The 72,089-nt window shown below is 40.1% G+C and overlaps 1 long non-coding RNA gene across 1 annotated transcript; it reads left to right on the top strand.

Moving 5' to 3' along the window:
• The first annotated feature begins 12,960 nt into the window (after positions 1–12,960).
• LOC116438529 lies at positions 12,961–52,619 on the top strand. The gene is made up of 4 exons (XR_004237795.1): positions 12,961–13,532; positions 43,109–43,147; positions 50,121–50,132; positions 52,337–52,619. It is a non-coding gene; the product is annotated as an uncharacterized LOC116438529 (long non-coding RNA).
• Positions 52,620–72,089: the final 19,470 nt, after the last annotated feature.

Below are 72,089 nucleotides of genomic sequence, written 5' to 3'. Positions count from 1 at the left end.
GACTAGACTTCATAAACCCTTGGAAACCTTGCCTGAGCTCAGAGCTGACCTTGATTTGATCCAGAGATGGGACTATAGACCTCCTGGAATCCTTTTCAATCAGAATTATCTTAGAATCCTTTCAAAATATCCAGTGAATTGATACCCTTGCTTATCCTGTTCTGGCGAGTTGTGTGCATTTCTATTGGGGAAATACTTCCATTTCTGTCATTTTAACTTACTTATTGAACTAATGGATTGTTCCAATATGGATAAATTTTTATTACTGTGCCAACTTTACTCCTTCACTGAAGTAGCAAAAGTGAAGGGAAATTAGACTAGTTACACCACTGCCTCAGCACATTTTACCACTGTGAAATAGGAGCAGATCTGTAGATGATGCAGGTGGTGGTAAGTATCAGACATAATTCTATACTGATTTCAGGGATTTTAATTTACATTTGGTTTAGTATGACACTGTGGACTGAATGTCTTTCATTTGACATAAATGAGCTTCTGGTAACAGTTTCACCTGAAAGTTACACAGTTTGTGTGCTCAAAGACAACATCACAATGTGAACAGAAATGTTAGAAGCTGGGATGATCAGGTGGTTCCTTCCAAAAGTACATTCCTGACCCAAACTAATATATTAATATGGATGTACTCATAGTTATTCTTACGTTTTGAACACCCACTTCAGCAAATAATAAAATAGATTGATGGTAATACTTCATAAATACCGTGTCAGAAACTGGCATTTCAAATAAAAAACAATCAAGAAATATTGTATGGTACTGAGAATGTTCATGCTCAAAGGCTTAGATGTCCTAGTGGATCACATTATTGCTGTAATCCTAAGAGGTACAGCAATCATTTCTTAAAGGAACATGGTCCAGCAGTTACTACAAAACACGGTCATATTTCTTGCGTCCTTATTCTAGATTCTCAGCATAACTCACAAAATCAGAACTCTTAGGATGTACTCTGGATTTGGCCAGCATAAGCTTTGATGTAAACTGTGTATTGCAGCAAGCCTGCTCAGAAGATAAAATCTAGGATGGATGACATTTCTTTGCTGTAGGAAAGACAGCCTTAATGGATTACCTTTGCTCCTCAAAGTTAAATTCCTTTGGATGATAAGCAATTGCATTGGTAACTAGCACTTCTCTGAGCCGTTGTAGTGCATATCCATTATTCCTACTGGTGAGTTACACTTTTAACTGTGTGCATGTAGCTGAGAAGGTCAAATGCTGTTGGAACTGCTTTGCCCAGCTGGATTGATAGGAACCCCTCTCTCATATATCAAGGGTCAGGACATGAGGTACAAATCTTCTACTGGGATGTGATGAGGAATTACAAACATTTCTCATACAACAAAACAAAACAAAACATCAAAATGAAAGAGATAATATATTCAAGGCAGTGAATGTCATACAATACCACTCTAGGTTTGTAAATTCTTATCAGATTAAAATATTTAAAAAGGAATAGTCTTTCCAGAATGAAACCTTCTTTTATTCAGTAGATGTAACTGTTGTTAAAGAAACCCAAATGTAAAGCCTTTCCTAATCACTGTAGAGCAATTACACCTTAGTTTTGAGTGGAAATTTCTCTGTTGCCATTTAGTTTTAGTCAGAGCGCAGTCATATAAAAATGTTAATTATAATGTAGATTTCTACTCAACTTTCTATCTTGCTTAGAAGGAGAAATGCATCAATAAAAATAGTGGCACAGATAAATGAACAGGTTGATGGAAAAAACCATTATCATTTATTTGAATGATGAGTATTCCTGTTCTGAAAGCATCTTTGCTGAAGGCAAAGCTTTTAATATATTTAAATTTACCTTCCAAGCACAGGAGAAAACTATTCTCTGGAGAAAATGAAGCTGTCTGAAATATATTTAGGCATGATGAAATAAACATAATGGACCTATTGCAGCATGTTAGAGATCCTGATGATGTGCATCTATTCTGAGGTACTTTACTTCAGGCTGGTGAAAGTATTGATGACATGATGTGAAGCGACACAGGATTCTGATTTCAGTGGATTTACATTATCTAAAGATCAGGCCCAGATAGCAGGACACCATGAATGTCTTTAAGAAACATGATGCTGGAAGTGGATAAGAGGTCAACAGCATAGAAAACTGCATTTCATTCTATAATGATCACAGTGCCCATACAGTGAGCCTGTGGCTTTGCCTGGCTGCAGCATCAGCTAAAGGGCTTCCTTCCTCTGTTTCTTGCTTGTGCCCCGTTTGTCTCCTCTGCTGTGCTGACATAACTGTGGTATGAAGCAAGTTTTGGGCCAAATACTTTTGAAAATGAAGAAGGAAATAGTGAGATTTCTTTCCCCCTTTGATAGATCAGTGTTTGATCTGACATTTGCGACAGAGCTGCCCAGTGACTCTGCTGCTGTCCACCAGTGGGAGAGAGTGCTGTGCCCCAGCTGTGGTGGGAGGAAGGGATGGGACCCAGTAACTCCACTGAACCCTTGCTAGTGTTGAAACTTGCCTTCAGACATGCTTGTGATTTCTTCTCCTTCTCACCAATATTTTAATGAATAATTGCTTCTATTAGTGGCATACGCTTATGAACACGTGTAAACAGAATATGGTGTTTTACCAAGGTGTTTAAATGATACCAGATCCTGAAACCCTTACCCAGAGAAAATTATTTCTGAGGAAATTCTGCTTGAATCAGAATGATTCTGCCATTTTTGACATGTATTCCACTGACGTGTCAAACGTAAAATAATTATTCAGAAAGTCAATAGCACACTGTGGTTTGTGTGGGTTTTTTTAACTAATTTGTCTCTTCCTGAAGTCATGTGACTATTCTTTTCCATTCAGCTCTCCAAAATATTTTTGTTTCTGTTGTCTGATGAATACCATTTATTCAAGAGGTGCCGGTAGTACAGGTGTGTGACTGAGAGAAGAAACATGAGTTTGTACTGTTAGCTATCTTTATCATGACTTCTATCACAAGGATGAATCTCATGTTTTCCTTGTTTCTTGTGGCTCACTGTCGTGGAGTTTCTAAATAATTCCAATTTATGTGCTGAAACTGCCTTTCCATTAAAATATTGGGGCAAACAATGTAATTGATTTTAAGCTTGATACATTTTGGAACAGAACTACATGACCTGGTTGCCTTCCAGAGCATGAGATTGGGTCTGATTGCCAGAGAAATCTCTTGTTCTGTGAACTCAAAAGGGAACCTTGCAGAACTTTCATGTACCTGGTAGCAGAGAGACAGTGCTATGGGCTCTGCAGGCAATAGTCAACTCTTCCTATGCACAGAGCGATGGCCAATAGAGGCATTGATGTTAATTTCATTAATACAATTTTTAATATAATTTCTGTTTCTGGAAGTCCCAGCTTCTGGCATCTGAAAACCAAATGTCACTTTTCTGAACTGTGGGAGGTGTATATAAATATAAATTCATATACTATAAAGTGCTGGATAAATCTTTGCAGTGGCTGTTGTATCAATCCTTTAGCATATTGGAATTTAATTGTGTTCCCAGATTGATATGATAAAGATGAATGACACTCTTACTCAAAATCAAGGAAACCCTTTGATGTCACGATGATTTTTTGCCTTTTTATATACATTTATGTATTCTCAGTATTCTTTGCATACATAATTGTAATTCTTTAAGCCTGATATCTTAACACAGTCCTGGTATTCTGCTAAACCAGAAGACCAGACATCCTAAGGGCCTCACAGTTGGAGGCGGAAAGCCTTATGCTATCTTGAGAAACAAAGGTTCTCCCTAGAACACATTCTGTAAACTAAGATTAAGCCCATCTGGGGAGGAATAATTTAAAATAGGGAGATGTCATGCCATTCATTTAAGCCTCTCATTGGAGAATCTGTCAGATATGCTAATTTGCAAGGTTCAAAAGGTGTTCAGGTAGTGGGAGCTGCCAGGGATGATGTGGCCATTAGAACTGGTGCACAAATATCCAGGTCATTCAGATTGGCATTTCCCCATCATATAAAATGGAAAGAGTAGTTATCAGATTATATGTACATGAATATTTTTGTTTAAAATTTCAGGAACATTTGGAAATGATTCCTCTTTAATAATTACATTAGATTACAGACTCTTGCTTTAATGAGTTCAGATTGTGTTGAATGCCGGGTATCTAATAGTGAGGTGTTTTCTTAGGCCTAGTCAACAACAGTGTCAGTGACAAATTCTGTCTGTGTATGAATGGTATGACAGGATTTAGACAATTTCTTAAGAATAATTGTTTCAAATGTTTGGAGGAGAATGAATACAGATTGACTTCCTCTTTTATACTTGAGCTTCTCACATCAGTAGAAGGTCAAGATATTAATTTGTGATGCATGCAGTTAATTTAATACTGATTGCTCAAAAATACTGTAAGGATACACATAGCTTTTCCCCAGGGGTTCTGTTCTTTGCTTTGAAAATGAATGTTTGTTCTAATTTCATAATACACTGTTCAATGGAAAGAACTACGTCTGTGCAGTACAAGGCAGAGGGGAAAGTTGACTTTTCATTGTTTTGAGGATGGCTAGAAAGTGTGGAACTTTGTCTAACACGGTAGTTTCATACACAAACCACTCTATCTAAAATAAATAACCCACTGAATTAATTTGCCTTTACTAGGATTTATATTTTATCTATTTGTGATGTTTGATTCTCCCCTAGCATGTTCTTGGGGGAAAAAAGATAGGTTTTTACATGTAATATTTTCTTTTTCTCTTTTTGTCCTCAAAGTCTTTGGAAAAATTTAGTGCCACTTCATTTGTTCCTGTGAAAATTTGTATTTTAAATGCACGATAGGTTGATTTCGTCTCTTCTTTACCTCTTTCGAACAGCAGAATAATTTTGAGGCTTGTAGTGGTTTGGTCCAAAATACTCATTACTGTTTATCTGCTGTGAGATAAGAATTAGGAGAAATGCAAAACAGGCACCAAACTTGAAAGAATATAAAGAAGTTTATTAACAGACCTAAAAGAAGAAAAAAAAAATTATACCACCTTCAGAACTCTCCTCCTCCCCCCACCTTCCTCCCTTCTCCCACTGACAATGTGAAAAGACAACCCTTTAGATGTTCAGTCTGTTTACCACTTCCATAATAACCTTGTTCAGTCCATTTAGAAAGAGAAGTCTCTTCTTGCTCATGCTATGAAAACATTATCACAACGAGACAGCCGCCCACTTCCAAATATTGTTCAGTCCATTTAGGAAGAGGAGTCTCTCTGCCTGCGTGTGAGTCCTTTCCCCCCCGACTTGCAGCTTTTCCCGCAACTGCTTTCGAGGGTCCACTCTTGAAGTTTTTTGGGGTACAATTTTAAGGTTGAGCCGTTCAGAAACAAAAACAGAGGCCCTTCTCCTTCCCTGGGAGCAAAGGGTCTTCATCATCTTCATCTTTAGGACTATCTCTGGGAGCATCTCTAGGAACTGAGGTTTTCTCCTTTCCCATCTGGAGCAAAAGTCCTCATCTGGTTCATCTCTACGGACTGAGGTTTTCTCCTTTCCCGTTTGGAGCAAAAGTCCTCATCTGGTTCATCTCTCCCTGTCCAAACTTCTCATGAAATTACAGCTGCGTCAGCATCTGCCTATCTCAGCGCAGGTGCTTCTGCTCACGAGTTGAACACTCCACCCCCCATATCTTCATGAAATTACAACAGGATACTCTGATATATCATAGCTTCACAACAGAATTTCAGCTTTAAGCATCTCCTCTCTCTCTTCCCTCAGGTTTTCAGCTCTTCACAGCAATAAAAAGGGTTAATCTCACCTCGGCCTTGCAGCTTTGCAGCTGGAATGTTGAATCTTTCTTATCGCAGTGGAGAGGGGGGAGAGCCGAGCCGCTCCGGCTGCCCACAGCAAGGCAGTGGGGGGTGGTTCCATGGCTGGAACAGGTCCATGGCTTCAGGATGGCCGTGGCCCGGCCCGGCCTGGCCCAAGCAGGGCCTGGCCGGGCCCGCTGGCCCCCACACGGGGCCCGCAGCCACCTGTCCCAGCGCCGGAAACGAGAGAGAGCTTGGAGGGGGAGTTTGCCTATTCTTAAATGTGGATCACAGAGGTGATCACAACTTTAAGTGGCTTAGAGAATCGTCCATATTCAAACTGGCCAGCTGATAGGTTCTATCAGTTCCCAGAGGAAACTGTAAGCACCCCTTAGCAAGGACGTCCCTTCCGGGACTATGCTTGCTAACCTATGACAAGGCTGAAGTTGAAATATATTCTGAGTCTGATTCTTTACATTCAAAGATTTGAAAATGATATCTTTTTCAAATAAATGGTTCACATGTGCCTTAGCATGGAGGCATCTCAAATCAGTTTTAACTCTTCAAAATATATCTACCATGCAGCTGGCAACCCACCACGAGAGTGAAACCCCAAACTTCTAATACAGGAGGATCATACAGGATAATTTGTGTAACATTTCACAGTAAAATATATCTAAAGAATTAAATTTTACTGTAAGTTTTCTTACTCATTTTAATACTTTGCAAAATGGATTGTTGAATCATATAATGCACCAGACATTTTACATCATTAATAATTTGTAATGCCTTAATTGGGAGAAAGAACACAAGTCTGATGTGATTCTGAAGTGTGGTTACATAAAAATCATTGCTATTTCAATCATTTGTCCAGGACGATAAAGAGAGGAATGGTGGAGAGATTATCCTTGAAGGTCGTTTAACTAAGCAATTTTGAATGGAGCTTGATTTATAGGGTGGCTCTGCTGGCTGATGGGGTTTTTTTTTTAGCATTAATATTTTTGATTAAAATTTTCATGGGATTGTATTGTACTTTTAAGCTAGAATAGAGCCAGCTGATTACATGATCCACTCACTGTAGACCTAGTTGTGTGTTTTTTAAAAATAATAAGCATTTTTACTACTATGGTTGGAATTTCTGAATTCTGAAATCTTGTTAATTATGCTGAAAACCACAAACAGCTTCTGTTTTCATGCTAATCACTCAGCTCTGTGATGATCCTGATCTGGAGGTGGAGCAGATATCACCATGTTCTTAAGACTTCCTCAAACGGATTTAATTAAAAGAAACCATCACATCCTCTGCTTGGCAGGTGTATGGGGAGATGCAGGGTGAAGGGGGGAGGTGGATGAGAGGCTTTGTAGTGCAGGAAACAAGAAATGTGTGCTGGCTGCCCAGAAACCCCCTGTGTGCTGGGCTGCATCCAAAGCCCCGTGGGCAGCAGGGCAGGGAGGGGATTCTGCCCCTCTGTCCCACTCTGCTGAGACCCCACCTGCAGTGCTGCATCCAGCTCTGGGGTCCCAGCACAGGAAGGACATGGACCTGCTGGAGCCAGTCCAGAGGAGGCACCAGGATGTTCGGAGGATGGAGCACCTCTGCTATGAGGAAAGGCTGAGAGGACTAGGATTGTTGAACCTGGAAAAGAGAATGCTTTGGGGTGACCTAATTGCAGCCTTCCAGTACCTGAAGGGAGCCTACAAGAAACATGGAGAGAGATTATTCACAAGGGTCTGGAGTGACAGGACAAGGGAGAATGGCTTCAAACTGAAAGAGGACAGGTTTAGATTGGATATGAGGAAGAAATTCTTCCCTGTGAGGGTGGTGAGGTGCTGGACCAAGTTGCCCCAGAGAAGCTGTGAATATCCCATCACTGGAAATGTCCAAGACCAGGCTGGATGGGGCTCTAAGCAACCTGGTCTAGTGAAAGGTGTCCCTGCACATGACAAGGGGGTTGAAACTGGATTGTTTCTAAGGTCTCTTCCAATTCAAACCCTTCTATGATTCTCTGATAAGTTCAGCTACATGGGTGGACTTAAAAGCAGGTGCTCCAGAGAAGCATACAAAGTTCTCTCTTCATATTTTTAGGTCTGTGGCATTATGAGTAGCTTATGACCTCCTTCATTTGCATTAGTGTGATTATGAAATGGGGACCTCAAAAACGTGAACCACGCTGTCAGGTCAGTCAATAGCTTTCTGCAGGGGAAATAATTGCCACAGTCTCACCCAGACTCTTCTTTCTTCTCCCAGTAAAACAATCCTGGCTGCTCTTTGGTGGATATGAAGGCACTAGCAAGGTCAAGGTAGTAATGTGATACCAGATTGTGATACAAGGCTTTCTAAACAATATTACTCTCTTGTTGCTGCCTGTTCTGAGCTTCCCCTCCTCCTCCCAAAGACACTTGCTCCTGCCATGTGCTCCGAGCTCGTTTGTTCTAAGCGCGGGCAAAACCAAATGTAACTCAAACTCTTTAGCAGTGTCTGATTGGCCGGTCACCCCGGGTCCGCCCCCAGTCCTCCCCTTTCCCCTTCTAATAAAAGAGACGATCGAGGGAGGCCCCGTCCTCTCTTGGCTCAGCTACCTTCCTGTGAACATCTCTTGTTGTCTGTCTCATTTAAAAGCTTCTAACTGCAGGAAATTGAGTGAACAGGGATCTCTATTTCTCCCTCTTTGCTTCTGCTGATGGTATTTGCTTTGCAGCTGATACAGGTACCGATTTTAGAGCTACTAAAGTGCTAGATCACCCATGCTACCTCTCTAGGCTGCTCGAGGCTTTCTAAGGCATTACCGGTATAAAGGCTTTCTAAGGCTAGCCAGTATAAAGCTGAAAAGATACCTTCCACACTCTCTAATTATATTTTTCCTGGCTGAGATGTTCTGCCTTTATTTCTTCACACCTTTAACTGATTTCATAGGTGTTTAGAGACAAGTTTAGGAGAAAAACACTCTGGAATGAGTGTTTCCTCTAAAAAGAAAGTTCAAACAATCCCTTTCTGTCAATAAGAAATGAATACTAGTAGATGAAAGTGAAAAAAAACCCAAACAACTGTTTATTGACCAACAGCGTGCCCACATGGCATGGGAAAAGGTAAATAAATATTGAACTGTCAGACCTTATCCCTCCATGCACAAACACACATGGGAACAAAAATCCAAAATGCAAGGGAAAATAAAAAGACGGCAATGGTTTGCCATGTGGTGGGGAGAAAATGGGTTTTCAAGGAAAAACAAACAAACAAAAAACCACCTTACAGTAGATTCAAGCAGCAGTTCAGGCACACAGATGTGAACCTGGTGAATCTCTAGCATTGGTCCCCTCTTCACAGCAGATGAAGCAGTTGGGCTTTCTTTCGCTGGCTCAACTTTTTTCCGAGACATGCGGCCTAAAGGGAGCAGCCCCTTGCCTTTCCCACTGGTTTCTGATCTCAGACTAAAACCAAACCGTGCACTTCACTTCAAAAAGCTGCTGAAGGACTGCTGCTGCAGCCTCTCCAAGTCCACAGAAAGAAAAAACCCTTCTGCCTGGGCTAACAAAAAAACCCAAGGTAGCCAAGCAAAAAAACCCCAAAAAACCACCAAACCCCAGACCACACAGCATGCCGGACACCTGGGGAGTGAGGCTTTGAAAAAGCCTGCCAAAGAGCCCCAAGGCTCCCCCCTCCCCTAGACCCACCTTAAAGATACAGCAACCATTTTTGGGCATAAAGAACATTATCAGGAAATAGACTAACCATAAAATCACCCCAAGACAAGGCTCTAACCCCTACTGTCTATTTTATCACCCCCCTCACATGGAAGAGGATGTCTTATGGAATAAGTAGTGTTCTACACCTGTAATTCTTTCACCATTTTGCTGCATTTTTGCAAGTCTGAAACTATGTGTATCATGACAGCAGGTATCTAGACAGGATTACACAGCTGATGTTTTTGGAAAGCCAGTTATTATGATTTCTATATTTATACTCTGTCTCATCAAGTGTAAATTCATAGTGTGGTACATTCAATGAAATGCCCATTTTTAAAGCTTATTAAAGAAATTTAAATCAGCGTACAGCAGTAAAAAATGTAACAGTGGTCATATTATATCAGCAGTTGCACAGAAGGAAGAACAGCCTGCTCTGTTAAATCCTGAAGTGCATCCAGAACGATGCTAAAATTACACAACAGATATTTCTGCAAATATTGAATCAGTTAAAGTGCAAACAGCTCCTAGTATTTACTTTCTTTGGGAGAGTATATAATGATTTCTGTACAATGGAAATTTATGATGTTTAATGTTCTTAATTTGCATTTTTAGTAATATAATGGGATATATAAAGACAGATGTCATTCATGATTTCTTTTATGAGAGCTAATAATTTGGTTGAGCTTGTTGTATATTGCCTACTTAATGTGAAACTGGAATGGGCTGTATTATGTACCATAGGCACAATAAAACAACTCATGAAAGAATAGTTGAATTGAGGATATGACATGCCTTGTGAAATAAAAGTGGTTTGTGCTGACTGTAACTTATATCTACTTCGCCAAATGCAGTTGCAGAATTCAGATATTTAAAAGGAGTTCTGCTGCTTTGTTATAGCTCTCTCCGTGAATATATTTGCACAACATGCATGCTTTTACATAAATCTTATCTATCTATCTATCTATCTATATATATATGAAAAATCTGTAAATCAAGTCAAGTTTAGAGCAAAGTCATGGATACTATCTTAGTCTGTTGAAATAAATGTCCACATAAAAAATATAGGTCTTTTATATTTTCTGATAATGGAGGAATGAAAGGGAGGGAAAATGTAATATCCACAGTTACAACTTTCCCCTATGAGTTTCCTATTTCTGGATTAAGATTGATCATGAATAATATCTGACAGAAAAGCAACTGAATATTACTAGAAAAGGGAATAGTGAGCTGCAATCAAGAAAATGTTGTTTTATTGAAGTAGCAGGTGTTTTAACAAATGTGCATGTTGATTGTGCTGGTTTTGGTTGTGGCAGAGTTGATTTTCTTCACAGAGGTTGGTGTGGAGCTGTATTTTGGATTTGTGCTGAACACAGGGTTGATAATACAGAGGTGTTTTTGTTATTGCTGAGCAGGGATTGCACATATCCAACAGCTTTTCTGCTTTTTGTACTGCCATGCTGGCAAGGAGGTTGGGGATGCATAGGAGCTTGATCTTAGTATATATCCTAAAATAATATGGGAAAATCTTCATCAACATTAGCCCTAGCAGATTTTTAATAATTTAATGAAAGAAAAAAATACTTTTGTTACTATTGGTTATTAAAAGAACGACAGAAATTTGGGTTCAGAAAACATATTTAGGAAAACCCTGAAACCTCATTTGTAGCTTGACCAAGGTTGTCTGCACAGAAATTTAAATATTTTTGCCAGAAATTTTAATTCTTTAATACAGCATGCACAGATAGTTTGTAAATCTGTCTGTAAATCAAACTACTGACAAAGACTTTTTTGTAGCGTTTAAAATGTGCGTGGGAAAAAACCAGTAGTTTTTGGTTACCACGATATGTAAGAAAGGGAAGGAATTACTTTGGTTTATTTTATTATGTTTACTTTTTTTTTTAGGAAAAAGTAATGCAAATTTAAAGAAGCATTCAAAATTCCTTAGGAACACAAGTGGGAAATTCATCTTTCACCTCATCTCAGATGAGTTTTGTTATTGGGAATTAAAGAATTGTTTAAAGGATCTGTACCCCTATACTTTAACCCCAAGCTGTCTGTCTTGGTTTTTAGAGACAAAATTTTAGGAGGAAGCACTCCAGAATGAGCGCCTTCTCCAAAGGGAAAAGGGCCTCCCCTTTTCCTCCACCAATGGGACAAATTGGTAACAACAAGTGAAAGTGGGAAAAAACCAAACTGCTTAATAATACCAAACAAAACAGGGTAGAACAGGAAAAAAACCCCTCAAAATACAACAAATGCCCGGAGAGGGAACAGACACACGGGCTCAGACCAGCCAGGGCCATCCCGCGGGCCTGCTGGGGCCACCCTGCAGGCTCCCCGCACCGGAGAGGAGGGAAGGGAGGCAGTGAGGCAAGGGGGAGGGAAGGGGAAAAAAGAACAAAAAGCCCCAACGCAACCTTTTTCCAGCTATCTGGAACAAAAAAATCCCCAAAGAGTAGCACAGTGCTCCCCGCACACTCCCTCCCGAGCCCCGCCGAGCCCCGGGAGCCCCCCAGCTGTTGGGCCAAGACATTCAGTGTTCAAGCAACCCGCACCTGGGTCTGTGGCTCCGGTCCCACCCCCCGGGTCCATCTTAAAGACACCTTGTCCTTAGGCATTAAAGCAGATGGTTAAGGAATAAAAAAAACCCCAAAAAACCAACCTTATAACATCACCCCAGGACATTCCACCCCTTATTCCATACTGTCTGCTCAATGCCCACATTAATACATTTCAGCTTTAAACACACATATATATATATAGCTAGGAATTGGATCTCTTGGGCAAATCCCTTGACTTTGTTCTTTTTGATGGCAAAACCAGCTTCCAGGAGAATCTGGATGATCTTCTCACCTGTCTCAAACACCTCTGCTGCGGTGTTCCCCCACACAATGATGTCATCAATGTACTGCAGATGTTCTGGAGCCCCACCCTTTTCTAGTGCAGCCTGGATCAGTCCATGGCAGATGGTGAGACTGTGCTTCCACCCCTGGGGCAGTCGGTTCCAGGTGTATTGCACACCCCTCCAGGTGAACGCAAACTGAGGCCTGCACTCTGCTGCCAGAGTAATGGAGAAAAATGCATTAGCAATGTCAATAGTGGTGTACCACTTTGTTGCTTTGGACTCCAGCTCATACTGGAGCTCCAACATGTCCAGCACAGCAATGCTCAATGGCGGAGTTACTTCATTCAAGCCATGATAGTCCACAGTCAATCTCTGTTCCCCTTCTGACTTGCGCACAGGCCAAATGGGGCTGTTGAAGGGTGAGTGGGTCTTGCTGACCACCCCTTGGCTCTCTAGCTCAGAAATCATCTTGTGGATGGGGATCAGAGCATCTCGATTTGTTCGGTACTGCCAGCGATGCACTGTTGAGGTGGCAATTGGCACTCGCTGCTCTTCTACCTTCAGAAGCCCAACTACAGAAGGATTCTTGGTCAGCCCAGGCAAGGTGTTCAATTGCCTAATGCCCTCTGCCTCCACAGCAGCTATTCCAAAGGCCCACCTGTTGTAGTGTATGTGAACCCTGACAGTGTGCCCCAGCCAAAGCATCTTCAGTTATCAGAGCCCTCAGGAATGCGTCAAGGTTACCAAAAAGTAAGCAGCGCTAAATTGGGAATGAAGAAACTGAGAAGCAGAATACCAAGACAGCAAGAAATAGATAAAGAAGAACTGTGCTGCACTGGACTAGAACCAATCGTTTTCTGGAAAGTGCGTGCAGAACGTGTGGACAAAATAGAGGGACCAATCAAGTAATGAGTGATCACGTGTACAGCAGCTGCAAAATGCATAAGTAGAGTGTAAGTCTAGTAAGTCTTCTGCAAAATCATATTGATTCGTTGTTCAGAAGTCCTGAGCTCCCGCATGCTGGTGACCCTGACGCAATAAATGCTGTGATAATGAAGCAGATTGGACCCTTTGGATTCTGAAGGGGACTCTGTGGAGTGAAAGGTGGGAGGCCCTGGTCAGTCTGCCGCAGCTGGACCGCAGCGGGGGGAGTCGGAGGATGGGTCTGTTGGAGTTAGGGGAGCTGAAGAAAGCTCCTGGGAAAAGAACTCTGGAAGATGTATGCTGCAGCGGGTGCACCCGAAGAGGTGAGTGACCAGGGGGCTGGAGGATGGGAAAGGGACTGTCAAAAGAAGAACAGGCCACATTCAGGGTCCTCCAGCATATTCTCTTCGAGAGAGATATTAAGTATGACCTAGAGGTCTTGAAAAGACTGTTAAGATGGGGATGAGAGAGAGGATTTTTTGCCACACACAGGAAACAAGAGTTCTCAGCACTCTTGAGTGGGAAAGGCTGGGAATGGCTCTTTGGGATGCCATAAGTGGTGGATTAAAAGAGACTAAGGGGCTTAGTATGCTATGGGAGTTAATAGTAACGGCGCTAAGGCAAATAGAGGCAGAAAAAACGGCAGCGGCAGGGGCAGGAGCCTGTCTAGAGCCAGGCAGTCCCGCGGCTGCCTTTCCAACGTACGCACAAGAATTCTTTGGGGGGAGTAGACCCAGTTATACCGTCCCTACCTTCTGCAACCCCGGAGATGGAGTTACAGGCTCTGCAGCCCACGCCAGATCCAGAAAAAATGGAGGTGGATGAGGTACCCTTTCCACGACCACAAGAACTGCCTAGGAGGTGTCCCATGGTGTCCCCCAAAGAGTTAACATTAGCATGGGGGGGGGGGGGGGGGGGGGGGCGTGTGTGTATCCCTGCTACCCCCATCGCTGATTAGCCAAAGCGGGGATTCAAATGCAAATGACGGGGTTGAGCTGCTTTGAAGAGCATAAGCAGCAGGAGCAAGAAAGAGAGAAACAAAAACCACTGCTGATGGCAGAGGGGAGAAAGAATACTGAATCAACTGCTAAATCTGTGTGTCGGGTGCTGAGTTTTCGGACCGTGTTGGCAAGATTGCGAGGCCCGGCTCCCCGGGGTGGGGTGGCCCCGATGAGGGGTCTGTCCGCCGTGTAACTCCTGCCGAGGAAACAGTTTGGGGAACAGAGAAGGGGGGGAAACCGCGGGAGCGAGAAGGGGATGCCAGGAAATTCCAGCCAGGGTAAAAGCTAGACCAGACCCGGGGAATGCAAAGAATGACTGACCCCCCAGCTCAAAGTCCTGAGCAGAAAAAAGAAAGTCCTGACCGCGGTTCAGGAACATTTTTAGCTTTTGTTAAAAGTAACTTTTATTTTCATCAAGGTGTAAATTCTGACAGGATTGTTTATTGGAGAGATTCAAGGCTAAGTGGTGTGGATATACTGGTTTTTTGCATGCCAGTAGCATTACATAATTCTTTGCTTTGAGGCTGCTTAGCAAGGTTTGAACTTCTTCAACAGAAATGCTTATTGTATGATTGGTACAACTTGTCATGTAAAATGTATACTGCCTTTTTGATAATTTTGACTTGAAAGTCTGACTGGATTGACTTAATACCGAATTTTTGCTCTGTTAGAAACTTGTATACTGGGAAAAGCATTTTACTTTCTTGGTGCCCTCAGAGCATTACTTATCGTTATGTGGCCTCTCAGAAAGTATGGTAGAATCTTCCTTGAAAATAGCAATTAGCTCTAAAACCTGATGTTAACACATTGCATGATTTACAAGGGTTGCTGGGTGAGGCCGGTGTTAGGTTCTAGCCATTCATCAATCAAGCATTCCTTTCCTCACGCCCTCATTACTGTTATCTCAAAAGTAATTTATGGCTGGACGGTCCTGTACCGGCTCTGATATTTTATTTTTTTGTGGATATTTCATTATGGACAAACATGTAACAGTTTTTCTAATAAGTACAGCTATATAGTGGCTCAAGTGTAGTTGTTCTTCCTTGCCACTTATAAGTTGAAATTAGATTTCATATCAAAACAGCTCAAGTGCTGTGATGGACTGGAAAAATGACTGAGAGTGACACTGCTTTACAAACAGCCTTCCTTTCTGAGTATGTGTTACCTGCTCAATAGCTGAAATTTTTGATACTCTCTATTTTATGGAAACAGGCAAACAGTGGAGTAAACAGTAGCATACTCCTTTGGAATCATCTGGAATCATGGCTTTGTAGCTGCTTATATACACGTGTCATTTTTATATGCTCACTGACCTAACAGAGTTTCATGTGCAAAACTCAGAGCAGCATTATACAACTATGTCCTCAGTATTCTACCTTTACCTTTAGTAGCCCAAGGTCAAATCTACCATACTGACAATCACAAAAGACCTATCTTGCCACCTCTGTCACTATGTATCACCAAGCTGAAGAGGGCAGTGGGGAGAGACAGGCAAGCCCTGGCACACGCCACACGCTCGGGCACCCGCCCCGTGCGGGGGGACCCAGGGGACCCATTCAGAGCTACGCAGCTCCATTCCTGCATACTTTTTCAAAGTGCCTTTTTTATGAATGAGAACTGAGTTGCAGGGCATTTGTTCCACCTGAAGAGGAAGAGAGTCCAGCTTCCTGCTTCCGCCCTGCTCCTCCTTTCCCTTCCCGTGTTCGTGGTGTGGGAAAGGTTGCCACTAAGTTCTAACTCACAGCTTGTTAACACCTTGAGCACATTCACGATATTTTTCGGCACATCTGAGAAATTGCCAGAGATTTAATAACTGTGCTGTGCCTTATAAACTGCATCTTAAAAGATCCTAACAAATTTATGGTTATACCAGAAAAATACTGAAAGACATACAATGTTGGTTTTGGTTTTTTTTGAGTACAGCTGCAGATTGGAAGATCCTGCAAAATTGTGCTTATACTCAAAAAGGTCCTGTTATAAATAAAGTATGTAATTCGTGCTATTATGTATAAAACTAGAATGTAATCAGACCATGTAGAGACAGAGTTTCAAAATCCCTCCACCAGCCTGGCTGAGAGAAAAATTTCACAACACTAAAAGAACTTCTCTCACAATAAGTGAGGATTCCACCTAGGTGGTTGGATCTTATCACCGGGACATTTGCACCATGACGACTTGATCACCACACTCTGATATCTACATCTCATCTGATAAGAAATCGGCATTCCGGGAACTAAAAATAACTGTTCCAGGAACCAGATATGGCCCATCCATCATCAGAGATGGCCCTTCCATCACCAGAAATGGCCAACTCATCACCCAGGATGGACAATTCATCAGACCCAGGAAAGGCTTTGTGCAGCCCAACTCCGGGACAAGAAAACTTCATGAATATGCTAAAATTACGAGAAGAATAGAATTAATTCGGACTCTGCCCAAAAACTGTATAAGAAGGAACCAGCCGAAGCAGCATTTGTGAACATGGGAGGTCTGGTGCGATAGAGATCAGATCTATGCCTGTTCACCCAGCTCCGACCCCGGGCTCGGAGATGCTTTTCTCGATCGTCGCATAATAAATGTTATTTCTTTATAAATTTTGATTGGGCAGTTCTGTTTATCCCAGTCCTGACTGTGAACGGTGGTTTTCAGTAATGTTTCTTGTTACCATGAGCTATTCCCACAGCTGAATTATGTCAAATTGCAACGTATTTGCCATACCATTATGATCTCTATAGTAAATTCATGTTGCTGTTATTTCATTCACAAGTCAGTTGTCTGCTTGCTTATTGTTTTTTAACTGATATGTTATAAGATTTTTGGTAGCTTTCTTGCACTGATGAAATCAAGATGAGTTATATTCTGCTGTATTTGACACCTTTAAAGGAACACTCTCCACTTTGACTTTAGTTTTGTTAAATTTAAGTGCTGCTAATATTAAGTTTTGCTAAGTGCAAGTTTGTATAGTTTAAATGATGCTAAGGCTAAGTTCTGCTAAGTTTACTTGTTAAATTTAAGTCATGTCAAGTTTAAGTTCTGTTAATTTGATATTCTGTTAGATTTAAAGTGCTGTTAGTTTAAAGTGTTAAGTTTAAGCAAAGCCAAGTCTAAGTATGTTCAGTTTAAGTTTTGTGATTTTAAAAGTCTTGTAAATTTAAGTTATATTAAGGTTAATTTCTGTTCAGTTTCAGTGATGTTAACTTTAAGTTCTGTTCAGTTTACTTTCTGTTACTTTTGAGTAACATTTATTTTGAGTGGAATTTAGCTTCTGTTGAAATATGCTCATTTAAATTGAATGATACAGTTCTTTTGCTACAGAGATAGGAAGGGACAGATTGAAACAATTATGATAAAGGATTGGTAAGCGACTGTTTATGAAAATAAGGTAATAAGTTGTAAAAATACGTGAGGATTTGGCTTGTTAGATCCTTAAATTCATTGTAAATTCTACAGGTATGAATGTTCTGCATTGCTCAATTAAGATGATTATTCATGACGATCTTTGCTGTTTTATCTTTCATAGGTTGCAGAGAAGGATAAGTAATAATTGCAAGTTATGGATATTGTTGATTGTAAGCTGTTCAGTGCTTTGCCTTATTATCTTACATGCGTAGAGAAGTATACTCTTGATTTCTTAGAATAAGTTAATGTAGATGTCTTATGCTCTTAATATAATAGCATGAATTCACCGACTTTCGTAACAGGCATTAGCCAGAAGATGTTATTTGATGTTACCATGTGCATTTCTTTAGTTGTTTGCAGTTTGTTTAGGGTACTATTGACTGCTTAGCTAAGGATAAATGACAAAGTCAACTGCTTTACAAACTTTCACATACTGTTGTGTAGCTATCTGTAAGACATATATCTTTTCAGGAGACTTTCCCAACTGCTATTAATACAGGCTTTTTTGTAGGATATATTAGGGGAACCCTTCCAGTTAAGGCCTTGGCTCTGGCCAAGCCCTGGCCCTACCTGGTTGGGAAGCATGCCAACAGACCCAGGTGTTTCTGTACAAAAAATGTAATTGAGTCACTTTGACTTGCTGATTGGGATGTTGTCATGGGTTAGCAACCAAACCCGCTACAGATGTATAGAAGCTGGACCCCTTTTGAGGTAAACTTGGAGGCCTTGTCTGGGAAGGTCCTCCAGGTCCTCAAACAGGGTTCACCAGCTACGGCAGACTCTGGGTGATGGTCCAGTGTGTAGGCAATTGAAAGTGTATTGTTCAAAGGCACTATCCTTTTGTCGTGTGATACTGATTACACGTCTGACTTTGCCTTTTTTGCTGGGTGTAGGTTTATTGTTTCATTACATGTATTTTCTTGCTTTTCTGTTGCCTTCACGTTTATAGTAAGGGACACAGTTGTTATCACAAAAAAAAAAAAAAAGGAGAAGATGGGCTGAGCCCGCAGGACAGAGTACTGAAAGCAGTTTATGTTATGAATCATTAGTAGGTACTTGCAGTGATCCACCAGTGTTAACACATTACTCAGGTTTGCAGTGTAGGTTACGTGTTCAGGGTCCAGTCGGGACGGCCGGACGTAGACGGAGACGGATGGAGACGAGAGATCTCTATAGGCAGGTCTTGGGACACAGTCGGTTTATTGTAAAGGGCGTGGGTACTGGGGCACTGCTCAGAGCTGGTAGACTCAGCTCTGAGCAGGCCCAAGAGAGCAAGCAGGAGAGAGTAAGTGGGTGAGAGAGAGAGAGAGGGTGTAAGAGCAAGAGTGGAAGTAAGGAAGGAAAGGAATGAAGTGTGGTAAGGAATCGAAGTGTCTGAAGTCCTGGTTACAATACAATAAATCATCTTCTGTACTGAATATTCTAATTGTCACTAACCAATCTAATACAAGATACAAATCCTATAGCATTTACATACAGCCTATAAGAGTTCTTATATTACCATAGAGTGTTACATCTTAACTTCTAAAAACTACTCTTTGGACCCCTTCTGCTGAGCTAGTAGGGTCTGCTCTGACCCTTGGACCGCTTGCAAGCAGAGGGTATTGTTCCATCAAGAGGGGATTACTTCAGTTGGCCATACCATTGTTTTCTAGTTGTTCAGTAACTAAGACTTGGTATTTCAAAAGTGGCTTTCATTTCGATGTTGCCTGTAGTTTTCATATTCCCAAAATCTTTTGTCAGGCAATCATATTTACAATGCTTTTCTGTTTCATCTTCCCCAACATTGCAGCAAGATTCTGAATTGATACAGCACCGACTAACAGTTTGTTTTAAAAATTCTATGTCAGGGTCATGGGAAAGACCTGTGGAGTTATTAATGGGAGGAAGGGATTATGCTTGTGCGATTACAGATAAAGGACCCTGATGGATACCAGCGAAATGGATTCGCCCTTGTCTTGAGAAGGACACTGTGATCCCTAATACTACTGATAAATAAACATTGTTTTTTTTTATTTTAGGTATCACTACTGCTCAAGCTCTGGCTGTGCTTAGTAAGTTGAGATATTAGACAGTCAAACAGTTAAATCAGATATTTACTGATGTAGATAGTATTAGACACAATACGTTGCAGAATAGAACTGCTCTAGGTTTTTGTTATTGGCACATGGGCACGGATGTAAGAATTGTGAAGGGAGCTTTGTAATTACTGTTAGCCATTACTGTATTGCTTTGTGTTATTCCATATATAATGAAATTGGCAATCTGTTTGGTGGAAAACATAGTAAAAAGGGTTTGGCTGGTGCAAAAAGAAAAAGGGGGAATTTTTTGTAATGTATGTGAACCCTGACAGTGTGCCCCAGCCAAACCATCTTCAGTTATTCTTATCAGAGCCCTCAGGAATGCGTCAAGGTTACCAAAAAGTAAGCAGCGCTAAATCGGGAATGAAGAAACTGAGAAGCAGAATACCAAGACAATAGATAAAGAAGAACTGTGCTGCACTGGACTAGAACCAATCATGTTTTCTGGAAAGTGCGTGCAGAACGTGTGGACAAAATAGAGGGACCAATCAAGTAATGAGTGATCACGTGTACAGCAGCTGCAAAATGCATAAGTAGAGTGTAATGTAAACAATAAATGTCTTCTGCAAAATCATATTGATTCGTTGTTCAGAAGTCCTGAGCCCCTGCACCCACCTGAGTCCCTTTGGGTCTTTGAAATACCCACTCCGAAGGAAGTCTATGCCCAGAATACATGGGGGCCCTGGGTCAGTCACAATAGAACATTTCTTCAACTGTTTTCCAGTTAGGCTCACGTCAGCTTCAAGCAGTGTCAACTGCTGCGATCCACCTGTTACTCCAGAAATAGAAACCTGTTCTGCCCCCATATGTCTCGATGGAATCAAGGTGCACTGCACGCCCGTGTCAACCAAAGCTTCATATTTCTGTGGTTCTGATGTGCCAGGCCATCAAACCCACACTGTCCAAAAGACATGATTTTCCCTGGCCTCTACCTGGCTAGAGGCAGGGCCCCTCTAGTCCTGGTTATCATTTGAAACTTGAGCTACTTCCCTTCTGGTGGAGCTCCCTCTCTGAGCATTACCATCCTTCAATTCACTCACCCCTGCAGCCAGGACAGAAGTTGGTTTTCCATCCCACCTCCTCATGTCTTCCCCACTGTCACACAGGAAAAAGCATAGTTCAGCTCTTGGGGTGTACCTCTCTCCCTAGCTGTGGGACGTCTGCTTCTGGTAACAGGGCCTCCAGTCTGCACTGATGTGATTTGGAGAAGGCACTCTTTCAGCTCCTTCTTGAGTTTCTGATGAGTTTTGTCCATTCTGTCTCATCCCCCTCATTCCACGTCATCATTGCTAAAGCAGGGGCATATTCTGGTGGCGCATGTCATGCAAGTTTCAGCCACATCACCGGTGTACGTTTTACCATGTCAGGGCTAATTGCTTGGTCATCTGAGAATATGATCTCTATCACTGCCAGTTCTCTCAGGCATTGAATCCCTTGCTCCATGGTCTTCCAGGGGTTTAACTGCAGCTGGAGGTCTTCTCAGCACAGGTATCTTTCCTTCACACTTCTTAAGAGCCGTGTCCAGAGACTGAAAGCTTCAGGCCCCCTTGGTCAATACTTAGATCACATGACAGGGATCCCAAATGCCTCGCTTCAGTGCCATCCAGAATTGTACCATTGCCTGCAGCATCCCAGATTCAGACCATCTTAATATAGTTTCATCAGGCCGTTGGGTGTAATCTTTCCTCAGGGTACGAAGGCTCTCTATGGACAGGGACTCGGTAATGATTTCGGGTTCCAATTCCTCTGCTGGCTGTGAAGGTCCTGGCTGCCCATCATCATCCACTGGGCAAATGGATTTGGCTTTGTGTTTCTTTCTCTGGAAAGGGGCAATTGTTATTGGTTTAGGCTCCCCATCTGCTTTAGCTGCAGCTGGAGTGATTGGGGTGTATGCGGGCTTATTCTCCTGCTCCTCTGGCTGTATCTTCTGCCCTACAGTATCTAGCAGCGTGTGGTAAGCATTAGCCAGGACTCAGCACATTGCAATGAGCTTTTTCTTTTCATCAGTGTTGTTATTGCAATTTCCCCTTAGATACTTCCCCACCTCAGCTAGATTCTGAATTTGTTCAGGGGGGAAGTTCCATGCTACTGAGTCAGAAAACTGCTTCAGGGTCTGGCCTATGTCCTCCCATACCCCACACCACTTAGGATTTTCCACAACTGGTGCAACTCCTCTGGAAATCTCAGCCCTTATTTTAGACAAGCTGGACACTACATAGAGGAACCCTGCTAGATAACGTAATAAGAAAGTGGTATCTCTGACATCCAGGGGAAACTAGACACTCTCAAAAGGTGATGTGCCAGATCTGAAGGGGAAGGAGATGAAGGGATGGGAATTATCAGCCCCTGCTTTTCCCCTAACAAACTGGGTGTAATACGAATACATTCCAAAAGAAAACTACCAAGGCCAGAATGGAAAAACAACATAACATACACATTCTCAGTGGTTTCCATTACTTCAGCCAAACTTCAAGAAATCACTAACATCAGGCATATCAAAATGGCAGTCCTGATTCTTATTCCTGACTTATAAAAAGTGTAAGCCAGGGACCCGACTGCCCAAAGCTGTGGACATGTACTTATGGCTAGGTTCCACAGAAGAATTATGCCATCAAACAGCACGGTGATGTCTTACTGCTGTACCTCAATGCAAAGTGATTCAAACCAAAATGTTGGGGTTTTTTTTCCACTTTCACATGCCCCTTTGGTGCCTTGGTTGGGCACCAAATTTATGTCTCGGTTTATGGAGACAAAATTTTAGGAGGAAGCACTCCAGAATGAGTGCCTCCTCCAAAGGGAAAAGGGCCTCCCCTTTTCCTCCACCAATGGGACAAATTGGTAACAACAAGTGAAAGTGGGAAAAAACCAAATTGCTTATTAACAAAACAAATTGCTTATTATCAAACAAAACAGGGTAGAACTGGAAAAAACCCCTCAAAATACAACAAATGCCCGGAGAGGGAACAGACACACGGGCTCAGACCAGCTGGGGCCACCCGGCGGGCCCGCTGGGGCCACCCTGCAGGCTCTCTGGACTGGAGAGAAGGGAAGGGAGGCAGCGAGGCAAGGAGGAGGGAAGGGAAAAAAGAACAAAAAAACCCCAACACAACCTTTTTCCAGCTAGCTGGAACAAAAAATCCCCAAAGAGTAGCACAGCGCTCCCCGTGCACTCCCTCCTGAGCCCCGCTGAGTCCCGGGGAGCCCCCAACTGTTGGGCTGAGCCATTCACCATTCAATCGACCCACACTCGGGTCTGTGGCTCCAGCCCCGCCCCCCGGGTCCATCTTAAAGACACACTGTCTTTGGGCATTAAGCAGATGGTTAAGGAATAAAAAACCCCCAACCTTTTATCATCACCCCAGGACACAGTCTCAATACTTTATTTTTTTAAGGAGAAATTGTACAGCTTGAGAACATGGAGGAAAATCCATTCTCTGTAGGTACATAGAAAAAACACTTTTTGGGGAGACCAGAATTCTGGGGTCAAAATAAATTGTATTACACTCCCAAAATGAAATTTCTTAGAACAGCACTGCCAAACAGGTTGTAAGGGTTTTCTTGGCTCATATTATTCTGTCTTTTCCTTCCAGAAGCATCATAGGCATTAAATCCACTAAGTTTTGCCGAAAAGAGAGTAATGTATTTGTCCTTTGGAAGGCTCCCTATACTTTTAAGTGTTATAATAACATAAGATTAAAGTGATTGTTTTCTTCCTGAACTTCTGCTGAGGTTTAAAGTACTAGCTTCCAGTGTCCATACACTTTAGTTTTCCTCCCTTGTACATTTATGGAGAATTGTGCTCTCTCTTATCAGGCTACAGTTTATTAGATAGGAGAGAAGTTCTTTTGGTCTCCTCTTGGAACAAACCACTGCGGCACTTCAGTATTTGTGACATTATTTTTCTACTTAAAAAATTCACAGAATACAGTTTTAAAACTGGTTCTTCAGCAAATAATACATAATTATAAAAAAATTACCCTTTCCATGACTAAACTTATTTACTCATAAATTCCCAGAATGTTGCGATGAACCATGGCCAAAGCCAGGGTCAGCCAGATCAAGTGGACCCAAAGGTCCATTGGTTTCATGCTGCCCCAGCCTAAAAGCCCTGAGCATTCAAAAAGCTGTGAAAAATACATAAATCCGTGCCTTACCATTGGCTGCAGCCCTCCCCTCCCCTTATTTCTCATATTTGGTTGTATTTCCAGAGAGTTCTATGTTCTTTGGTTGTTAATTGGTCCTTGTTATTCCTCCCTGCCTACCCCTTCTCCCGTTTGCTGTAATTCCTTCTCCCTGCCTCGGTAACACCCCCTGGCTGATGTTCCATTGGTTACTGTGTGTTTTCCATGCCCAGATCGTGGGAGTACAAGATTGCCTGCAAGCCATGCAGCTTTGGCTTCTCTCTGTGGATTTTACTCCCTAATAAACCCCTTCCACTAGGAGGAAGTCCCTCTGCCTTTTCCCTACCTCCTTCTCGCACCTTTGCTACTGGTGGGCAAGGCGAACCTGACCCGAAGCTTCGCCTGCCCTCCTGCACCGCGGTCAGCTCCATCCACCCCCATTCAGAGCAAGCAGAAGATGGCCCAGTGCCCGGGACAGCGTGCTAGCCGGCAAGGCACCACGGCACCAGAAAAACATGTTTCAGAGTGGAAAGGCAGTGTGGTACATTGCATTCTTGCTAAATTACTTTTTCTAAATGACTGTTGTTTTCAAAGTTTTTTTACAGTGGTTGAAACTTGGCAGAAAAGAATCAATGCTGAAACAGAGGAATATGTCATTCTATGTCCCAAAGCACTAAGTTTGATTTTTCTTGCTCTCTTCACAATATATGTCAATACTGATAAATTATCATCTGTATTTAGCTGAATTATGTGATGAAGCTGTTTCCTCTGGGAAGAATTGCTTTGGTACACATTTCTTACATAATAGGGTTTCTGTTTGTGTTTATTTCCCCTTCATGAGTCTTGTTGTCCCTTTTCTCATAATGAGGAAGATTTTGGGAGAAATTAATGAATAGTTTCTGAACCCAGATCTTCTGATTTTCTTCCTGTTTTTATGGTTGAACTTTATTCTTGATAATACTGCTATTGTGCATAGTTTGCCTTCATGTGGAAAACTGATATTTTCTTGACAGCCTTGACAATCTTTAAACCTGTCATTTTTGAAACGTTTCATCATCTCTTTCTTCTCTGCATCTGGCAGATTGACAGAAAAGACAGGGTCACATTTTGGAGAAAATACTAAAAGGCTCAGCATTCTAAATCAAACCTTTATTTTGAGTGCTGAATGAGTAAGATACAGCATCCCCTTTTATTCTGTTTGTTCTCAAAATAATCGGCCCTCTTTCCAAGGCAGATTCACCCTTTTGAAATATGCTATGAGAAGGAATGTAGATTAGGTACAACTATTAAGTCCCAATAACACATTTTGAAGCAAGTAGCTCACTCAGAGGTGCAGTTGCACTTGGAAAAGGGTTCTGACACTGCTGGAAACCCTAAATGCTCCTTGTGTGCAAGACCTTGCTAGCTCTCTCTTTCTGACTCCCAAGTCAAATGCTGGATGAGTGAAAAAAAAGGCTTGATTGACTGGGAGTTCTGCTTAAGTATTTATCTTTTCTTGGTTTTCGACCCTAAGTAGTGTGAAGTACAGTAAAATCTTTTATTCTATTTGTAAAACCAGAGCAATCTTAAGTTACAGAGCATTACTAAGTATTAGATCATAATGTCCTAGACCTCAAGACACAAGTGTTACTCAACTGACATGCAGTGAGAAAATGAGAAAAACAACTAAGCAAAAAAGAACCGCAAACCAAAACACATATTCTGCTTTCTTTCCTTAAAGCCTTGTTGGTGAGTGTAATTTTCACTTCTTCTGCTGTGTCTGACTTTAGAAAAGGGCAAAAATCAGAGAATGCCTTATCTCTTTCTCCATCTTTTGTTGGTTGGTTTGTAGGCACACTGGTTCAAAACGTTTTTAATAAAAACATGTAGAAATGGATCCCGCCAGCTCCTGTAATACCATTTAGTTTCCTCCTCACTCCTGTTTCCTTTGACTGGTGTTTTTTTTTCTCTTCTGGAGGGAGTGAGCAGAATGTCAACAAGCTGACTGGAACTCGCATTTAGAGAGCTGATCTATAAGGAAAGCACTGTGAACACTCAGTGTTGATAATCTCAGGATCTCAAAGCTCAAAGTGCGTAAGAAAGACTTAAAAGAGATCAGATTATTGCATAAGAAAAAAATAATTTGGCTTTGTCTCCACTTATAGATGTACTGCCTCCTGAAGTCTCCTGTCATGCTACTGCAATGTTATAAATACATTATTTTCTCATAATATACTTTTTTCATCTCTTTACTTGCAGAACACTCAGTTTTCTTGTCTGAAACTGCAGCTTCCGATTATTCTGATCCTTGAAAAATGAATGCATTAATTGTCCTCATCTATTATAACATTTGTCTTTGACTCCAACAATTGATGGTTTTCTCGTTTCTCATATGGGTTTTAGCAGTTCAGCTTTCTGAGGACACTTAGTTAATTTTTCTGTTCTCCAGTTCCCTGAGTGACATGAACTCTCAGAGGTGAACACACACTTCTTATATTCGCTGCTTCTGGCATACAAGGAAAGGAGCAAAAAGAAGATCCTGCATTTTTCACAAGCAGAAAAGAAGAGCAGAGCTCAAAAGTCACTTTGTGGAATATCTTATGAAATAGTGATAGGTCAGACATAGCAGCAATTTTTGTAAATAGCCTGGAGACTTTTTCCTGAATAATCACTTTGCTAACTCAACTATTTCCATCAGTATCAAGAGACTCCAAAATATGTGATCTTGCAAAAACATTCCTCACCTCTTCTGCTCTTTGTGCGATCTTGGTTGATCCCAAGTTCAAGGTACAAGATCCCAGGTTCAAGACCACAAGATTGTCATATGAATGAATAAAAATTATACTTTTTCTGCAAAGAAAGGTGAGTTAAAACTTTGAGGGGAAAACCAGAATACTCTGTAGAATATCCATGGGTATTGTTATGAACCAGGATATCAGTTTTCCAAGATTATTTTTTTATCTGTCAAAACATAGATGCTTTCTTATAGACAAGTTTATTTGTTAGGGTTTTGTGTAGATGTGATTTCCCAGATGACACCTAGTATTGCACTTTGTTCTACATAGACAGAAGAGTTGAGCCTTCTCTGAATGGAAAAGAATGGTTGGAAAAGGTAACAGTGCCTGTTTTTCAAGACTGAAAATTACTTTTAAAACAGGATATACATTTTTTGTTGAAAAATATAGTTTCTGAAAAGTCTAATAAGACTTAACATTTCTTTCAGCACAGTAATAGGTATTTTTAGAAAAGGTGACAACAGTTTAATTCAAAATATGTGATAGTTAACATGAAAAAGTCGAATTTTGATTTTGGGTCTTTGTATAATGTTTGGGATTAGTTCAATATACTTCACTCATGAATTTCTGAATAGCTCAGAGTCCAATTATCAATCTTAACTAAGCAGAACAACTGCTTTAGTGACTTTCTACATGGCAATTTATGTTAATTTATAGATACACATGCTGTAAGGCTAAACCTTTACACAGGAGGTATTGAAACTCATAATGATGCATGCAATCCAGGATGGGAGATTTTCAATCTCAAGAAGAAAGTAACAGATTGATATTTTAGAACTGGAGGGGAAATAAGCTTGTTTTTATAAACAAATTAACTCATCCATGACTTCATGCCATTAAAATCTCCCATTATTTAGAATTATAGGTTTCCATCTCACTTCGAGAAGGGAAATATTATGTGTGGCAAACCCTAACAGCCCTTTCTGTTTAGCTACTGCTGTGAGTAAACAGATGAAATAAATGCATGGTGGCAGGAGTTTCAGGGCTTCTTCCCCTCCTTAATCTCCTGTTAGTGGATTAGATTAACTTGTTGGGTGTACATTTATGACACCTGTATGAACAAAGAAGCTGCCTCCCCAAGTCAAGGGGCAAGGCTGGATGGTTGCTGGTGATTTGACTGTTGGATGACAAGGAGGGATGATGGTTGCTGGTTACTTAGGAATCTGGTTCTCCTTGGAAGCAAACAAGCTGAGGGAAATAAAACTACCTTTATTTTACAGTGTAGCACCTCAGGAAAGCAACCTGTCTTTTACTGTTTGGGAGGACAACACATCAATCATCTTTTGTTTTACCTGTCAGTGCTAAAATGGTCTTTCAGCACTGCACACTTTGAAATCTAAAAGCAGTATAAAAATATCAACTAAGAATCAGAAATCCAGAGAAAAAGATATTTGGAAAGGAAATCTTTTTAGTAGCAGGGAGGTCAGTCTTTCTGTGCATCACTTTATTACTCAATAACAAAAAACCCTCTCAAATGGATGATTTATTTTTAATCCAGAGGTAGTACAGTAGTGCTAAAGAATATATGTACTTGGGTATTTAGTATTTCTTTTACCCGGGGGTATGAGATATCTCCTTTTCTCATGTCATCTTGCCCTGCCACAAGCACTGTGTCTCATGGACTGTTGGGAAGGGATAAGAGTTGAGACCTCTGTTTAGTGGAGGGAAAGGAGAGAACAAGGTGGGACTGGATGGGAGAGAGATGTTCATTTGTGGCAGAATCTGTGCCAGTTGTATTGGCTGCTGTTCTGGGATGGCCAATCTCTGCCTCCTCTGGCACTCTTGCAGTCCTTGATGTTTGCCTCTTTCCCCTGCTGTCACTGCCCTGCTCCCTGCCATCTGGCATCATTGCAGATTTGCTTCCTGCTTCCAGAGTGACAAAAAAGTAGATTTTCGCAAGGCTAATTTCCTTGAAAAAATCCTGACAAAAAGTAGTTGCTAGTATTCTTTATTTAACTGAGCCAAATCTCCATAATGTCATCAATAGAGTTTTTCTTCAATCAAATAAATAATCTGGCTTTGGCCAAAGGTTCTCTGTAACAAAGCTAAACCTGAGACCCTTGGATCCTCTTCCATGGATTTTCTAGTTATCTCACCTTACACAATAGATTACACTTTACTGCACAGATGTATGCAAACATTTGTGTTCAAACTAAATAAACATTTGTGTTGATTTTGCAAGGCCTGGTTTTGTTAGTGGGGCGGGGCACAGACCTTCTGTGAAAAGCTGCTAGAAGCTTTCACCATGTCCAGCAGAGCCAGTCCCTGATGGGTCTGAAGATGGACATGCTGCTGGCCAAGGCTGGGCCAATTAGAGAGGTTGGTAACGCCTCTGTGATAACGTATTTAAGAAGAAAACCAAAACAAAGTGGGGCAGTTTTTTCTAGCCAGAGGAAGTGGTGAGAACGTGTGAGGGGAACAACATGGAGACACCAAGGTCAGTGAAGGAGGAGGGGGAGGAGGTGCTCCAGACACTGGAGCTGAGATTCCTCTGCAGGCCATGGTGATGACCATGGTGTAAGCAGGTTGTCCCCCTGCAGCCCATGGGGCTCCACAGGAGATGCAGAGATCCACCAGCAGCCCGGGGAGAGAGGGAGCCCCTGCTTCCAGGCTGGAGCAGCCTGTCCCCATGGAAGAGTGATCCATGCCACAGCAGTTTTGGGAGGACTGTTTGCCCATGGGAGGAATTCATGTTGCAGCAGTTTTGGGAGGACTACTGCTTTTGAGATTGGAACCATGCTGGAGAAGTTCACAGAGAACTGTCCCCACTGGGAAGGGACCCCATGGCTTAGCAGGGGAAGGACTCCTGTCCCTGAGCAGCGGAAGAACTCAGGTGTTTGGTTGACCAAAACCCCCACGCCCTGTCTCCGTGCACTGTCAGTGGGAAGGAGGGAGGAGTTGGGGGAAAAAATTGTTTTTAAGGGCTTATTTTACTTCTTATTATCCTTCTCTGATACTCTTAGGAATAAATTCACTTTGTACCTTTAAGTTGAGCCTGTTTTGCCCTTGGAATGTTTTCTCCCAGTCCTTAACTCATGAAGCCTTCATTAATTTTTTCTCTCCTCTGCCCATCTGTGGCAGCGGAGGGTGAGTGAGCAACTTTCATGGGTTCCTGGTGTTTGGCTAGTGGCAAACCATGGCAACGTTTTACTTTCTTACCAACAGCATAAATAGCATCATGTTTCGTTAAATTGAGTGCACACAATGTGAAGCACTCCCAGTGCTCTAGGATAAAGTTGTTATGTTCTAAATTGTGTCTTTATTTTCAGTGATGCCACTGCAAAAGAAGTGAAATTACTCTGCATGAGCAGAATCTGCATGTGCAGAATCATTTAGTAAGACAAGAAGAAACAACTGAAGATGATACAGGCTTTTATTAAACCAAAGTGCATGAGGAGAGAAGGCATAGGGGAGATCTTACTGGTATTGAAACACCTAACAGGGTGGTGTAGAGAGGGGTCACGTTTTCTCAGAAGTCACAGTAGAAGACAAGAGGCAATGGACACAAGCTGAATTAGGTCTGGCTGGGATGGAGTTAGATTTCCCCACAGCAGCTCTCGTCCTGTTGGGCTTTGTACTTCTAGCTAGAACAATGTTGGTAACACACCAGTGCTTTGGCTACTGCTGAGTAGCACTTGCACAGCATCGAAGCTGTCTCTGCAGCCCTTCTGCCCCTGCCCCCAAAAGGCCAGGAGGCTGGGATAGGGAAGACCTTGGGAAGGGATATAGCCAGGAGAGCTGACATAACTTACCAAAAGGCTATTCCACACCGTGCAGCAATAAAAACTAAGAGAAAGGAGAAGGAAGGGGACGTCTGTTTATTAAGGTGTTTGTCTTCTGAAGACAGTGAGTGGACATTGCCTGCTGATGCCAAGAAGAGAAAAAGTTCTTTTTTTCCCCTTTGCTTCTGCATGCGGCCCTTCTTTTATTAAATTGTCTGTATCTCTCTCAGTTGGAAACCTCCTGCAGTGCCTTGAGAGTGTAATGATGTATAAGCTTGCCCACATTGCTTTGAGAGTTTTTCATTTATTTATTGTTTTTTTTTTATTTAGACAGTTTCCTTATTTTATGAGGTGCCTGTGTATGGAAAACATCAAAATCTTTGTAAATATGTATCATGTTAACTTGGCCATTGCGGGAGCTCTGGGGGTGTGGGTCGGACGGTCGGGACTGACGGAGACGAGAGATCTCTGAAGTCAGATCTTGGAACATGCGGTTTATTGCAAAGGGCGTGGGTATAGGGGCACTGCTTAGAGCTGCCAGACTCAGCTTGGAGCAGGCCCAGGAGAGCAAGAGAGTAAGCAGGTAAGTAAAGAGAGAGAGAGAGAGAGAGGAATGAGAGTGAAGAAGTGATGAAGTCCTGGTTACAATACAATAAATCATCTTCTGTACTGAATATTCTAATTGTCACTAACCAATCTAATACAAGATACAAATCCTATAGCATTTACATACAGCCTATAAGAGTTCTTATATTACCATAGAGTGTTACATCTTAACTTCTAAAAACTACTCTTTGGACCCCTTCTGCTGAGCTAGTAGGGTCTGCTCTGGCCCTTGGACCTGCCTGCAAGCAGAGGGAATTGTTCAATCAAGAGGGGATTACCTTCAGTCGGCCATACCATTGTTTTCCAGTTGTTCAGTAACTAAGACTTGGTATTTCAAAGGTGGCTTTCATTTCGATGTCGCTTATAGTTTTCATATTCTCAAAATCTTTTGTCAGGCAATCATATTTATAAGGCTTTCCTGTTTCATCTTCCCCAACAGGCCATATGTTTAGATAGAAACAAAAACAACTGGTTTGGTATTTTTATCCTTGACAAATCTATGCCACAGTTGTATTTTCTAGGTGTTAGTAAAATGTTCAATAACTTCAGTCATCATTGTTTCATTTTCTGAAAATAGACTGATTAGAGTTTCTTTGCACATCTCTGTCTTTTCTGATCCAGTAGAACATAAGGTAAAATATTATATATTAATTTTTTTGCCTTGTCCTCTGGTTTGTGCTTCAAGATAGCTATGAATTTTCTGGAAAGAAAAGGGGAATAGATTACACAGTATATACTTAAAAATGTTCCCAAAGATCCACTGGATTTCTCTGGAGCATCCTTAAAAACCAGGCCAAACAATTTTGAAATGATGTTCCAAATCCCACTTAAATTGACTTCTCTCTGAAAAGTGGTTGAAAAAACAAATATAAAACAAAACATCAGCTTTTAGTGTATCTTCTACTGCTTGTTATTTTTGGTTCATATTTAAATAGCAGATTTTAATTTTCTTCTGCTGTTTTCTTCTAAGTTATTAGTAAAATATTTTCATGTTCCTTTATATGCCTTGGCAGTTAGAACTGGTGTTGTGTTTGCCTTGCTTATTTTATTCAGTGTTTGTGCTGGCTCTTTAAACTCATGCTTAATTATATCATTATTCCTAATTTTCCTGTTTATGATAGTGTAGTGGTTTGGTCCAAAATACTCATTACTATTTACCTTCTGTAAAGATAAGAATTAGGAGAAATGCAAAGCAGACACCAAACTTGAAAGAATATAAAGAAATTTATTAACAGACCTAAAAGAGGGAAAAAGAAAAAAGATAAAATCATACCACACATTTAGAACTCTTCTCTTCCCCCTACCTTCCTCCCTTCTCCTACTGACAATGTAGAAAGACAACCCTTGAGATGTTCAGTCTGTTTACCACTTCCGTAATAGCCTTGTTCAGTTCATTTAGGAAGAGGAGTCTCTCTTGCTCCTGCTATGGAGAAACTATCACAACGAGCCATCTGCCTGGGTTGGTTCTCTGCTCGCATGTAAGTCCCTTCCCACGACTTGCAGCTTTTCCCACAACTGCTTTCGAGGGTCCACTCTTGAATTACTGGGGTACAATTTTAAGGTTGAGCCATTCAGAAACAAAAGTTCTCTTCACCCATCTCTGGGAGCATTTCATCTCTAAGAACAGAGGCCCTTCTCCTTCCCTGGGTGTTACAGCAGGGATTACTGTAACAAGCATGTATCAAACCAGGAGTCTCGTGGAAATGAAGTATATATGGACAGATTCGTGGTAGATGTTTCAGAGATCTTTATTTCTCCACCTGCATGGCTGGGGCTCTGCTCAGGAACTCCGCAGTCACGGGACCCGAGGGTCCTTGGCCACCCCAGGGAACACAAACCAACCAATGGGGGATGAGGCTGACCAGGGGCAGGGAAACCCCATGTCTCCCCCCCAGGGCCCCTCTCCCAGGGCTCCATGGCAGGGGGAGAGACCCCAACATCTCACCCGTTTTATTTTAATAAAAGGAGAATGAAAACAACTGGATAAACATAACAAGAACAGTTTCAAGACAAAACAAGCCACCCTCCTGAGTCTTTAAATGTCCAAACAGATTCTGTGGAACATCTTAGGGCTGACAGAAGGGAGACAGAACTCTCCGGGCATGCTCTGTGGGGAAACTGAGGCAGGAGAGGGTTTAATTTCTTCCCTCCCCCTTTTCATCCCCCCTTCGGCATCGGAGAGGAATTGTAGGGAAATGGAATTGTATAGGGAAGCCATGGGGTGAAAAACGGATTAGGAATAAACTGGGAATAGGGTAAACTTAGGAAGGGGTTCATATTGGGTATAGGGTAAAAGGGGGAAAGTAGGCTGTGGGTGGGGAAATTGCCGGGATGGACATTGTTTATAATTTTGTGCATAACGGCTGCCTTTGACGGGAATACCTCCAGGCCCAGTAACATTTGCTGCTTGTAATCCCTTCTTTCCTTGCACTATATCAAATTGTACAACTTCCCCATCTCCTACACTTTGCAAGTAATTTTTAGGGTTATTCCTTTTAATGGCAGTTCTATGGATGAATAAATCTTCCCCTGTATCATCTCGTGTTATAAATCCATAGTTGTTTTTTACATTGTACCATTTCACAGTTCCTGTGACTTTCGTGGCTACAACTCCTCCTATCATGTGCTTGCATGTTTGTCGTGGGTGCTGGTCCCACGTGGCTGCTGCCTCACTGACTCCGACGTCTCGGCCGGGCCCCCGCGTTGCGGCTGCTCCATGCTCTCCGAACGGCGCTGCTCCGGTGCGTGTCTGGGCTCTGTGCGGCCCCGCGTTGCCATCGCCGCTGGTTTCGCGCCCTGTGAGTGGTTCCGCTCCGCAAACTCCATGCTGCTTTGAGTACGGCCCTGTTTCGGCTCGGAGCTGTGCTGTGCGGCTTCTCATGTCGCTGTGAAAACCGCCGCTTCTCCCTCCGCAGGGCTCTCCGAGCCAGTCGCTCAGAGCGGCCTGCCACGCCGATGCCCGGTTCCTGGCTGCTCGTGGCCCACGACACCTGCGGCGCCTGCGGCGTCGCTCCCTCACTCGCGGCCGCGTGGCTGGGGACCCCGAGACAGGGATGGGGTCCACGATAAGGCGTGCACTCCCGAGGGGGCCGGGCGCATCCAGGGCAGGCACCTCCGCCAGCACGGCTGCAGTCTCGTGCTCCTGGGATGGCGGCCGCGCGGCCTCAGCCACAGGATAAGTATGATCTTCTGCTTTAGGGGTAATGGGACCATACAAATGCTCCTCAAGAGCTTCCCTGATTATAAGGTATGCACGGAAAGCTTCTCTTTGATCCCTGACTTTATCCCAGATCTCGTCCCAGAAACACCCCTCACAAGATCCAGGAGGTTCGATATCAAAAAGTAAGTCTCGAGAAATATAGGAGAACCTTTTGAAAAGCCAGAAAAAGAAATGTTCTAGATCTCCCGGTTGCATTATTTTTTTGTTTTGTTGTTCAAGGATTCCTTTTACTTCTAGATACATTTTTTTCTGTGGCTCAGAGAGCTCCATTTCCCACGATTCTTCCATAGTCCAGAGAGAATATCCAAACCAAGATGAGAAGAGAGAGGTCTAGAGTGGTTTTTTACTCACAAATTTTCCTCAGGGATTGGTGTCCTGCCTGCATTCCACCACCAGTTTGTTACAGCGGGGATTACTGTAACAAGCATATGTCAAACCAGGAGTTCCGTGGAAATGAAGTATATATGGACAGATTCGTGGTAGATGTTTCAGAGCTTTATTTCTCCACCCGCATGGCTGGGGCTCTGCTCAGGAACTCCGCAGTCACGGGACCCGAGGGTCCTTGGCCACACCGGGGAACCCAAAGCAACCAATGGGAACGAGGCTGACCAGGGGCAGGGAAACCCCATGTCTCCCCCCCAGGGCCCCTCTCCCAGGGCTCCATGGCAGGGGGAGAGACCCCAACACCTGGGAGCAAAGGGTGCTCATCATCTTCATCTCTAGGACTATCTCTGGGAGCATCTCTAGGAACTGAGGTTTTCTCCTGTTCCATTTGGAGCAAAAGTCCTCATTGCTTCCATCTCTCCCTGTTCAAACTTCTCATGAAATTACAGCTGCGTCAGCATCTGCCTATCTCAGCGCAGGTGCTTTTGCTCACAAGTACAAGTTGAATGCTCCACCCCCCATGCCTTCATGAAATTATAATGGGTACTCTGATACATCATAGCCTTACAACAGAATTCCAGCTTTAACCATCTCCTGTTTCTTCTCCCTCAGGTTTTCAGCTCTTCACAGCACTAAAAGGGTTAATCTCACCCAGGCCTTGCAGCTGGAATGTGGCTTATCGCTCTTGGTCACATGATGCTTTGCCGGACATCGGTGCAGCTTCAGCTGAATCTTGGCTGCACTGGAGAGGGGGAACTGGGCCACTCTGGCTGCACATAGCAGGCCTGGGAGGGGAGGGGAGGGGGGAGGGTGGTGCACAGGTGGAACAGGGCCCATCGGCTCCAGGACAGCTGTGGCCTGGCCCGGCCTGGCCCGAGCAGGGCCTGGGCCAGGCCCGCCAGCCCCCGCACGGGGCCTGCAGCCACCTGTCCCAGCACTGGAAATGAGAGAGGGCTCTGCCTGGCGTGTTCTTAAGTGTGGATCACAGAGGTGGTCACAATTTTAAGTGGCTTAAAAAATTGTCCATATTCAAACTGGCCAGCTGGTAAGTTCGGTTAGGTCACAGAGGAAGCTGTAAGCACCCCTTTGCAAGAACATCACTTCCGGGACTATGCTTTGCTAACCCATGACAGGTTGTTTACGTTATTTGTCATATTTCTTGTAGTCCTACTATTCTCTTACTGCTTCTTACTTCTCCTGCATGTTGGGATATCTTCCCTTTTAGTACTATGTTTTCCAGTAACCATCAATTCTTCTGTTATTTTTTGACTCTTAGGAATAGAGGCAAAGGATTTCCTCCAGGAATTCTAATTGCCACTTACCTTAATATACTGAGGTTTGGGTTTTTTGAAGTCTGTTATTCTTGACTCACGCATAAGCTTTGGAATAGTCATTTGCATAGGAATAATATAATTCTAAGATTGTGGTATTATTATTATGACTTTTTGACAGCCTAGCAATTGTTAATTTTTTTTTTTTCCTGAAGAAAGCATACTATTGCAAAGAAATATTACAATTAACAGCATTCCTGCAAAAAAATGAGATATCATAAAATAACATATTGTGGGCCTAATGATTATTTTCATTCATCCTATGAATATTTCAATGAAATAATAAGTGCTGATAAATTCAGGAACATTTTCATTGTACATAATTTTATCATTACAGAAAAGTGTCACTGCAAAAATATATTGCTTTCATTTATGCTTTTCGTCTACTTTTAGGCACAGGGTAGCTACTTTGAAGTTTTATCCAAAGTTATTTTCAAAGAATATTTGCAAATATTGGTTATAAAATGAGTGGCCAAAGACAGGAAGTGTGGCCCTGGTTTATAGTGACTCCTGCTGGGATGTAGGAAGCTGTTGGCAGCACTGAAAAGAAATATACCAATTGTGCAAGGTGAAGAGAGTCCCTTGACAGGTGAATCATCTTGTCTGTCACTGAAGAAAAGATGCCTAATAATTGTCTTTAGATGAAAGTTAATATTTTATATCATTATGGAATGACACAAAATACAAAGTGAATAGTTCAGATTGAAATGGGGCTATTTCAGTAAGTTATAAAACAATTTGGTTTGGTTTTTTAAATACATAAATAGAAACTTGAATACAGCACTCTCAGGTCCATGTGATTCTTGTGATCCTTGTGAGTGCCTTCTAACTCAGGATATTCTATGACTAACTCTGGTGATGCAAAGGATAAAGCTGATAATTTAAGGCTATAAAGTAGCACTTTTTAGCATCTCCATCTCCATCATATCTCTGTTGCAGATAAGACCTTCAACCATTTTGAAGCCACTACTAACTGAAAATAGAGTTTGTTTTCTGGCATCAAACATTCTATTTTCAACTCTTATTGCTACAAAAACTGGAAAGAGCTATTTAAATACTATTAGTCAACTTTTTTTTAATGTTTAGCTTAATAGTGAAAGTTATTCCCAAGAACATCTCTGGATATGAGATTCATTCTATGATTCTGTGATTCTGACAATAAATTTAACAGGAGATATAATCCTAGTTCTTCAGGTTTCACCTGGTATTTAAATATAGAAAGTTAAATGATCTTTTAACAGGGACAGAAGACCTTGTGTTTTTGTTTTGTTTTGTATTGTATTTTTCATAAATAGAATTTCTTGTACATTTCTCTTTAATATTGATTGCTATGCAGAGGGTAGTATTATAGAAAGACTATAGATGTGAGAGGAGTCTGTTCTTGATTCACAAGGAACTGGAAACTTTGTGAGTTTTTAAGGCATGTGATTTGTCTAAAGCAATCTTTAGTATCTCTGAAATGCATACAATTATGTGGTGTAAGTCTACAAAACTGAATAGGAGTTTTGCTGTGTTTAAAATTTGGCCAAATGACACAAACAGAGTTTGTTATTAGAAATTTATTCTTACATAGCCTTAGGTCCTTTTATTCAAACAATGTTTCTATTTGACTGCTTATTGGCACCTGCTGTGCTGCGTTTACATGGCGCTTTTTGATCAGTAGGTAAGCACTGAACAGGCACATTGCAGTGAGAGAACAGAGGAAATCTGGTGATCCTACGGATAAGGCAGGTGAGCTGGCACTTTTGGGATGAGGAGATTCACTGTCAGAGAATGTAATGTAACTTTAGAAGTTTTAAGTTTTACTCGGAAAGTACAATTACTATCTTTTTATAAGTGCAGTTAATCTATTTTCATGAAAACTGCTGTCCACAAGCAATGAGAGAACAGAGCTTTGTGAAACTCTATGTATAATCTCAGTATAAAACTACAGAAGTGTCTCTTTTTTCTACTAGATAATTAAAGTTATCATACTGTCTAAAAATACCTCTGAATAGTCATAATTTTCTTAGTAATATGGAGAGACCTTTGCCTAAATAATTTTTTTAGAAGTATTTTTAGGAGAAGTTTTACGTTTCTATATGGAACTATAGTGTTCAGATCTGGAGTTCTGATTTGTCTTGCATAAAGGCTTTGCAGAATTATTCTTTAGGAATGAAGGAACCAAAAAGTCTTTGTAAAGACCTATTTATTATCACTAGTGTGAATAGTAGGGAAAGTAGATCAGATTTCCAGAAACTTTTGACTATTTAAAAACATGTCAGGAGTTTTTTCGGATTTGTCCCTAAAGAGAGTATATACATTTTTCCATGCCATTCGAACTAAACAATGTGCTCTGCTCACTCTGCTTCACCTTATAATTTTCTTTTTTAGGCAGAAACATTACCTTTTGTGTGAAATTTTATTCCTTTTTTTTTTTTTTTTTGCTCTTCTTCAATATCTTCTTTAAAATGTAATTTCTACAAATAAGTAATGCTAAATCACATTTATATTTACAAGGGCAGGTTCCTTTTAAAAATAAAAGAATACTATGCAATTTTGTTCCACTAAAGGAACTAATTTAAAAAGTTGATTTTCCTTTGTAATTTTTTAAACACTACTGATCAATGCCAACCTTAACAGAAGTTATAACTGGAAAAAAAATCAGGAAAAAATAATTACGAAGCCACATAACAAATATTCCAAATAACCCATTGATGCTTGCAATCATTATTTGCATCATTGCTCCTTTTTGAAATAATATTATTTAGAAGGCAACATGACCTGGTTTCATCTGGGATAGAGTTAATTTTATTCCAAGGAGCTGGTACAGTTCTGTGTTTTGGATTTAGTATGAGAATAATGTTCATAAAATACTGATGATTTTGGTTTTTCCTGAATAGTAGTTCTGAGTTAAATCACTTTTGGCTTTGACACCATGTTTTCCTTTACCAGTATCTGACAACCCCTGAAGTTGTTCAGCCAGTGGAAGACAGAAAGTTAACAAGTTTAGTCAGTGTAGCTCAAAAAAACCAGACCTGCTGTGGTAGCACACAGTTAATACATATTTCACTTGATTTCTAGAGTGTTACTCTTGAAACTCAGAGCATAATCTAGTATCACTACTTTTAGTTATTGTCTGTTTTTATTCATTAAATGAGAATGTTTAGTCGAGTTCCATATGCATTTTTGAGGAAATGTATAAAACACTTTAATTTGAAAGGGTACTGGATTATCAGATCTAGAACCCCTCCTTTTTTTTTTCCCCAGGAGGTCATGAATTAATAGCGTAGTTGAGCAAGGAAGTGAAGTATGTGAAGAGTAGTTTATTGTTTTGAGTGAGATTAAAACTGGGATTAGCAAATACAGAATTTCTGTCTTGTGGAAAATTCTGGCATTTTCAGGATGAAAAAATCTGTTTTAAAATATAATTATATAATTACAAAGTTACACATTTCGTACTGTTGCCATGAGCTCATTTTCAGCTCCCATTTATCATTATTATTTATGTAGTTATGCCAGCTACTCTTACATGACTCTCTAGGCCAAGCAACATTATCAAAGATGACTTGGAGACACAGCATACATACTGTTTGAAGAGGAGTCATTTCTGCATTAACAGCTATGTAATAAAGCAGAAACTATGTTTTGCATTATTAAAGCATCAAACGAATCAGATTATGCAGCACTAATGCTTCACTGAGCATCATTGAACTAAGCTGTCTTGTGTTTTGTACAATGTTTGTATTTTTTTGTTAACAGAAAGACATTTAGAGGGTAAAAGTTTACAGTCCAATAAAAATGAATAACTGGTTCTTCTCCCAGTTTAGATGTACTGAAAACTTCTAACGGTGTGATAGGAGATACCCTTCTTAAACTGAAGGTAAATTATTTCAAACAGCTCCAGGTGTTTATTCTGTACACTTCAGATACATCTACAAGTGGCAGACCTAACTCATTCCTAAAATCTGGATCAACAGCTTGAAGGAATGTCCCCTGGATTCTTTTCCACTCCTTCTTTTCTTGGAGATAATGATAGGCACTCATCAAATATAAATTATTTTCTGTCCACTTTCATTCTGTCCTCTAAATGTTTGAACAATACTAATCATAATTCTTACTCAAGTGGGTTTTTTTCACTGATGTAAATACTACGTTCATGCTAAGATAAGCAGGAGTCTTTCACTGGGTAAGGTCTTTTACCTTCTAAGATTGTAATTCTCTGGTGTGTTGTCCATAGTTCTGTAATGTGATGAGTAAGAATTTCCTATATTTGCTTCCTTTTCATCAACATAAACTATGGTAGGTTAGGTCAAGAATGAATAGATACGTTATCCACAACTTGCTCAAAGTAATTCTGTCTTTTCTTGCTCTTCAAAGAAAAGATTTCTTTTTCTTTAATCAGACAGTTTCTAATTGTCATGAATAATTATGCACATTTTTAAGTGTTGAAGTCACTGAGGCTCACTGCAGTCATTGAAGTTTTAAAAATGTGGTCTTTCCCTGAATAATCACAGAGGTATTTAACTCTCTTTTGTGAAATAGAATATGCTATCTTCTGTGATTTTTTGGGGGGTGAAAATTTAATTACGTCTCTGTTGTCACATCTTTGTCTGGTTTCGTGTTTGATTTTGGTGGTTTTTTTTGGTTGGTTTGGTTTTGGTTTTAGTTTTGTGTGTTTTTGTACTTACAAGAGGAGGATTAATATGATAACCCATCAGGAAATATTGAATTTATTTTCTTGAGGTAAAACTTTCCGCTAAAATCTGTTGCAGATTCTCCACCCTTATGAAACAGAGGTTCCCAGGAGAGGAACCAACTGGTTTTATAAAGGCAGTGAGAGATTTGTCACTTTCAGATGTCACAGATGTGACATACATATCCTCCAATGTGCTACAAATGAACTGGATGGAAAATACTTTTCATCTCGTAAGAGTTTGACTTTCCTGTATTTCCTATCTCCTCTCAGGTAAAATCCAAACCTTTCCATGCAGAGTTAGAATCATAGAATCATTAAGATTGGAAAAGACCTCCAAGATCACTGAGTTTAAGCTTTGACTGATACCATCTTGTCCACTACACCATAGCACTAAATGACAAGGTCAGTCATTCCTTGAACACCTCTGGGATGGTGAGCAGTTGGAGAGCATATCTCAAAACATTGAATTTTTACTCACCTGAGAATATCACAGTTCAAAATATTCCTTTGCTTGAGTCATTGTCCAGACCTGCTACACTCTCAAGAAGAATTGTGTTTTTCTCTAATCAAAGTTTTCATCAACTTCCCCCAAATTTCTAGTAATTTTCATATGAAAAAGACTAATCCTGAAAGGTTTTGTGTAAATTGAAGCACTGGCAAAAAGTCTTTGTGTTAGTTATGACCAACATGCTAACTAAGAGAAGGAATCCTGCTGTAGTGTGATCAAGATATATTTTTTCAGTTCTTCCAAGCCCTAAAACAAATTAGATTACAATAGTTATTTGTTTTGGTGGTTCTTCAAAATAGACATATTTTATTGGTTCATGGGCTATATAAAATTATCCTACCTTCCTCTTCTTGCTTTACATATATTTCTTATATTTCTTCATTTCTTCATCTTATTTCCTTCTTTTTCCAATCTTTCTGTCTGAAAAACTTTTGTGATACTTTCAAAATTAATAACTTGTTGAAAGAATTATTATGAGCTTATGCTGATAGATCTCTAAAACTTCACAAAATTCACGGAGTATTTCAGCTGTGACTAAGGCTTACCTACCACGAGGTAGGTAGAAGTTGATGATGTTATAATGGCATATTGATATAAATAAAAATATCTTGCACTATTGCAGGGTATTATCCTGCAACAGTCTTGCATTCCAGTCTGATGTCCTTTAGTGTATCTTTGCCCAAGAGACTCCAACAAAGAGGGCATGACCCTAGAAGGAAAACAGCTGCATTTGCACTGTGCCAGTCTAAAAAGCCCTGTTCTGCCTCCACTTAACCATCACTAGCTTGGCAATAATCTTTGCCCTCCAGTATGTACTATAAACACATTGTGGTTGCTGGTGAACCTACATTACAAGGGACAGAGTTTTCAGTAAGACAAGTTCCTAGTACCACAAGAACCACTTTATGTTAGGGTGACCAAAAAGGATTCTCCCAGGATGCTTGTTCTGTTATGTTAATCTATCCCAGTTTGGATTCCCTGGTTGGCTGCTAGCCTCTACCCCTCATCACTCCCCCAGAGCTTCTCCATTGGTCCCCATTCCCTAGTCCTGCCTTTTCCCTGCCTCTGGATAAAACTGTGAGCTTTGGGATCATGTTGGTATTTGCCTCTGCAACCTTCGACAGTGTAGAAGCAATAAATGCTCCTGCTGGAACACATGCAAATGCCCTTCTTGACTCTTTGCTACCAACTATAATACTGAACCCACGCATGCTTCTGTGCTTCACTGATCATTCATGAATGCTGTAATTTTATTTTGAAGGACATGTCATTTTCTCTGTGATATCAGATGAACTACAATTGCCAAGTTCATAATCAGTGTTATGATGGATACTCAGTAACATGAAGCAGGAAATGAATGGCAGTAGGAAATATAGTGTCTGATAGGCTTTTCTGAGCTGAGCAGAAATCGGTTATAATGTCTAAAATGTCTAAATGTCTACATTTTAGATGTCTACATTCCCTGAATACAGGTGCAATTAGCGATTTTCATTGTCAATTCAATAGTTCCCAATCTCTTCTGTTCTGCTGTCCCCCCTGCCAAATACAGAAAGTCCATGACATGATGGAAATCTTCCAATAGTATAAATATAGACAACGTAGTGATGCTATTGTAGCTGTGTTACAAGAGGATGATGAAACAATAACTAAATGTATAATCTTCCACTTGTCATGGTTCACCATATCACCCTTTTACTCATGGGCAGTTTTTATTCTTGACATAAGGCATCACGAGATCAGTTCATCTGCTACTTCAAATCAGAATGTATTACCAGCCTAGTGAGTTTTTCTCCTATTTATGCCTGTAGTTGTAGCAGAAACGATTTTTCCTGTTGTTTGATACAGACAGGTATTATTTCTTCAATTTTACAGTTCTTAAGGTCCTTGGAATTTGATGACCCTTGTGGGACCCTTCCAACTTAGGATATTCTATGATGCTACGATTAAGTTTCTTCTAAATTATGGTTTAGATTTAAGAAGCTAACAAAATTTACTCAAACTTATTTTCCATTATGAAAGTGGGCCTTACTTTCCCTAATTAAATTTGCTTAGCTCCTGTATTTGTTATTTTTAGGTACATTTGAAGTGTGTATGGCTACCATATCAGAGAAAGGTAAGGACTTTTTTCTTTTATAAATAGGTAATTATTAATTCTGCTGATACTGGTTCTATGCCAACAGGAGATAAATAATGCTACTTTACTTCCATTAGTAGTTTACCAGCTGTATCTGAGGGTTAAAGAACACAAGCCAGACTATCTCCCATTGCTGAATTTTACCCTGTAAGCGTTGCTCGGTCTTTCAGCTCTCTCATGCCATATCTCTGTCACCTTTGTTTTCAAGGCTTAACTTACTCAGTTTTTATGGTCTCTGGACTGACCAATCACCTAGAGACTCAACCATCAGTGTGTTAATTTTCAGTCAAATATTTCTGCATTATCCTCCTGCCTGTCCTTATTGTTGGAAAAGAGCTTTCCTGAGCTGTATGTGAAACCACAAGTGTAAGTGTCTTTTGAGTTTAGCCTTTCAGTTTTCTGTTTCTGTGATTCATTACATTTCTACCTGCCTGATGAATGCTGTATTACTGTTCACTTTTATTGCTGTCTTTTCTCTTTTATCATTCTGTCTCTTACTTCAGATCAAACACAATTTTGAAAAACAGAATGTCTGTTTATCCTCTCTTTGTATAGTCTCTGAATAAGAGATTTTCTCTTGGAAGACACACTTAGGCACTATAGTACTGTCTCCGTCCTCCTTATTGTACATTCCTTGCATATTAAAGTGGTCAGTAAGGTTGCTTCAAAAACTTCAGATAAAATGGTGGGAGAGAATGTTCTTTTCACAAATTAATCTTGTTATGAATGTACACAGATGCCCATAGGAAATGGAGGTCAGGTTTCTATTTGTTTGGAATATTATGGGTTTGGAAAATTTTATTTTCTTCTTATATTTTAGCAGGTTATCTGTATTTTCCAAAATAAAATATCTGTAATACTCATTTGGTAACAACAGAATGCTTATGTGGTATCCAAATTATAAATAGGAAATAGACAAAAAGAAGGAAGACATTAAAAGATGAAATCATGCATAAGAAAACAAATAGTAACAAATATTTTAAATTTTTTCTGCTGAAAATTTTATTCAGATCAGTGCAATCCTATGAGATTGTGGATTTTGATGAAAGGAGATTTTTCTGTGAGATCTGTATTTTTTAATAAATTCTGCAAGCAAAGTAGCCTTTGTTATGTCACAATTAACAGAACTTAATGACAACATATCTTCTGTCCTATACTTTTTATATTTGCTGTGGTTTTATTACATTCCTTTCACACACCAGGATTAAGTTTCTACCTTGCATTGTTAAGTATCAGTGATGTTTAAGCATTTTTGACATTTATGAAGCTACCCTGAATGCCTGTTGATGAAAAATGCTTTGCATTATATGTTAAAAGAATACTCAGGGGAACTATCAGAATACAGTAAATCCTACTTCAAGGCCACCCAAAATATATTGTGTATTTGTAGCTTTAGACATTTACATTATCCAGTGGACTATTACAATTCCTGTTTAATTTAGTGTCCTCTTTCCTCACAATATGACTGTAAGAATGTTGACCCCTTTTTAAATTCTTAATATTTATTCTCTTCCTCTGTCACTAAAGCAAACTTTTAAGGTACCACTATCCACATGACTGAGAACAGACTGAAGTGTTTTGGAAAAATGCCATTTCACAGGCTTTAGAACCTCAGAGCTTTTCTAAGTAGGTGCCTGATTTTCTAAGTAGGTGCCGTAAGATTGATTTACTGCCTTTTCCAAACTTTGGATGATGGGTAAGGAAGTTGCAAGAAAATCCTTGATGCTTTATGTTCCTTTACAGACTGTATATCTCTAATAAACAACTGTGTTCCATGGCATTTGACACTTAGTCGGCCATCCCTTATTTACGCTTGAAAATTTGGCACAGATTTCTGTACAGACAGAAGTGAATGGAAAGCTTTAATTCTAAGCTTTAGAGAAATCATATGTGGCTAGAACTTTCATGTGACAGGAAAAACACCTATAAAAGGATCTTGGTATCATATAGAGTTTTGATGGATTTTATCCCAAGTGTATTTTCTTCAGTGTGAGGTGTGCAGCCCAGCCATAATTCCCTCTAACACTGACTGGCTGATTTTTGCAGATGCAGTTAAACAACCTTTCTGCAGCAAGAGAAACGTCCAGGAAGGTCAACATATGTTGCGTTCCACTGAGGGAAACTGCAAAGAGTTCTTTCAGTATTAGATGGTCAGGAACAAAATTAAGCCAAACAAGACAAATCTTGTATCTCAAAACCACTTATTGATAACAAAGAACAAAAAGAAAAAGGAGTTGCCCAAATGAAAGAGGGCTAGAAAAGACAGAAAAGAAGGAGGGAAAATGGAAAGGGAATGGGGAAGAGAGGAGAGAGAGAGAATAAGAGGGCATTACCACCACCGACTCAGGGAAGTGCTGTCGGTGTCCAGGTGGCGGGGGGGTGGGGGGGTGGGGTGTGCATGCTGTCTGCCTGGGGATGGGCTGGGTCTTAATGAGCCTGCACAGCTCTCAGAGAGGCTTGGCTTCACAGGCGTGGCTCCCGTGGCAACAGCACTGGACACGTGGTGAGTGGGCCCTCGGACGAGAGGACCAGGACCCTGGACAGGGTCATGGTGAGGCTCACTGGATTGGGGCAGCAGGGTGGGCTGGATTGGCAGGGTTGAAATGCGGGTAGCTCAGGCAGGGATGCGGGGACGAAGTGTCAGGGCAGTGGTCAGGGACACAGGGAGGAGAGACAAGTGTGAGAGCAAGCAAGAGCCAGAGAGGGCAGGAGAGCCAGAAGGCAGGCTGGGGCTGGGTCAAAGGAGGGAGCAAGTGAGCCAACGAACAGCAGTGAGCAGTGAGCACCAGCAAGCAGCAGCAAGCCCATGATGCAGTTAGTTTTTATACCCCCTGGTGCCTCGCAAAGTCTACCTGCTGACAGGAGACCATCAGTCCAGTCCAACCTTTCTTTGCCATCCATTGGTGGAGACTTTTCACGACCTGATTGGAGAAGCTCCTCCACAGTGTCTTCTACTGATGGCCTCATGTGAGGTGTTGCCTGGTGAAGTCTCCCCAGAGACGAGTCTTCCCCCACTCCTGGCTGCCTCCTGCAAGGGGCACCTGTACACTTCCTCCCCCCACATGGCTCTGACAACCCTGACAACCAGGGTTGAGGCAAACTAAATTGGCTAAATCAAAACTAATTTGGCCCCTCACAATGTGTCAGATGACAATGTTCAGCCCCAGTGTTATAAGTACTGGGAGAAGTGGGATGTTGTCACGATGTAGTAAAAATGTATCAAATTATATTTTCCAACTATATTCAAGGCTGGTAAATCTTACTTAACTTTTGAGTATTTTCTTTGCTGTATTCCTGGAAGTTAGTAGCAGTGCTGAAGTCATACCCTACCACAGAAAAACAAGATTAAAGGTGAGTGTGTGAAAAGATTTGGACTTGATCATCCTGATGGGTCCCTTCAACTCAGCATATTCTGTGATTCTATGAAAAACACGCAGAAAACAGTGAAGACCATATTCTGACTGAAACCACCAGGAACATTTTCAAGATTTCACTAAAATATGAAATTTACAGAATGAACAACACTTTCAAGAAGAGGCTTCTTATGACACTGTCTTGGTTTGAAAGAGAGGTGTCTGCCAAGGAAGGTGGGAACCTCCCTTGGAATGTAAAATGGGAGCCCTTCCCCTCCAAATTATTATAACTTTGAAATTCCTGGGATTTCAGGCAAAGATATGGGAAAAGGAATAACAGTTCTTTACTAATATATATATATATATATTTATCAAGACAAACAAACAACAATGGCAGCAACAACAAACCAAAACCCAATAAACAGTCTCTTCCTGCTCTTTAAGCCATTTCCCCTTCAGTGCAGTTATGGCCACAGCCGGCAGGGGCGCTGTTGGCTCCTGGCTGCGCAGGGAAGGTGCAATGATTCCCCCGCGGCTGCAGGGGGCGCTCTGGTGTGAGCTTGGAGACCATGTGGTAATGGCGGCTTGGCCGAGCTGGGAAGTCATGGGAAACAAAAAAAGAATTACGCAGACTTGCAGTGCAGGAAAACCGCAGCAGATTGGGATCTCGGAGTCCAACATACAGGAGTGTCTACGGTAACATGCTGGGGGCAGAGAGTCCAGGGGGAGCCGATCCTGATATTTCAGCACCACATGGGCTGGTTCTGAGCTCCGAGTGGCCAGGTGGCAGGGAAACAGGCAAACACATCCTTGGTCTGCTGAACCTGGGAATAGGACAAAGCAAAACACAGCCAAGCCTCTGGGGTAGCACCCTCACCTTTTTTTCTGGAGTTATCATCTGCAACCCGGCCCCAGCCAGGGCTATTTCAATGGAATGTTGCAACACCCAGCTACATCTTTTGTTTCCTAATTGCTCTCATTTGTCTCTCTTCCCCTCACGTTGTCCTTCTAGGTAGCAGATGGGAGAAAAATTCACTGAAAAAGCCAAACCCAGGACAGCCAGCCACTAAATTGTGCCCTGAAAACTTCCTTACGTAGCAAAATGGTGAATTAAATTCAGATGTTACACTTGTACTGCTGGGCTGCTAAAAGGCATTCAGTTTTATTGATAAACCACACATGCTGCAAAACTTTGTATGTGGTGGAGTTAAGAGCCCCTTAGGAGCTTATTTACATCTGATGAATGGTAGTGAAGGGCCATGTGATCTATTACACCCAGTATTTCTTTTTTTAGTGTAGCTCTCATAATTCTGAAGGCTCTGTTACAAAGAAATGTTTCTGATTGAACAAAACACCTTGACTGTGTCTTCACTGCTCCTATGGATGGTGCACAGAACTTAAATACTTAGGTATCTGACTTTGCTTGTTTACAAAATAGGAAAGAGTTGCTTTTGAACACTTACTCTTTGTCATCTCTTAATGTCTATGATGGACTTTTAAATCCCATGAAAAATTTATATTCAGCAGTTACTTTTCTAAACTACCCTTTAATTTCATATGTTGGTTCAAGGACAGTCTGGAGTACCTACTCAAAATACATTCCACAATAAAAATGACATAGTTTAAGTTTATGATAACACAAAAACTTCTGGACTCTTATTGTGACCAGTTCAGCACATTAATGTGTTTAGCATAAAAGAAAGCCAATAATTCTGTTGGTTTCACACAGGTACTTAGGGGCTTTGAGACTGGTAAATTAGATGGCTATTCTAAACTGAATAATTTTGATAGCTGTAAAAGAAAAGCTGATATTGTTTCCTCTGGTGAAACTAGTAGGGTTTCCACTTGAAAATACAGTACCCCTAATGCTAAATCAATCCATTCGGTTGGTACCTGTGAATTAGACAACTGTCTATGGTTGTTTATAAGCATGTCTCCAGAATTACTTTTATGGGTAGATGTTTGTTTGAGCAATTCTAAAGAGCTGTGCTTTTTGCAGCTGTTTCTTTTCAGCAGCATTGACTTTGGGGCAGGAATATATTTCCTGACCTCAGAGTCAACATTCTAAGGGTGGAAGGAAAACACCAGAGTTTTGTACAGGTTGACAGGATTGATAAGCATGGCAGCAGTCTGCATTCAAAAAGGACTTGAATGGGGTTGTGTAAAGTCTCGAAGTTGCTTTGTCACAGTTTAGCAAGCCATAAACTGAATCAGACACGTGTAGGAGTATCACAGAGTGACAGGGGAAGAGCAAGGAGAAATAGTGCTGGAGTTCACCTTTAATAAAATTGAAATACCAATGGTGATGAGAGAGAGGTATGTTCAACGTGATAACAGAAGGGACCTCAGGTCTTTCCCTTTTGGAAAATGGAACAGTGTCATTGGCAACAAAGGCCCAGACATTCACCACTTGCATGGTAGGAAAGTGGTGCATGTGAAAGTGTTAGGTGTCTATGTCTATTCAGGGGGGAGACTCAGGAGAATATGCAGCATTAAAAAAGACAGCATATTGTGAAGGCAAGATCTGGATGTGGAAAGGGAAATAGAAGGTTTATGTCTTTGAAATGGAGAAACTATTCTGGTTAAGATCTGAGCAGAACTTAGTAAGCAGGCACTGGTAGTCCAGCCTGGACTGTGTGTACTCTGAAAGGTTATTTTAGGCAATATCCAGCAGACCTCCATAGGCTGAAACACCTTTGGAGAGAGAATTAATAGAACCATTTGAAGTGAATAAACACATTTCTAAATAGCAAGAGCCATTTTTGCATACCCTAATTAGGGTGTTCAGAGGAAAAAAATATGTTCTTGATTTGAAGATGTAACAGATCCCTAAAGATCCAACTTCCAAAATAATTTTTACCTTTAAGTAACATACCTCAGATTTGAAGACTTTCTTGATCATTTCTACAGGATTGTATTTTTCAGGTAATATAAAGCCTAATTATGACCTTCACTAGTCTTTCAGGGGAATCCCTGAAAGACAATGAAAATAACTCATTAACACCATGGTAATCAAGAGCAGAATTTGATCCACAAAGAATAAACTGTCTATCTGAGGTGCAGTCATACTGAGCAGTTAAAAATAGTTTCAAAATATAAGTCATGTACTGGTAACTGAAATGATGTTTTGAATTGTTGTCCTCAGTATCAGTCAGTATATGTACTTAAAAATTATATACTTTTAACCTTTTCCCCATATGTAAGCTGTGACTAGGTCAATGCATGCCATTAAGGAAGGACAGATGGTGTAGCTCTCCAGGGCTGAGTATATCCTTTATTTAATTCTCCTAAAACCTGAAAGATTGCATTCTTAGACAGTAATGAGAAGTGAAGGTCCAACATTTAGTCATTTGGAATAGGTACTATTTCTTGGTTTATAGCATAACACAGTTTTCATTCAGGCCTGGAGCAGTTGGATATTGTCAGCGCACAAAAATACTGAATTAATATTCATTTAGCACTCAAATTTACTAGCTCAGGCTTAGACATGTTATATTCAACCACAAATTAAAATACCTGCCTCTATTTAATACTAAAATTGCATTGCAAATAAGCTACACAATAACTCATAGACGATTTTTTTTTTTTTTTATTCACAGGTTTGCTAACAGGTATGTACATATGTTTTTTAAATTGTGCGCTATCACCTATTGGCCTTTCTTCTTATGCACCAGAAATTGTTTTACAATCCCTGAATTTTCAGCTAGTGGTGGTTGAATGAAAGTGGATCACCTGGACAATCATACAGCTGCTTCTATTTTGGGAGTTTGAGTCCTTTAAAGATATATGAAAACACTTTCCGTCCAAAATTAAAAATCATGGCAGGTTTGTATAGTGAAAACTGATTAGCTGTGGATTATCACCCACTCTTGCAATTAAAGATACTTTATTATAATGACTTGCCCTGTTGCATGAATTGCTTAAAAACAATGTGAGGGGTTATTTTATATTGCAACTGTTAGTGTGTTGTTCTTGACCATTAAATTTTGTATTGTTGTTCTCAAAAAATTACTTTCTTAAAAGAGAGAAGCATGTGTCGAATTATCCAATGTATCATAAGAGAGTCATTATCATTCCTCATTGTTTTAACTCCTGTCTAAACTTACATGCCCAAATACACTTCTTCAGAATTTATTGTACCATATTAGGAAATTTGCTCCCATTAAACTTATAAAATACCAATTCAGCACATCATTTAAGTACATACTTAAATGCATCCCTCTTCAGGGAAGCTAAATCCCTAAAGCACATGCTTCAGTTCACTTCTGGAAATGAATTGGCAGCTGGAACAGAGTCTAAGGATTTAAGCCAAACCAAGCTGAAGTCAATAGAACAAATGTCATTGATTTCAATTGTCTTTGTGTTAGGTCCCAAATACATTTTACTTGTGTGATTATATGAGCCCTGTTTCTAATAATAGGCAGCTTCTTGTAATCATGAAGTTCGTGAGAATTGAGTGCATTTATCTTCTCAAAAGAACTTGGCTGGAACAACATACTGTAATAACATTTCAGCCAGGAGTTTTAGGGTTGTTTTTGTCAGATAAACTCTGGGGTTTACACACTATTCCATAAGCCCTCAGCCTCTAGCATAGCTCCAGTTAAACTGTTAATACTGCTAAACTTGGATGTGTACAGGTTTACATGTGCAGAAAGTTTGAACAAAAACCCCAAATCCATGAAAATATTTTCTGAAAAAGCAAGATTTTCTTTATCTGAATAAAGTTCACAGTGGGAAAACTTACAGAAGGGAAATTTCTAGGAAGTTACTTCTCAGGAATCATCATATCCCACTAAGGCAGCCCCAGAACTAAAAAAGCTTTGAGACAGGAAGAGAGGTGTCATCTGCAGCTCTTCCTGTCCTGCCTCTTCTCTAGCTATTAATGGTGTTTCACAAAACCAGTCTGTTTTGGAAACTGGACACAGGGCTGGGTGTGGACCTTTGGTGGCATACACAGTAGCTGTTCTTATGTTCCCAAATCACACCAATAATTAACGTCTTTACAGCTTTTCCTGTTAAATTACTGCCATGTTTTTAAATACAAAGTTGTAACAACACTGTCTTCTCAATAATTAAATTAAAAACTGTCAGAAGACCTTATAAAATTTTCCTTTGAGACAAGTTAAGACTCAGATAAAATAATAGTCTCTTTGATATCTTAATATAGAGCAGATGAGTTTTGACAAAGCTGGATTTCAAACAGAGCAGCAGTATCTGATGTTTTATACTAAGTTGAACTTAGAGGTTAAGAAAAGCAATGGAAAGGATCATCTTGACCCTTTACCTCCAGTGGTAATAGCTGACACTGAAAGATTATTTTGAAAGCCTTTTTGTTTTATTTTAACTGTTCTTAGAATGGATTCTGAGCTTGAGAGATTTGATTTTCCAAATGTAATGATTTCTTTAACACTGCCTCAGGTGGTATAGCTTATAGGAGAGGCTGTGAAAGCCTACATGAAAGTGGCTTCCCTGTGAAATTGTGCCTTTTCCTCAAATCTAAACACTGATAAAGTGCTGATTCTGACAAATTTTTATCAGCAAAAATTCAAAGCACTTAGACCTACACTGTTAATTTCAACCTTAGTGCTTTAATTTTGAATGCAGACAGTATTTCATATAATTTTTGCTTTATAGAACATGATCTATTTCATTAAAATTGTATTTATATTCCTAAGTGTTCTCTTTTTTTTCTGTTCAGAAATTCTGAACTTTTCCTCAGCTTGGTCTCATAGCAAATTTCAACATGTCAGAATTTCTAAGGGAAGGAGTGCTATTTTATGATCTGTCTTAATGGTCTTTTTTTTTTTCTCAACAGATTACTTACGAAACAACCCATTATACATGAAGTAAAACTCCATGCCATTTTACTGTAGTTGGCAGCATTGTGAGAGGTGTTTTCCTCTCAGTAGAGTTACACCCTTAACAACATGAACTCCTTTGATTCTCAGAATCACAGAATATTCTGAATTGGAAGGGACCCACAAGAATCATCAAGTGCAACTCCTGGCCCCACACACAACAGCCCCCCAAAATTCCATCATGTACCTGAGAGCATTGTCCAAACACTCCTTGAACTCTGTCAGGCTCAGTGCTGTAACCACTTCCCTGGGGAGTCTGTTCCACTGCCCAGCCATCCTCTGGGTGAAGAACCTTTTCCTGATATCCAACCTAATCCTCCCCTGACACAGCTTCAGGCCATTCCTTTGGGTCCTGTCACTGGTCACCACAGAGAAGAGATCAGTGCCTGCCCTCCTCTTCCCCTCGTGAGGAAATTGTAACTGCAGTGAGGTCTCCCCTCAGTCTCCTCTGCTCCAGGCTGAGCAGACCAAGTGACCTCAGCTGCTCCTCATATGGCCCCTCAAGTCTCTTCAACATCTCCGTTGCCCTCCTTTGGACGCTCTCTTAATAACTTTATGTCTTTCTTTTATTGTGGTGCCCAAAACTGCCCCCCAGGACATGCATGTCCCTCCTGACTGCCAGGGCACTGCTGACTCAACTGTTCACAGACTAGGACCCCCCAGTCCCTTTCTGCAGCACAGCTGTCCAGCATCTCATTCCCCAGTCTATGCACACATCCAGGGTTGCCCCATCCCAGGTGCAGAATCCAGCACTTTCCCTTGTTGGAACTTCACATGGTTGGTGATTGACCAGCCGTCTAATTTGTTGAGGTTTCTCTGCCTTTGAGGGAGTTATGTTCATACATTAAATACAGAAGGGTAGAACCTGTTCGTCTAGTGTTTAATGAGCCAAATATTTAATCCAGAAATTCCTCCTTCAACTCCAATGTTATAAATAGGAATGTCTGTAGACATTTGTCAAAAGTACATAAAATCAATGAAAATAATATTGAAATTATGATATTATTAAAATTAATATATTTTATTTCCATTATTATACTGTTCTTATGTCAATGGATTTTACTTTTGTTTTTCTGATTTTCCTCCACATTCCACTGGGGGAAAGGGTGAGTGAGCAGCTGTGCAGTGCTGAGTTGCCAGTTTGGGTTAAAACATTACAAAATTGCATAGCATGACTCTACATACCTCTTCTCTTTGAAATTTAGTAGAAGGGGGTGCTGATGTGTTTTCTGTGAAGACATGGAGTAAGGTAATTTAGTTAGGAAAACTATCCTGCACCTTGTTCTGTAAGGGCACTCTCTGAAAACAACTACAAATGAACAAATTAGCTCACTTTAGTTCAAACTAGATCACTTGAGTTTGAATGTATAAAACAAGTCTTTGACTTGCATCCACCCATTGCTTTGTTAAACCAAATAATCCATGTTAGATTAAGAATGTTTTAAGAGAGTGTGTTTTGGTTTTAGTGGGAAAACTTGTGGGAATTAAGATTACTTTCTAAATTGTTTATTCCTGCAAATATATATTTTGCAATTAGCCATGCCTGGTTAATTGAATCATTCTAGTTTAAGTTTTCTTGTTTTATTTTTATGAATAGTTTTGTTTTTCTTTGAAGAAAAGTCTCTGAAAAGGAACACAATGCAAGTTATGCATTGGTAATGCTCTAATTACTGGATGTGCTATAAAGCTGCACTGTAAAAACACAGAAGTCTAACAGATCTAGTTGACAAGTTACTACAGACAGAGGTAGAAAAAGTCATGCAAATCAGACAAGATACTGAAATTTTGATTTTTTTTAGTTTTCCCACACACACCTCTTGAGTGTTTTCTCTGTTCTTCACCATTTATCTGTTGACTAGTGAGTTTATCTATTGTGCTTATCTTAGCTTGAACATGGTGATTAAAAAAGCTTATGTTTGAATTTGAGAGGTGTATACTGATCTCCAGGATGTGGATTTATTTTATCTGCTTTTAGCCAACCAAATTTTAATATGTGTACTTGTCCAAGTTGTCTATCAATAATTATTGGACGATACAGAAATTCCAAAAGGTGGCTTTTTAAGATGTTCTCTGAACTCATGAGGACTATGAAAGTGATAATTTCAGTTGTTAATATATTTATGTACAGGGAGTCATACATACTAATAATTCAGTGTATCAATGGATCTTTAATTTACAGTTAAAGTGAACATTTCCCATTTTCCTTAAACTTGTAGCAATTACAGAGATGCTAAAATGATTGTGACTTCAGTCAGAGCATTGCAAGTCCATAAGCCTACTTTTGGATTCTAAAACCATGCATCCACTTAGGAGAATTTTATTGCCATTCACTCAAGAAGAAATTGCCTTATAAGCACAATTGCTCTCTGTAACTCTGGATTCAGCCTTTGGCCTTGACAAAAATTGTTGTGAGGAATGTTTATTAACCATGATAATTATTTTCTAGCATGGAAAGAAGAAAAATAGTGTCTTAAATATTTTCTTGCTACAGTTTGTGGAAACATACATACTCAGGACTTCACTGAGTTTTTCAGAGTTTTTAAAATTTCTCTGGGGAAAAGAGACTATTCATACCACATATCATTTACATAATGGCAATAAACTACCAATTTTTAGTGCAGAAAAAACAAAAGTGTTTACAAATCTAATTTCCATAATATATGCAGATATAGTACTTCTGCCCAGTTAGACTAGTTTGGCAAAATACTTACATTTGAGCAGCAATATCTGAAGTCAACAATTGCCAACACTTAAAAAGAGAGCTTGTGCATTTGCAACATTAATTATCACTATTTAGATCTTCCTTTTTTGCCAATGTTCATTGTTAGGTTAGATGATACTTTTTTCTTAGGGTGTTTATCAGAGATAATGATATTTTAAATAAAAACAGACCAATAAGCTGTGAGATAATTATTATCCAATTTTAACTGAAGTAGAAAAAAACAATTTTCTTGAATTATAGTGTAAACGATTACTGCCATCAGTTTATAATAAAGCTGGACCTAAAGGGAAAGTTCCTCTCTTTCTCCCTCTTTGTGAGTTTCTGGTACAACAGGTAAAAAAGCCTGAAGAAGAATCAGCAGTGGGACTGGATAGATGCACAAGGAGCTGACAAGCATTCCTTTAAGAGATGGAGTTTAACATTTTTGAAGAAAAAAGAGAGAAATATCCACAGGGGAGCTTTACTGCCTAATTGCTTTGATATTGGTGTCTGTCTCATGCATTATAAATATATTAATAAGTCTGGTGAAAAGTTTCAGCTTTTAATAGCTGTTAAGCAAAAAAAAAAATCCTTCCTTTTTTTTTTCATTCAAGAATCAGAAGAAGAAAACTGGAATTCTAAATGGTCATCAGCTTTTCAGGACAGAGAGGATGATTTCTAGCATATGGGACATTTTGTAAGACAATGCCATATTTTAAAGTGCATCTACACCTATGTCAGTGCGTAAGGCCTGCTGTGCATGCTTTTGCTCCTCTGGCAATAAAATGTCTTCATTTCTCTTTTATGAAGTTACATATGAGGTAAAATGTAATCAGTTAATTCAGAAAGTTATGTATTGTATTGGAAAACTTCATAATGGGATAACATTATTAAATTATATGATCATTATTTGGAAATGCAGTTGAAATTGAATATTTTTCAAAGAAAAATTTGGAGTTAATAGTTTTGATAATGATTTCATGTAAAAATATCACCAAGATTCCTAATACCCTCTCCCTATTAATCCATGTGGAAAACATTTTTTCTGGCAGAAAAGTAGAAAAAAAGTACTACCTAGCACTCTTCTTCCTTTGTTCCCTTCTGTGCCTCATTGCTTGTTTAAAAATCACATCAGACAAATCACGTGGCAGTTTCACTTCAGTGCTGCAGAAAGCTGCTACTGTGGGTTTAACTATCAAGTACCACTTGTAAGTGTGTTCCAAATCTAATGATATGATGGCTTAATAATTTTAAAATAAACCTCAGAAATTGGTTTTATGTTAGGTACATGTCTGATGGTTTAATTTAAAGCTTCTTGCATCATATTTATGATTAAAATTGTCTTTCTCCTAACAAGATCATGCTGTAAGTTGAATATCTCTGGTACAACTAGCAGATCATCCTGCCTACGATAATTCTTTTGCTGATCCTCTCCACCAACTTTACGTGGGGGTTTGTGTGGAGATTTATTGAGAGGTGATATCAGTATGTCTCTCTTCATACTGCTTCAGTATCTGTTTCCCTTCTGTACCATAAATTCCACTTAAATGTAATTCAACAGGTCCATCACGTCTCATAAATCACTGCCCGTCTTACGGATCTTTAAGAAAGGACCGGAAAATGGGTTTTAGAATTTGGATCTCTTGGCCGTATATTGATTAGTAATTTTCTCCTTCCATGGTTATTCTTCCTCTGCAACATTTAGACATTCAGACATCAGCTGTAGACTAGTAAATATCTAACATCAAAGCTAAAATGTCACTTTGAGATTTCAGACATTTTCCAAGACCAAAAACAAACTTCAAAAGGATAAGAAAGCTGATTCCAGCTGCTAATTCTGAAAATCTGCCTTTGAAAGTAGTATTGGTACGGGAAAAATGACATGGATTTATTTTTAAGAATTTGGACAGTGTCAGCAGCCATAGCAGCAGAATTTCTTGAATTGATGAGACAATAATTTAGATGCATCCTGGTGCCTTGAAGTGGCTACCTGAAAACAGAGGCTAGACAAGAATAAGAGAATAAAAGTAGGTATTCATTTGAAGGGCCTTCAAAGGTACACCCTGGGCAGTCAAAAGCCTCCACCCCAGATGCATGCTGGGTCATGGCTTCTTCACACTTTTATAAGTTTGTCCCATTTGCATATCAGGGTTAATTCTCCAATTATAATTTCAGTTAATGATGTAATCACCCCAAGTTTGCCCCTCCTCTCAAAGGCTTTTAGTTTACATATTTTGGGGCCTGGGACAATGAGGTGTCCTTGAAGTGCAAACCTAGAGAGGCTTTGTTATATCTAACCAGCATGAGAGAACAGTAGCTAATAGGCCACACGAAACTTCAGAGTTACACACTAGGCAGTACAGGATTTGAACAATATAAAAGTTAAAACCTAAGGCATCAATCTAGTATTGATCTGTCTTTTTTTCTACATTGGTGCCTGATATGCAAATGAGCCAAACTTATAAAAGTGTGAAGAACCTGTGACCCAGCATCCATCTTCGATGGAGGCCCTTGTAGGCTTTACATTCCCAGGGTGTACCTTTGAAGGCCTTTCAAATAAATGCCTACTTTTATTCTCTTCATCTTGTCTAGCCTCTTTTCAGGTAGCCACTTCAAGGCATCAACATGATGTTTTGTGAAAGTTATGGTACTAACCCAGTCTCTCTACTCAGATGTTACATTTTGCAGACTATGTGGTAGAAGCATCGAGGATTTACGACACTATGATGGTAGATAAGTAAGAGTATTGTTATTCAGTGACTGCTGTTCTTCAGAAAACCTGCTGCACTAGAGGTATTTTTGATAACATGATTAAAGTATCCTGAGAGACCTTCTATTTTGAATGTGTAATTATATGAAAGAAATAATATTTTGCATTTTTATATTGGTTCTAGAAAAGATTTTTGCTTCTGTAATGATGCTCAAATCAGCAGTATCCTCTTACTACTTCACAGCTTATAATAGAAACAAACACTACAATTTAAAACCGTTGTCTTAGGTTACAGTGTAAAATGTAACCAAAAGTATGTATTCTATTACCATCTATATAAGTTGTTTAGATAAAGGGGCAGTGTTCTTCATCTTCTCCATGAGTCAGCCCTGATAACTCCCTCTGGAGTGCTATCTCGCCTAATGTGCCATCAAGGTCTCCCAGCATGATTCATTGTGAGATGCTCCACCCAGGGGGAGGAACCAAACATTCCTACCTGTATATAATCTGAGGCTTGGAAGACCATGGGCAGCACTACCCATTGGATTCCTAGAGTACAAGAGCTCCATAACTACCACTGGACCTTGAGAGAAGGACCAGACCTTTCTACAGGATCACCGCTTCGACAGAACCACATCCATCACAACAGGACTGTAGCCACCATTTAACTGGACTTTTACCACCACCCTGACTGACAGGGTGTCAGGTTGATATTCTGACTCTGTCAGTTTAAGCCAGGGTTTCTGTACTATTGCCTTTATTTTAATTTTCCTATTAAATTGTAGTTCTGACTTGGAATCTCCCACTGGTTTGCTTTCAAACTAGTACACCTGTTTATTCTGTAATCAATCACATATTTTTGCCTTGAGGCATTTATTTGAGAAAGAGTTTAATTTAATAAGATGCTTGCAGTACTCCCTTAGACCTTTGATTCATTAAAGAAATCAAGAAGGACTTTTCATGGGTAGAACAATACCATTCTAAAATTGCACTCTCACTATTATAGATAAGTAATTTACTGAGCAATATATGAGATGCAGTACCATCATTGCATGTCTTTCAAAGTCCCTTTATATTATCTTAGCATGCCAGCACTAATTTTGGCAGACCTCAAGTGTATACCTTTGTGTTTCAGGAATTCCATGAGGAAAGGAAAATGCATACATCGCTCTTAAATATAAATCAAATGATGGTTTTCACCAGACTGCCATGACTTCTCAAATACAATAAACATTAGCTTAGGTTTAAACAAACCACTGCATACATTGGCCAAAGAGAAATTATGCAAATTTAACAATTAAAATCTGTTTTATTATGGGTACAGCATCATCCCAATTTCCATTTCTGATCCTACAGGATTTCAGATAAAAGAAAACATTGGATTTTGGACTACTTTATCTGCCAGAACATTTTTCTTCATCAGATAACTTAACAAAGGGCAGAATGATAACTTTTGAATTTGACAACTGATTTTGAAGCTTCAGTTGTATATAGATAAGTTGTCATAGGCAAACATGTACATCAGTTAATTGGGAGTTTCATAAATATGTGTTATCTAGAAAATAGATCAAACTTAATCCCACAATTCTGTCTTCAGTGGTGATTCCCCCACTGTATAAGATGGTACTTGACAACATTTAATGAGAAATTTTGTGTGAGAAATGTGGGTGGGTTGGTTAGATGAGGTTCTTTTTTCTGCTAGAGGTAGAATAGCTCAGCATATAGTGACAAATAGCCAAAATTTGTAAGGGTTACTTTATTATAGTAGGTTAAATATATGTAGACTATGATGGAAAATGGCATTAGCTGAACTCCAATAATTTCATAAAAAACATATCAAGGACAAATTTTCATCTGTAAGAAAGAATGATGTGGTAAAGACTGGAAAGGGAAGGATGTGTGTAGGATTTTCTCTTACGCTTTTTTACGCTGTGCTGTTGGTCTAAGAATTTCTAACCTGAGTATATAATGTCAGTCTCCTTAACAAAAATGACTGGTGAGCTTAAGTCAGCACACTCATCCATAGTTTCATGCTCTACCAGGTAGTAATGTTTTTCTCGATCAATGACATTTACACAATCAGTTGCTTACTGGAGTAATGCAAACAATAGTGAGCTCAACTGAGAATAAGAAAGGTATTCCTGCTTATGTTGTGTTAATGAGCAAATATAATAAAACAAGATGGGGAAAGAATTTTCCATTTGATTTCATGGTGATTTACCGTTAAGAAGCCTTTCATTCCACGCGATTTCTTCCCCTCCATTCTTGTGACTGGAAGACATTTTTCTGTAGAGGGACTCCTTGTGGAACAGGGTCATATGATACCCCAGGAAAGATTGGACAACCCAGGGTTGCTGAGGAAAAACCCCTGAACTGGCCCCTGGCTACAGTCAAGCCTGGATAACACCTGGCTGCAGACAGCCTTGAAAGTCCTTGGCAGAGTTATACACTGGTCCACTCCCCCACGGATTCGGGGCTGTCTAGAGGGACTAGGGCGTGAATCTTTGCAAAGTAGATATAAGCTTGTATAGGTAAACGATAAAGGGGAGAAACATGCTCAAATCGTATCGGTGTCTGTGTCATTTATCTGGCCAGCTCTCCACACTCGGGACCACTCCCCTGCAAAATTTTTCCATTAAAATTGGTGCTGTTCAGAAATTGGGTTATTTTGGGAAAAATTTTCATAAAATAAGAAAATCACATTAAATAAGGTTTAAACAAAATATTCAGCCTTTTTTCTCTAAGTGGATTGTTTTTAAAAGCTGCCTTATGCTGTCATAGAAAATCAAAAGTAAAAAAAAAAAGAATGAGGGTTTTTTTCAAAACATATATATATATATTTAGTTTTAGTCTTACCTAATTATTTTGTCATTGTCATTGGACTAAAAGGGAAGTTTGTATGTGGATTCTAAATCTTAATGTTTAAACAAATCAGTGAATCAATCATAACAAATGCGTTTTCATCATTCTTATGAAATTGGTTTCTTACTTTGAGATGCTGAGTACTATTTACTGCCATTTGAGAAGAATTAAGATGCCATCTTTCAACAGAAGTTCTGTTGTGTCAAATGTTGCTTCCTCATCTAAGAGTCAATCTCCTCTTCAGCAGTGAGTCTCTTGTGGTGTTGATTTTGATTAAGTTAAACGCTCTTGAAAGGAGGCTTTAGGAAACTATTATGCTACAGATTAATCTATTTTTTGCTAATGGGCATCTGTCAGACTATTATTTCTGGTAGCAAGAGATTACCTCTAAACTAATTTTTTAGGAGTGTATAAGCAGATTAAAATATTAATTTATGACAGCTTCTGTGAATCAGCTGCAAAGGTTTGATTTGGTGTTCAGTTTACCTGGCTGCATATTTCCATAGTGCTTTATTTCAGAAAAAGACAGTAACACTGGCAAAACCCAGATTTTTAAATTTCTTAACTTTTAGTTACATCAATGACACAGTTGTTTGTATTATATTTATGTGTGCAATAAAATTGTATCGGATGTTTATTCTGGCATGCTGCATAGGCATATGCAAAATGACAATACTACAATTAGAATAATAGGAGTAAAAGATGAATTTTATGGAGGCTGTGGCTGCACAAGGAATGATGGAGAGCACTTATTTGCAGACAGAGTTCTGCCCATGGGGGATTCACTCATCTGGCCTTTACTGAAGGAAAGAAATGTTGGTTTTTTATTTGTAAGATACTGTGCACCACATAACAGAGAACTGAATATGTTCTGACTGCTGAGGGACCCTGCATGTGCCTAAGCCTGGGCATGGGCTAAGTGTTCAGGGTGACACTGACATATGCCCCAACCAGTAGAGGGGAGTAGTCAAGAGACAGGGGTGATTATAAAGAAGACCTAGAAGAAAGAAAAGAAAGCTGGGTATCACAGAATAGTAGAATGGACCTTGAAGATCATCTAGTTCCAGCCACCTGCCATGGGAATGGACACCTTCCACTAGACCATTTGGGTTGCCCCAAGCCCCATCCACTGGCCTTGAACACTTCCAGGGCTTGGGACAGCTTCTCTGGGAAACCTATGGCAGTACCTCACCACCCTCACAGTAAAGAATTGTTTTCTAATATCTGATCCAAACCTACTCTCTGTCAGTTTGAAGCCATTACCTGTTGTCCTGTAATTAGTCTTTCTCCGTCTTGTTGGCTTCCTTCAGGTACTGGAAGGCTGCAATTAGGTCACCCCAAAGCTTTCTTTTTTCCAGGCTCAAAAATTCCAATTTTCTCAGCCTTTCAGCATCAGCTGGGTTTGCTTTATGTATGGAGAAAGATGTTGCTTGACTAATGTCTTGATGTGCTTTTTGAGTATTTCTTCTCAGTATGAAGGGTAGCACATAGTGAAAGTCATCAAGAAAGCAGAGAAACAGTGAAAATATTTTTTCCACAGTGAATCAATGGAAAATCCTTTTTGAAGGCTTTTTAATACGTTGATTCCTTTAAAATGAGGTAATGGATTGATACAGGAGTAATTAGTTTGCCTACTGAGGCTTCGAGGATATGTGTTCCTGTGATCACATAAGGCTTGTATTTCATTACTGTTTTTAGAGGTAAAAGACTGATGAACAATAAAAACAGTTTGTCATGATTCTCCATCTCACACTGAGATTTTGTTCTGCTTCATGAATTTTAAACCTGTCAAAAGTTTTAAAACATTTCAACAAAAAAAACCCTGCTATTGTCTGCTGTATTAAAAAAATTATCTTTATGAGATGGGAAAAAACCACAGCTTTAATTTGACTCTCCTCAGCTGTGCTGTGTCTCTTCTCTATATTCTATGTGCTGTGCTAGAAAAATTCTATATTGTTTAATTGATAATAACTGCTGTTTTACAGATGTTATATTGCAATACTTTCACACTTTGGGTGTTTATGTATGACAAAAATACAAGGACTTCATAACTAAGGTTCAAAGCTTCATTGAATTTAAAAGAAAACATTATAGAAAAACAGCTTCCCTTTAGGATTTATAAATATTTACAAAGATGAAAGTGGAGTAATAGAGTGAAAAGGATTAGTGTGCCTTTTGTTTGGGGTTTTTTTAGTTCACCTTTAAGCAACATATTCTCACCTAAAATAGCATATTTAAAATTCTACTTTTATGTTCAATTTCTTACACAAGTACATAAATAAATTTGTACATCTCTATCCATATTTATACTTTTTTTTTTTTTTTACTGGAGTTGTTCCAACATGCTGGTAATGCTTCCTGGGTCCAACTGATGCTTCAACAAACCTATAAATGAAGCAACACACACTTTGGAGATAATATTAGTATAGGAGGTAATATAAAGGCTATTATATCCAGGGGCAAATATGGAAAATGTCCACAAAAGCCCACTCCACATGGGGGTGAATACAGTTTTATAGGTTTAGTAAATTAGCATAATTGACAAAAAGCACCAATTAGAGACATAAGTGGTGATGCACTCCCCTCCCACTAGTCCAAGCCTCTTCTAAATCCTACCCCTCAGATAGGCCTAAACTTTGTTGATGAAAATGTGACTCAAAGAGCTGGTTTTTGGCCTTGGTTTCCAGAAAGAACCAAGATAGGATAGGGGATTTGGAACATGTTTTGTCTTTCTGCCTAGAAAAATACTGAAGCTAAGTTACAATAATAGACTACAAAGCTACAAGTATATGTGTAAAGAATACAGAGAATATATAAAAGAAAAAAGACAAAAATCATTAGGCATCACTACAGCATTGTAGATCATCTGAAAATGTTGTATGTCTGGGCAATCAATATATTCTGGGTTTATGAATCTGACACGTAGTAACAAGAAGAAAGGCCTTGCTGGAGAAATCAATAAATATGTGCTGAAAGCCATTTCCTGTGAAAAGTATGTGCTGAACTTACATCATAGATGAAACGTGCTTGATCACAGGTTCAGCTTAAACTTTGTTATTAGGTAAATGTGGGATGAATCTCCTGTGAGTCTCACTCTGAGAATTTTGTTAATGGCATGGTGTTTCTGATGAACTGGCTAGAGCAGAGAACATCAAGGGGATTCATCATTTGTAAGCTGTCAAGTTATGGAGAAGGTTATGGTAAGCATAAGGTTATGGAGAGCTACCAGTTTTGTGGTCTATATAAATCATAATTCACATTTAAAGGAGCTCTGGTTGCTTCCTACTTTTTACTGCCAAGGCTGTAGATAGGTTTGTGAGTTCCCCTTGGCTGTGGAACACAGAAGATACAGTCATTGTCAGGTCCACCATCAGGCATAGTAACGCTTGGCAGGGCTGGCCTGCAAAAGTTGTTGTTGGAGACACCCCTGTACTCCTCCTCTGAGATGAGGAATAAGGTGTCAGTCTCTGCTGAGCAGGTAGCACTGAGACAGGATGAATTGCTCAGCGGAGTCCTGTGGTGTGGGATGAGCCACTTTTCCAGCAAAAGGCTGCTACTGTAGCTGAGCAAACACAAACTTGGAAGGGAAAGGATGGATGGCAAGACTCTATAAAAAAAGAGTTGTGGGATTTTTAAAATGAAGAAAAACTGAAAAAAGCTCCCAAAGCGGAAAGAAAGGGCCAGCCCAACTCACATGGAGTCATAAGAAAATGCTTGGTCTTGAGGACTACCTTGTAAATGTGGAAGAGAAATAGTGAGATACATATTTTGTACCCTGCAATGTTTTGGATGTTTCCTACCAACATTCATTCACAGAAGACATTTAAATTTGTCTCTTTCAGTATTTCAGTTTGTCTTTGAGATGCTTTCCATTGTGTTTAAGGATTTATATACTGGCACAGGGGATATGGTTTATTAACAGAAGGCAAAACCTTGATGGACCTTTGGAGTGCCATGCACGTGTACGTGAAGCCAATTTAATTTCCATCTACAGAAATGGACCACAGAGTTGGTATGGTACAAGGGTACAAAAGCAACCTCTGTTCTTCCTCTTGTGCGTAGGCTCAACAGTAAAGTAATTGGTTCATTATTCAAATTCAGATGAAGCTGTGTTCCAGCTCTTCTTCTCAAAACTCAGTATTTAATTTAGATTAGATTCCTCTTAAAAGTGCTTAGTCCAACACAGCATCCTAGCAACACAGGATTGACTTTGGGTTTTCAAACCTTCTTACATATGGCTTCTGTAAATGGAAATAGGTTAAAGGAACTAATTATCTCCTCAAAATAGTCCAATGAGGTTTCTTTTCTGTGAGCTTGGCAGAATATGCAAGGCTTCATGGGGCCTGGGTTTCTGATTAATATTTTTCAAAATTTTATTTTAATATGACTTTGGTTCTCATTTCTCTATATAATAGTGAAAGAAATAGAAAGGTTCTAGCTCATGATAATGGCAGGAATTACATTAGCATGTGAGTTGAATGGCAAATTCACAATAATTGGAAGTATTTGCTTTACAGAAGTTCTTTATGAAATGGTTTTCACTGAGCAGATTTTTTGGCAAAGTAAACAGGAATTTATTCTGGAATAATTTTAGGAGATCTCAGGTAAGAAATGTGTCTCATGTAAGATATATGCTCATAGTATGCATATTCCTTTAAATTATGTTTAGAAGAGCTTATTCTAAAGGACAATTGCCCAAAACAAATAAGGTGATGCTCTTTGATATTTTTTCACAAGCAAAATTTAAGTCTGAAACTACTGTCTGTAAGTTATGTGAGCAAATCACAGTACGTTAAGTGTTCTGTTGATCAAGTTCTTGTCACTGAACCAGGACTGAAGCTAATATCTAGGTTGGTGTCAAGGGTAGAAAAAGTCTATTGTTTTCTGATCTTCAAGCAACATATTTTGTCTAAAGCCAAAATAGACTGAAAACTTCAGAGCTGACAAGAATGTGCATTGTTCAGTTTGTCTGTAGAATAAAATTTAAGTTTTATTTTTAAGACTGACTATGCTTGGGCTCTGAAAATTACATATTTAAAGTTTTGAAAATGTTCAAAGAACTTATAAAATAGTAAGACTTTGTGGAAAACCTATTCCTATTTTCACAAAAGATCATTGAGCCAAACTCCTGGCCCTGCACAGGACCATCTCCAAGGGTCACACCATGTGCCTGGGAGCACTGTCCAAATGCTTCTTGAACTCTGTCAGGCTCAGTGCTGTGACCACTTCCCTGGGGAACCTGTTCTACTGCCCAGTCATCCTCTGTGTGAAGAACCTTTTCCTTATATCCAACCTAATCTTCCCCTGACACAGCTTCAGGCCATTCCCTTGGGCCCTGTCACTCGTCACCACAGAGAAGAGATCGGTACCTGCCCCTCCTCTTCCCCTTGTGAATTGTAACTGCAATGAGGTTTCACCCAGTCTCCTCTGCTCCAGGCTAAACAGACCAAGTGACCTCAGCTGCTCCTCATGTGGCCCCCTCAAGGTCCTTCACCATCCTCATTGCCCTACTTTGGATGCTCTCTAATAAGCTTATATTTTTTTTATATTGAGGTGCCCAAAGCTGCCCCCAGCACTTGAGGTGTGCTCACCCCAGTGCAGAATAGAGTGGGACAATGCCCTCCCTTGCCTGGCTGGCAATGCTGCGCCTGATGACCCCCCTGGCTGCCAGGGCACTGCTGTCTCATGTTTACATGGCCATGGACCAGGACCCCCAGGTCCCTTTCTGCAGCACTGCTCTCCAGCATCTCATTCCCCAGTCTATACAAGAATCAGGATATCCCTGTCTCAAGTGCAGAATCCAGCACTTTCCCGTGTTGAATGTCACATGGTTAGTGATTGCCCATCTTTTTAACTTGTTGAGGTCTCTCTGCAGAGACTCCCTGCCTTTGAAGGAGTTGACATCACCTCCCAGTTTTGTATCATTTCTGAACTGGCTTAGTCTCCCTTCCAGTCCGGTGTCCAGGTGATTTATGAAGATGTTGAAGAGCACAGGGTCAAGGATGGAGCCCTGTGGAACCCCACTAGTGACAGGTCACCAGTCTGATGTCATCCCATTCACTGTAACCCTTTGTGCCCAACCTGTGAGCCAGTCGTTCACCCATCTCATGAAGAGTTTATCCAGTTGTGTGCTGGACATTTTGTCCAGAAGAATCCTGCAACAGACAGTATCAAAAGCTTTACTAAAAAAATCTGGCTTCCCTTGATCAATTAGATGGGTTACTCTGTCATAAAAGGAAAACAGGCTTAATAAGTAGGACTTCTCTCTCATGAAGTTATCCCAAAACCTTTGCCATTTTTAGTAGTGCTCCTTCATGTTATTGCTTCCATTATCATTTCAAAATGTGCATAAATATGACTTTCCTCTTCCAGACCAAGGACAAGTTATGCCCTTGAGATCAAACATGCTCATGTTCTGCAATTTGTCATTAATACCTCTGATTATCCAACTGCTGGAAAGAAGGGTGGAGATATTGTTTCCACCTATATTGTATTTAAGAATTAGACTTGCACAGCTTCATTTCTTTTTTTAATGGGATTTTATCTTCCAGAGATGTACAAATAAATAATGAATTATCTGTTCCCAGCATAAAGCAACTGATTTTTATATATTTAAAAAATACATAAAATAGAAGTGGTCTTCATCTTTTTCTACAGCTTCGTTTGTGATTTCTTGACACAGCATAGTGAAACACCTGTTCTTTAATGCTTTGAAGAGCAGTGTTGGTTTGTTGAAATATGTTATTTACCAGCCGGGGACATTTCCTGCTTGGGAAATGCTCTGACCCAAAGCTTACAAAAATGTCATAAGCTCCAGGTCTGTATGTTAAGTCATCCCATAGGATCCCTGATTCATTGGCACTGATGTTGCAGAGATGCTTAATTAGCTATTCATTCATCCATCCTTTCCATAATCCAGGCTGTTCATCACACACATCTTTTCTGCTCCTTGGTAATCTCAGGTGGTCCTAGAGTGGGTCTGTGGCTGACTGAGAGAAAGTCATGATAAGAGAGGCCATAGATCTTCAGCCAGGGGATATTTTCCACAGAGACATCTTCTTCGAAGATCCTAACTAGCCCTGTGTCATAGGTTAGCAAAGCATAGTCCCGGAAGTGATGTTCTTGCAAAGAGGTGCTTACAGCTTCCTCTGTGACCTAACCGAACCTACCAGCTGGCCAGTTCGAATATGGACAATTCTTTAAGCCACTTAAAATTGTGACCACCTCTGTGATCCACACTTAAGAATAGAAACCCTGAGGCAGAGGCTCTCTCTCATTTCCGGTGCTGGGACAGGTGGCTGCGGGCCCCGTGTGGGGGCCAGCGGGCCCGGCCCAGGCCCTGCTCGGGCCAGGCCGGGCCGGGCCACAGCCATCCTGGAGCTGATGGGCCCTGTTCCAGCTGCGGAACCCCCGCCCACAGCCCTGCTGTAGGCAGCCGGAGCGGCTCCCCCCCCCCCTCCACTGCAATAAGCCACATTCCAGCTACAAGGCCAAGGTGAGATTAACCCTTTTATTGCTGTGAAGAGCCGAAAACCTGAGGGAAGAGAAAGAGGAGATGCTTAAAGCTGAAATTCTGTTGTGAAGCTATGATATATCAGAGTATCCTGTTGTAATTTCATGAAGATATGGGGGTGGAGTGTTCAGTTCAACTTGTGAGCAAAAGCACCTGTGCTGAGATAGGCAGATGCTGACGCAGCTGTAATTTCATGAGAAGTTGAACAGGGAGAGATGGAAGCGATGAGGACTTTTGCTCCAAATGGGAAAGGAGAAAACCTTAGTTCCTAGAGATGCTCCCAAAGATTTCTTAGAGATGAAATGCTCCCAGAGATGGGTCAAGAGAACTTTTGTTTCTGAACGGCTCAACCTTAAAATTGTACCCCAAAAAACTTCAAGAGTGGACCCTCAAAAGCAGTTGCAGGAAAAGCTGCAAGTTGGGGGAAGGGACTCACATATGAGCAGAGAGACTCCTCTTCCTAAATGGACTGAACAGAGTTATTTGGAAGTGGGTGGCTGTCTCGTTGCGATAATGTTTTCATAGCATGGGCAAGAGAGACTCCTCTTCCTGAATGGACTGAACCAGGTTATTATGGAAGTGGTAAACAGGCTGAACATCTTAAGGGTTGTCTTTTTACATTGTCAGTGAGAGAAGGGAGGAAGGTGGGGGGAGGAGAAGAGTTCTTTCAGGTGTGGTATAATTTTTTTTTCCTCTTTTAGGTCTGTTAATAAACTTCTTTATATTCTTTCAAGTTTGGTGCCTGCTTTGCATTTCTCCTAATTCTTATCTCACAGAAGGTAAAGAGTAATGAGTATCTTGGACCAAACCACTACACCCTTGTCCCACAGAGTGAGCTGGTGCATCCCCTCCATGTCTTGTCATGTGGAAAATCTGCACTTTTTATGTAGATGGTGTTGATGCTGAAGAGGCTAGCAGAGAAATTTTCCACCTTTTACAGTCTCCTGTGAAAGTCTCCGTTCTCACGTAAACCAGCTGAGACATGGTTTGCTATTTTGTAAGCTATTTGCAGGTGCAGGGTGTTGTGAGAATACAGTGGATATTGTTTTGGTTCACTGAAGAAAATGCTTTGAAATAGGCATTGTAGCATTCAGCCAATCACTCTGGGAGGTGTACGGTCAAACACCCAATAATGTTATACCACTTTTGCAAATCATGCTATAAAAAGACAGGGTTTTGGCATTAAAGGGCCGGCCTCGACCATCTTCTCTGACCTGAATTCATGTCATTCTTCATGCCATCCCTGTGGACAACAGTGACAAGATGGTGCTGGAGACTTGGGAGCTTGGAAGGTTTCAGGGCTGAGTTCTCCTTTTTCTTGCTGGTATGACTGAGTGTTTTCTAAGTATAATGAGCACAGCTGCACAGTACACTCAGGGGCATGTGATCTGTATAGGAGTTCTTTTGCTAAACCAGTGCTTTTTGATGTTCTTGGTGAAATGTTTTTTCTTTATTTTTAATACAATTGCTCTGTCTTAGCTATCTCAAAGCAAAATAGAAAGCAAAACCTATGATGATGTCTTTTTATAAATTCAGACCTTTTTCACCACTTTCCATGTGATATCTTGCCATTCAGTTCAAGAATAAAGAAATCCTAATACTGTCAGGCAATGCTCAGGCAAGAGAGAAGAAGAGAGATTCTTGAAACAACAACATAACAGAAATGCTCAGCAGAAATAGGTGACCTGACACTACTAAAATTGCCAGCGTGCTGCTTTCAAGTGCTAGCTGGCTTCATGCACCATTAGACAAGGGTTTCTTTAATGCTTTTGCAAAAACACCTTTTCCCTTCTACATTGTTGATATTTTAGTTAAAATCCACTTTGACATTTAATTATGATTATTGTGTCATAATGTTCTATTTCATTCATGTTTCACTTGTGCTAATCTTGTGTCTAGTTTTACATTAGTTGTGATACATGTCCAGCTTTAAAATATTTATGTCCAAAAGCATCACTTTTGCATTTCTCCCGGCCATATTCTTGCTAATTCTTCCCTCAAAATCCACCTTAAAGCACATTTTTTCTTGGATTCTGCTCTATCAGTGTCTTGGGATGACCTTATGATGTGTATCCCATATTGCTGCCTATGCCCAGAAATTAATTTTTGTGCCTTTCTATGCCTCTAAACTGAGCCTGAGAGGGGGAAGGAAAAAACTAAGCAAAACTTTCTCAAAGCAGTTTGCAGCTTGTTCAAGGTCACATAAAGATAGCAGGTTTTTTTCCCCAGCTGCGGCAGGGGAGCGAGGAAGCACCCGGCTTGCCACTTTCCAGTTAGCTTTTGGCCAGTTTTTCCAGTTTCTTGTTCTCCGGAGAGAGACTGAGAGTTGAACTTTTCCTTCCCTGGAATTTTGGATTTTCTCCCTTTTCTACTGGACTGCTTGATTGCTGTAACATCAGAGCACATGGGGAGGACTTTCCACCGAGCACAGAGGGCCTGGCCCTGGCCCAAGCCCCAGCTCCGAGGAGACCAAAGGGAGGACTCTAATGCTTTCCCAGGTTTTTCCTCTACAGCGAAAGATTTTACCATTTAACATTATTTTCCTTTCCTGTGTGTTTGTTAAATAAATAGTTTTATCTTCTTCACTTTCCTTCGAGGAAAATTTATTTTTTCCTGAACCTGGTGGGGGAGGGGTGGTTGTGCCTTCTCTCAGAAGATATATTTTTAAATTTGGCCAAACCGGAACAGTCAGCTTTATGTAGCTTATGTCACTTGGAAATCTACATAATCATCTGTATCCCATTGAGATAAACAATAAATCCTTAAAAAATATATCCTTTTCTTTTTTTATGGTTCTCCTTATGGTTCTAGACACAATGTCGACCTTGAGATAACCATGGAAACATCCCTAAGCTGGTTCCTTTAGTAGTTATTGCTTACAAAATGTAGTTTCTTTGGTGGTGATTTCTGTTACATTTTGGTCTCTCAATTATTTTGTAGCAGCTGATTAAGATTTTCCTTCCTGAAAGGTATTTCTTAGGAATGAGAAGGTTATATTAGCATGCCAATGGGTCATTAGGAAACAATGAAAATGCAAATCTAATTTATTTTCATATTGCAAACACCTGACCTGAGGCAAGAAGAGAAGGATAACACTTTGATATATTCTAAAATAATAAACCTCCTACATTTCTTAAGCAAGTGGGGCACCCAAACCCCACAGATTTTTAATGCTTGATTGTACATAGCAATCAGCACAGTCTGAAACCATATTTTCCTTATTCCTCTCACAGCTTGATAATTCCATGTACTTGACAGTGGCAATAGGCTAATGTAAGCCCATTCCCCAGTCTTGATTTCCATTTATCCATGGTTATTTTATTATTTTTTATTCTTACTGTAGACCTTTTGAATGACCTCTATACCTGAGGTTCTTTATTTTCTCTTTGGAACACTGTCTCTAATTTACTGTTTTTGCTTCCCTCTCTTGTAGAATAAAGGTCTAAGGAGAAACTGCTCTGAAGGATGTCATTCACCTACAATACCTGAAAGGTCTCTTAAAAGCCCATTAAAGGCTACCAGCACTTTTTTACAGGACTTGGAAACAGCTCCTGCATCCTTTAACTTCTTGATAACACAGGGTGCTTACAAAGGGTCAAATTATTTCTGTATAAATGAACATAGAAAGCATTTCTTCTGATGAGAGAGGTAATTGTAAAGCAATTTTATAAATTCAAGGGAAACAAGAGCTAGTAGTGTAAAATCTGTAGCCCTGGGCCAGCAGACATCTTTTGCATTGTAAATAATTATTAATTCCTTTCAACCATCAGTGGCAGCCAAGCAGTCAACAACGATTTTGATTCACTTGTGATCTGCAGCATTGATAATTGCTAAACCAAGCTTTTGTCAGGTTGGTAGAATATTAGTGAATTCTGTGTTGGGAAGCTGCTTAACCTGAAAAGAAGAGGGAACGTCTGTTTGCAT

This window comes from Corvus moneduloides, chromosome 2 (assembly GCF_009650955.1).
Source record: "Corvus moneduloides isolate bCorMon1 chromosome 2, bCorMon1.pri, whole genome shotgun sequence".
NCBI lineage: Eukaryota > Metazoa > Chordata > Aves > Passeriformes > Corvidae > Corvus > Corvus moneduloides.
The sequence above is the reverse complement of the archived record's forward strand: the minus strand, read 5'-3'. Positions and strand labels throughout refer to the sequence as shown.